This window comes from Diabrotica virgifera, chromosome 1 (assembly GCF_917563875.1).
Source record: "Diabrotica virgifera virgifera chromosome 1, PGI_DIABVI_V3a".
Lineage (NCBI taxonomy): Eukaryota > Metazoa > Arthropoda > Insecta > Coleoptera > Chrysomelidae > Diabrotica > Diabrotica virgifera.
This window is the reverse complement of record NC_065443.1, coordinates 101923042-101990893: the sequence shown is the minus strand read 5'-3', so window position 1 is coordinate 101990893 and position 67852 is coordinate 101923042. Positions and strand designations below refer to the sequence as shown.

At 33.1% G+C, this 67852-nt stretch overlaps 1 protein-coding gene and 2 long non-coding RNA genes across 3 annotated transcripts; 2 read left to right on the top strand and 1 right to left on the bottom strand.

Annotated features, from left to right (window-relative positions):
* Nucleotides 1-7127: 7127 nt before the first annotated feature.
* LOC114333200 (putative transferase CAF17 homolog, mitochondrial) lies at nucleotides 7128-17541 on the bottom strand. Its single transcript, XM_028283052.2, has 2 exons — nucleotides 16330-17541; nucleotides 7128-7456 (listed from the first exon to the last, which is right to left on the bottom strand). The coding sequence occupies exon 1, from the start codon at nucleotides 17387-17389 to the stop codon at nucleotides 16352-16354; it is 1038 nt and encodes a 345-aa protein (XP_028138853.2). The 5' UTR covers nucleotides 17390-17541; the 3' UTR covers nucleotides 7128-7456; nucleotides 16330-16351.
* Nucleotides 17542-44844: 27303 nt separating this feature from the next.
* Nucleotides 44845-46880, top strand: LOC126889506 (uncharacterized). The gene is made up of 2 exons (XR_007700051.1): nucleotides 44845-45268; nucleotides 45879-46880. It is a non-coding gene; the product is annotated as an uncharacterized LOC126889506 (long non-coding RNA).
* Nucleotides 46881-46907: 27 nt separating this feature from the next.
* LOC126889508 (uncharacterized) lies at nucleotides 46908-53108 on the top strand. Its single transcript, XR_007700054.1, has 2 exons — nucleotides 46908-51496; nucleotides 52107-53108. It is a non-coding gene; the product is annotated as an uncharacterized LOC126889508 (long non-coding RNA).
* Nucleotides 53109-67852: the final 14744 nt, after the last annotated feature.

Here is a 67852-nt window from a genome sequence, read left to right as displayed (position 1 = left end):
CGATCCGACCGTCACAGATCTCAGGGTATTAATGTACGATCCAGAGAAAAAACAAATTTTGTTCAAAACTAATTTCAAAGACGATTTTAAGCCATTACCAGTACGGACTGTCAATCCCAAAGATCTAGAAATGTCGTCGTACCCTAACTTACACAACCAAAGACTAAGTATAAAGAGTGATAAATATGTATACTCATTTGCAAGACCTTAAGGTACTTTTACCTACCGACTGTCACATGTTTTACAACAATTTACCCAAAGATAAGAAGATTTAGGTAGACATCTTTCAAAACAAAAAAGTTTTTAGTTTAGTTACTTGTTTTGAGAAAGTTATTAAACCTAATTTTCCTTTAAAGTTTTAGTTACATATTTTTTTACTGTTTTACTTTACATTTATGTTTGTAACATTGTAACTTCTAATAAATTTGTTTTGTACCGATTTTTGTTTTGTTTTTACTACCTGTTAAATTAATACTAAAATCCCGTATCTAAAATTTATGTTACAACATTTTTGACAATACCCCGTATCTACAGAAAAAAAAACTCAAAATACTGCAAAATGTACTTTTTCATCTTTTATTTACTAAAAAATGAAATTATTCATTTTAAGGTCAAGAAAAAAGTCTTGTGTTCATTCATTTTTTTGTTTAAAATCATATTTTGTCTCTCCTGTAAAATTCACTTTTTTCAGATACGGGTTATTACAGTTAGGCCATCGATATATATCATACTGGTGACGTCATCCATCTGAGCGTGATGATGTAATCGATGATTTTTTTAAATGGGAGTAGGGGTTATGTGATAGCTCATTTGAAAGGTTATTTAATTCTCTATTCAGTAGTATAAACGTTAATATAATTATTTATACAGGGTGCACAAAAAACTATTTTTATTAAATTAATTTATACAAAACGAAGAATGTAAGCTATTTAGTTAATTCAAAATACATTTTACTGCTATCAGAAAAGCAGATATCTATATAATAATATTTGTTTCATAAATACATATTGCTTTTCGCAATTAATAAGTATTGCAATTTAACATTGAATTTAAGTGAAGAACAATGCTTATTTGTCAAATAAACATATCTTCCTGTTTTCTGGCAGCACTCAAATGTATTTTGAAATAAATGAATTACATAATTAATTCTTCTTTTTGTCTTAATTAATTTAATTAAAAAAAAAAAGAATGTGTGTGTACTTTGTACGCACGTAAGAAGTTATACTTCTATTATATGATTTAAAAGAAATTAATATACTTTTTATTTACATTTTGTTTAAATATTAAACTAATTTATACTTACTACTTCTCAAACATTTTTATTAGAACAGTGCCAAAAATTAAAATAATAAAAGAATAAAACACACACAAACACATTAAACAAGCCACAAATGATGTCTGAACATTAATTGTCGAAAAAATTTTTAACTAAATACGTATTTTCTGAAAATACAATTATATAATAAATATACTTACAATCATAAAATGTATTAAAAAAAACAAAAAAGAAAGTTTCTATTGGGACTCGAACCAGCGCTGATAAGAGCGGTTGGTATTGGAATTCATTCGCCTTCTCCACTTAGCCACGGACACTATGTGTCATTATTTATGAAGATCGACTAACTAAACGGATTAAACTTGTGATATTTTGATATTTTGAAAATTGATCAAATTATTTTAATTTTGAATTGAAATGATTTAGAATTGAAAAAATACAACAAAACATAGAGTAAAAAAACAATATATTAGGTGAATATTGATAGAAATTTTGATGGTAATGAAATTATATAAATAAAAGTATTACATACTATGTATTTTGGCAGATCAAATAGGTAGGTTTATACCCATGATACATTAACAATTATTACGTACCTGTTGCTTTTAAAAACTATTTAAAAGTCACTACAATATTATAAACTTTTTTGTTTCTGTCCTCACAACAATAAAACTAATATATTATACATTTGTTTACCTTTACCTTTACCTCCAAACCACAGCTGCCATATCGGATAATTTTTGACATGTCATTTGAACATCCAATCAGAACAAAGTTATAATGCGCATGCGTCGGGCTGATAGGTTTTAACATATAAAAAAATCACCCTCTATCGCCGGTAAAGAAGTATAACTTCAAAAATTTTTTTGGACACTCTGTCTAAATAATTATGTTAACGTTTATAGTATTACTGAATAGAGAATTAAATAACCTTTCAAATGCGCTATCACACAACCCCTAATCCCATTTAAAAAAATCATAGATTACGTCATCACACCCAGATGGATGACGTCACTAGTATAATATATGTCAAAAAGTCACAATTTAAAAATAAAACTCGACCTGTCTCAGGATTTCTCTCCAAATTCGCCCCTTATCGAGATAATGAATTTATTCCAACTCAAACGTCCTCACTGTATGTATGGGATACTTTACAGCCCAACTACAGTCGGAAAAATGAACGAACATATAAAACACGCTGTATTTTCTTGTCACCGTGTCACAAAGAAAATTGCCCAGCGCAAGTACATGCAATAATAATTATTACATGTACTTGCGCTGGCCAATTTTTTGTATGACACGGTGAAAGGAAAATACAGCGTGTTTTATATGTTCGTTCATGGGTATTCTTTCATTTTTCCTACTGTAGACATAATGATAGGGGAGCCCCCGAGCGGGGATGATAGAAAATCACATGGGGAGAAATTGTAAAAATGTACCCATACCATATAAATATGGACTGTAGGTGTAGGACTCTTACTAGTGCGTTGGGGGTAGTCCGTAAAAACAAATCTATTCTTAGAAACACTCGAAAACGTCAGATTAAGACAAGGTATTTAAGTACATGAAGAGCAGTGTATATTTTAAAAATCTGACGATTTGAGCAGAGCGTAAGGAAATCTGTGTGTTTCACAAAAAAAGCGAATATTTCGCGAAATGAACATCAGCTCGAAAAAACTGAAAAATACGTGTTCAATATTTTTCAAAAATCTATTGACACCAAACTTGGAATGTAGAAACTATAGGGGAATAACCCTCCTTAATACAGCTTACAAAATATTTTCGAGCATCTTATATGGTCGCCTAAGTGCACATTCAGAGGAGCTTCTTGGAGAATATCAAAGTGGTTTTAGGCCTGGTCGATCAACAACAGACCAGATCTTTGTGCTAAGGCAAATACTGGAAAAAACCAATGAATTCAATATCGACACATACCATCTTTTCGTAGATTTTAAATCGGCCTATGATAGTGTCCTAAGAAATAAATTGTATGAAGCCATGGATGAATTCCACATCCCTGACAAAGTGATAAGATTGGTTAAGGCTACAATGCGTAAAGTCGTTTGCAAAGTCGAAATACAGGGCGAACAATCACAGGCGTTTGAAACGAATGTTGGGCTGCGACAGGGAGATGCGCTGGCGTGTCTCCTCTTCAACATAGCTCTGGAAAAGGCGGTCAGAGGTGCCCGAATAGACAACAGAGGAAATATTTTTAATAAATCATTCCAAATTTTGGCATATGCCGATGACGTGGACCTAGTTGCCCGCACAACACGCAAATTAGAAGAAATGTATACCACCTTCTCAAATGCCTCAAAAAATATGGACCTGAAAGTAAACGAGGAGAAAACTAAGATGATGGCATCAACACCCAACAATAGAGCCAGAAACATCGGTCACCAATTCTCTGTTGATAACTCGACCTTTGAAGTGGTGAACAAGTTCACATACTTAGGCTCCCTGATCACCAAGGAGAACGTCATGATGGAAGAAATCAAGCGAAGGATAATCCTAGCGAACAAATGCTATTTTGGACTGAGTAGACATATGAGAAGCAGAAACTTAAGCCAAAAAACAAAAATAACCATATACAAAACCCTTATACAAAAAGTGTTGACATATGGATCGGAGACATGGACCATCTCCAAGGCAGATGAAAACCTTCTGCTTATATTTGAACGAAGGATCCTGAGAGGCATATTCGGTGGCATCTGTGAAAATGGTATTTGGAGGAGGAGGTACAACTACGAGGTATACCACAGATATAAACATATATTTGGTGGTAAAGACGTAGTATCTCTCTTATAAGAATAGGAAGACTAAGATGGGCAGGACATCTAGCAAGATCACAGCATAACAACCCTCTTAGAAGAATCCTTATGTCACAACCTGTGGGAAGTAGAAATAGGGGTAGGCCAAAACTTAGATGGAAAGATGGTGTAGATGAGGATGGGAGAAAAATGGGCGCAGCAAACTGGCAACGGTTGGCAATAGATAGTACTGACTGGCGTAATATACTTGGGAAGGTCGAGGCTCTTTCATAGGGCTGTAGCACCATTGATGATGATGATTGACACCAAACACGACGTCCCGCGTTACTTTAAAATCTTAAAAAATAGGAACCCCCATTTTTATTGCAGATTTGGATTCCTTATGTAAAAATAAGTAGGTAACTTTTATTCGAGACATTTTTTCAATTTATGGAAAGATGGCGCTATAATCGGAAAAAAACGCTTTAGTAACTGTAAATTTAGCATCCAAGGCTCCCCTACTATATGTAAGGAAGTCAAGTGCAGAATTAAAGCAACTCGCGTTTCTAAAAATTCTGTAATTCCAGAGATAACACCAGTAATTAGGTCAAAGATTGGTCAGAATTTTTACCTGGCATCGAGACCTGGACTCATATGATCAATCTCAAAGGGGCGTTTAAAGATGTGGTTGCATAGATAGAAGAATGCCCCGAATACCCTGGACAGCGTTTCAGACAAAAGAAGCTGTGTTAAACAGCTGAGGAGACAAAACCTTGCCGACCCTGTTCCTAAAGCCACAAGCCGCCACTGGTCTGGCTCTGGTATTTTCCCGAGTAATAACATACGACAGTGGCTTGATACTCTTTCTAGCGTTGTTTTCGTTTAAAAGTAGTGAAGTTTTCACTACTTTTTTACTGAAAACTGGCTCTTGTGTTAAGTGAAAACTGCAATCTACTGATGAAGGTGATCTTATTCGTCCCTTTTCTAGCCATGGCGCTAAAATACCTCCAGTGTTTTCAAATGTTACGCAGGGAAGAAAATGTTACGAATATATATTGTCCTAAATACCTTCAATACGGTTTCACGTTCATAGGTACGGAAGAAGAACCTATAATCCAATGTATCCGAAACTCTGTTTCGAAACCTTGGCTAAACCTTTCGAAAGTATGAAGCCTTCAAACCTTCATTTCAACTAAACATCTAGAAACCTTGTATAAACATTTGATGTTTTTTTAAGAACTGGAGAATATGGCATTGGGACAAGGTAATAAATAAAATTACCATGGCCTCTTACCAGCTGTCTTTCCCAATAGCAAAAAATAGCGCTACGCACACAGCAGACGAGAACCTCATTTTGACCGGGGCAGAAATAATTTCATCACTTCTGTTTGACGAAAAAGCAGATCAACAGATATGTAAACTACCCCTATCCTACACTACAGTGAAACGTCGAATCAACGAGATGTCTGTTAACGTAAGGGAGAGTTTAATATCGCTATGAAAGAAAATGACTTTTATTCTTTACAATTAGACGAAAGTAGATACATATCGTGGGAGTACTGGGAAAATCCACTAACTCACAAAAGTAAAGTTTTGAGGAAAACGCATTTAAACATTATTATACCTTATGGCTTACCTATTAAAAATCAGGTAGACTGGCTATTCAAGTTTTGGTACCTGGATATGATTTTGAAGGATGTTAACCACAGGTGGTGTTGACATACATGTACATAAAAATATTTGAAAAAACATTATTTTATTCATGAAAACTTAGAAAAAAATGGAGTTAGTTGATTTTCTGTCATTGAATGTACCGATTTAAGCACGGTGGATGACGAATTTGGAGATATACCGTTTTTCCTGTTTACATATTGATGTTTGTGGATTTAATGGTAATAAAATGTCAAAATTGAAAAAAATGGAGTTAGTGTTTTTCCAATACGTCCACGATATATTGCTGACAAAGTTAAATTGTTATGCTTAGTAAGATTTAGTTTCAATGGATCAGTTGAACACCAAGTGATATTTTGCCACAAACTAAACATCACTGCAATTGGCTAAGACATTTTCGATTTCTTGGATAGACTTATTCGCTAAAATGGAACTAAGTGGTCCAAATATGTCAGACTTACAACTGATGGAGGTGAGGGATGAGTCGCGAATATGAAAAACATCAGAAGGTGGGTCGCCAGACATAAAAGGTTGGGAACCACTGCCGTAAACGATTGGACCTGGTCCGTCTTTCTTCTTGCTATGATATCGTTGTCATCCGCATACGCGAGTATTTGTACACTCCTATCAGTTTCACACTACTATTCACCTTATCACAAATGGTGAAAACGAGTGCCGCAGAGGGATTGGAAAAATCAGATGTCATTGCTCAAGAACATTCGCTATTGGACAGGAATATGTAATGCCATTTTGATGAAGAGCGTGAACAACTCGCCAATGTAATTGCACGTTAGGGGATGTAATATGGCACAAAAAAAAAGAAGATTGGTTGTACGAACGTATTCAATATACCCTACAACAGGATATTCTGGCATATACATATTTATGGAATACAACAGGATATCCTATTATGGGAACACAAGAGTGGAATCAGCATATTATATGACTATAAAGTGAAAACTAGCCAGAAAAGTAAGTGATTTAAAACCAGTAGGCACCAAACCACCAGAAAGTCACTTTAAAATATGACGAGAGAGCTGGCAGTTTACGTCATAAATAGGAAAAGAACAGGCCTAATATAATATTTTTAATATGTGTGTTGTTTTAATAAAACAACTAAAAATCCTTAAATGAAGCTGCTTGCGAAAAAAACTGCGAATGCAAGGATCAATACAATGCAAAACCCCGTGTGTTTCTGCTCAAAATTCAAATAAGAGTCCAAAAAAAAACGCACACCTGACACATCATACAAAGCATATCGAAGTCAGATGGAAAAGAAGAGTGGGTAAAAGGAAAACAAAAACTGTAATAAAAGAAAGTTATGTTAAACAATAATTCTATTCAATTTTTCTTGAACGCTTTTAGGAAAACAATTAATATTTTGTTGAGCACACTGAATACAGTACGTCCAATCATAATAAGTACTACAATTAGTATCCTTACAAACAGATTTTTTACACTTTTTGCAGTTAGCCCCTAAGACAATAATTTTACCATTCTTGGGAGGTGTGAACGGGTCTTCTATTAAGTAACTATCTTCTAATAAAAAGTAATGTTTGACATACGAAGGATTTCTTCCAAAATAATCAAATGGAACTCGAAGATTGCAAGTTGAGCATTGAAAATACTGTATTTCTCCATCTTTTTTGGTACATGCTTCTTGTTGGTTAGCCTTAGATGTTGAAGGCTCTTCAGTCAGGCAGGACTGTAGTAAGTGCTCCTCTTTAATTTTGTTCTCCATTTAACACCTTATGGATTCCTAAAAATAAGTATATGTGAGTTTATTTGAAATCAATTTTAAATCAAAAAGTATACAGGGTGAGATAATGAATGGACCAAAAGTAACTATATGTTCAGAATCCAAAAAAAAATCATATTTTACTTAATAACCATGTGTTTAACATCGCTCGTTTCTGAGATACAGCGAGTGTACCGCCCTGAACTTGGCACCCTTAATGATAGCACCCTTCCAAATTTTTAGAGTTCTGAGCTCTTTTTGAAGAGTTCTATAGTTCTCGCCGGGGTGCAGAAAGAGTTCTGCAGTTTAAATGCCGTTTTTTTTAAAACAAATTTTGGGGTGCCAATTTCAGGCCGCACCCCTTTTGTGCGAAAGGGTAGTTCCAGGTGCAAAATTTGGAAGAAAATAAAGAGTTCTCGAGTTCTCAATAGTTTTTTTTAAGAGTTCCGTCATAGTACGCTAGTTAGGGGAATTTGAAAAAAAAGCGAGGATTTGCCGCCGCATGCGTATTGAACGATACTTGAGAATTATTATAGTTTAATATTATTATAGTATAATATTATTATAGACTAAAAATAGCTTTTCATGGAGCAAATCGAATCAAAAGGAGCAAAAAAATTTGTAAGACAATATTAACATTTAAACAATCGATGCATATTCCCTTTTTTTATCAAAGTGTACTAAAAATTTAATGTATATTGAATCTCGAATTAGTAATTATTTACATAAGAATTTTTGTCTTTAATTATACAAGTTTATGAATAATTTATTCATAATTCATAAACAATAAATTAGAGTTGTTATATTTTTGTTAACCGCCCTGAGCTTGGCACCCTTCATGAATCAAAAGATTATTATTAACCATTAAACTATATCTGCATATGTGGTTCATCTTTCTTAAAGAAAAAATATTTTTTGCCTCCTTTTTATTTAATAAATTTAATAAATAAAAAGGAGGCAAAAAATATTTTTTCTTTAAGAAAGATGAACCACATATGCAGATATAGTTTAGTGGTTAATAATAATCCTTTGATTCATTTTCCATGAAATCTGTGTCAGAAAAATATTCTGAAGCCGTTCCCGGGATTCGAACCCGGGACCTCCGCGACAACTGAAAATAGCGAAGCGCGCTACCCACTGTGCTATTGAAGGCACATGAGAAATTCCGTAAAAACATAGAGTTTAAGTTTTGACCTTGAGCAACGAAAAAATATTTCAATTCACTATTTTATTACCTTCAAAAATCGTCATTTTGTAATAATTAATATTTGTGAAAATGTCGCAAGTTGTGCCAGCTCAAGATAAATTAGGAAGGATGAAAATCATGAAAATGTAAACGAAAACGAGCACGTAAAGAATATTAGAATCGATTTTTACTGATGAGCAATCGATGCACAACATATTTATTTATCTATTAAACTGGTTGTAATAGCTTTATATTGCGCTAGAAAAACCTCCTTGAAAAAGGATGCTGGTTATGCAAACTCTAATATCGATAAACAGAAATACAATATTATACTAAATATTTGCAAATCAATAATAGATAATGCATTTTTTTGGTTCATTAAACTAATTGTACTTCTGATTAAAAAGAATGCTAAATGAGCGAATTTGAACTAAAATGAGCACTACTTTACGAGTAGTAGAGTCATTATTCCCAAATGACCAATCGACGTGTAACCTGTTTTCTATTTGTTATACTAATTGCACTGGTTTGATATTAATCTCGAACAACCTCGTTAAAAAAGGATGCTGTTCGCTTTTTTTTCAAATGCCCCTAACTCGCGTACTATGACGGAACTCTTAAAAAAAACTATTGAGAACTCTAGAACTCTTTATTTTCTTCCAAATTGTGCACCTGGAACTACCCTTCCGCACAAAAGGGGTGCGGCCTGAAATTGGCACCCCAAAATTTGTTTAAAAAAAAAAAACGGCATTTAAACTGCAGAACTCTTTCTGCACCCCGGCGAGAACTATAGAACTCTTCAAAAAGAGCTCAGAACTCTAAAAATTTGGAAGGGTGCTATCATTAAGGGTGCCAAGTTCAGGGCGGTAGCGAGTGTACATCAAATTAACCAACTATTTTCAATGGGAAATAAGCCACAATTTTACCAAAAAAATGATTTTATTAACGTTTCGAAGCCCAAATCGGGGTTCGTTGTCAAAACACAAAATACTACTAAAATAAACAAAAATTTTGCTAAGTAAAAAAAATTCTTCTAATAATTTACTTAATCTGACTCATTTATATTGGCAATTTAGACGTATATTATACATTTTAAAGTAGAAGACTTTAAAATGATATCGCCAACATTTATGAGTTGCGTTCCTGGGACGACTTTACTAAAAGATAGTTCATTCGATTACATGAAATCAATCCCAACTCAAGAATTTCCGTCACAAACAAATCATAGCATGTGATCTGTCTGTAAAAAGACAACCAAATGCAACGATGACAGTAAAATTCTCGCGTTAGAGATTCCATAGTAAATCACGAGGGAAAACCAGGAAAAACCTCGTGATACTATCCCGACATCGTAAGTATTTGGTCTTACATTTAATTTACTTTCAAAAACCTAATACCAAATTCTGACTTTATTATGTTTAAATTATAAATAATATTAATAATACATAGATATACAATAAGTAATACTAAAATATAAAATGTGTACTAACTCGATATGTTATTGACTTACTAATCGTGAAAGACGAAGTCAATAGAAAGAAAATACCACGATTAGTAAGTCAATAACATATCGAGTTACATCGAGTTATATCGAGTACAAATTTTATATTTTAGTATTACTTATTGTATATCTATATTAATATTATTTATAATTTAAACATAATAAAGTCAGAATTTGGTATTAGTTTTTTGAAAGTAAATTAAATGTAAGACCAAATACTGACGATGTCGGGATAGTATCACGAGGTTTTTTCCTGGTTTTCCCTATTTACTATGGAATCTCTAACGCGAGAATTTTACTATCATCGTTGCATTTGGTCGTCTTTTTAAAGACAGATCACATGCTATGATTTCTTTGTGACGGATATTCTTTAGTTGGGATTGATTTCATGTAATCGAATGAACTATCTTTTAGTAAAGTCGTCCAAGGAACACAACTCATAAATATTGGCGATATCATTTTAAAGTCTTCTACTTAAAAATGTATAATATACGTCTAAATTGCCAATATAAATGAGTCAGATTAAATAAATTATTAGAAGAAATTTTTTTTCTTAACAACATTTTTGTTTATTTTAGTAGTATTTTGTATTTTGACAACGAAACCCGATTTGGGCTTCGAAACGTTAATAAAATCTTTTTTTTGTAAAATTGTGGCTTATTTCCCATTAAAAATAGTTGATTATAAAAATGCCACAAGGAAATAGCTTCAGAACAACATCAAATTAACCCTTTCAGTCATGACTTTTTAAAGATTTATAAACAAAAAATTTTGCTCATAAGAACGAATTAAAAAAAAAATAATGTTCGTTAAAACGACCATGGTAACTCAAGAGTCGCGCATGTAAAAGAAATATCCCAAAAATCGTAAAAAAAAAACATTTATTTTGAATGAAAATCAACGAAACAATTCAATTACGTTCACGGACATTACATAAATAAATTTTCCATTTACATACTAAAACTAATGTGTGTCTTTTACATCTTGCAGCTGGCTTGGCTCTGGTCAAATATGGGCAAATGATCCACACCGTCAAAACGAATTTCTCTTAATGTCCTTTGTTTCATCTTCTATTTTTTTAGTGGTTGGTGGTGTATAAGATCCATTGGTGCTTAATGGACGTCCTAACTTTTTTTATGGTTATCCCTTGATGGTATTACTTGATCAATATTGCTTACCTTCTAAATCAGAATTAAACATCTGAGGTATCCTGTAAGTTCTGTAATTCATCATGGCTCATAACTTCGATATCTGACAAATTATTGATAATATCAAGGAGTCCAGCTTCAGTTAGTGGCTTTCTAGACATGTTGTCAAAATAAGAAATCTGAAAATTAAATTACCTTTGAGTCACCATGTTCGTTTAAAAGAACACATGATTTTTTGTAACTATATTAGGTATTATATCTAATATTTTTCATGTTTTTGTACATACATGTAAAAACTAACACCTAAGTATCTATAAAATAATTTTTATATCTTTTATAATAATCTTTTTATCTTTTATAATAATCAGATTTTAACTTACCTAACAAGTTTAAACACAAAGGAAATATCACGAATTGCAGATAAGCTCAAAATATGTGTTACCATGTGCTATTTATCAACCAAACTAAGCTATTATTCGGAACAAGTGTGACACTGTGACTAATACAATGGACAAAGACGATGTTTGTATTGGGACCGTGCAAGTTCGGCAAAGCGACCTCTATTTCTACGCTCTGTACTTTTATTCGCACTTTTAATTATATTGGCCAATTATATTAGTCCTGGTTGCTGGATAACTGGGACGACTTTACTAAAAGATAGTTCATTCGATTACATGAAATCAATCCCAACTCAAGAATATCCGTCACAAACAAATCATAGCATGTGATCTGTCTTTAAAAAGACAACCAAATGCAACGATGACAGTAAAATTCTCGCGTTAGAGATTCCATAGTAAATCACGAGGGAAAACCAGGAAAAACCTCGTGATACTATCCCGACATCGTAAGTATTTGGTCTTACATTTAATTTACTTTCAAAAACCTAATACCAAATTCTGACTTTATTATGTTTAAATTATAAATAATATTAATAATACATAGATATACAATAAGTAATACTAAAATATAAAATGTGTACTAACTCGATATGTTATTGACTTACTAATCGTGAAAGACGAAGTCAATAGAAAGAAAATACCACGATTAGTAAGTCAATAACATATCGAGTTACATCGAGTTATATCGAGTACAAATTTTATATTTTAGTATTACTTATTGTATATCTATATTAATATTATTTATAATTTAAACATAATAAAGTCAGAATTTGGTATTAGTTTTTTGAAAGTAAATTAAATGTAAGACCAAATACTGACGATGTCGGGATAGTATCACGAGGTTTTTTCCTGGTTTTCCCTATTTACTATGGAATCTCTAACGCGAGAATTTTACTATCATCGTTGCATTTGGTCGTCTTTTTAAAGACAGATCACATGCTATGATTTCTTTGTGACGGATATTCTTTAGTTGGGATTGATTTCATGTAATCGAATGAACTATCTTTTAGTAAAGTCGTCCAAGGAACACAACTCATAAATATTGGCGATATCATTTTAAAGTCTTCTACTTAAAAATGTATAATATACGTCTAAATTGCCAATATAAATGAGTCAGATTAAATAAATTATTAGAAGAAATTTTTTTTCTTAACAACATTTTTGTTTATTTTAGTAGTATTTTGTATTTTGACAACGAAACCCGATTTGGGCTTCGAAACGTTAATAAAATCTTTTTTTTGTAAAATTGTGGCTTATTTCCCATTAAAAATAGTTGATTATAAAAATGCCACAAGGAAATAGCTTCAGAACAACATCAAATTAACCCTTTCAGTCATGACTTTTTAACGATTTATAAACAAAAAATTTTGCTCATAAGAACGAATTAAAAAAAAATTAATGTTCGTTAAAACGACCATGGTAACTCAAGAGTCGCGCATGTAAATGAAATATCCCAAAAATCGTAAAAAAAAACATTTATTTTGAATGAAAATCAACGAAACAATTCAATTACGTTCACGGACATTACATAAATAAATTTTCCATTTACATACTAAAACTAATGTGTGTCTTTTACATCTTGCAGCTGGCTTGGCTCTGGTCAAATATGGGCAAATGATCCACACCGTCAAAACGAATTTCTCTTAATGTCCTTTGTTTCATCTTCTATTTTTTTAGTGGTTGGTGGTGTATAAGATCCATTGGTGCTTGATGGACGTCCTAACTTTTTTTATGGTTATCCCTTGATGGTATTACTTGATCAATATTGCTTACCTTCTAAATCAGAATTAAACATCTGAGGTATCCTGTAAGTTCTGTAATTCATCATGGCTCATAACTTCGATATCTGACAAATTATTGATAATATCAAGGAGTCCAGCTTCAGTTAGTGGCTTTCTAGACATGTTGTCAAAATAAGAAATCTGAAAATTAAATTACCTTTGAGTCACCATGTTCGTTTAAAAGAACACATGATTTTTTGTAACTATATTAGGTATTATATCTAATATTTTTCATGTTTTTGTACATACATGTAAAAACTAACACCTAAGTATCTATAAAATAATTTTTATATCTTTTATAATAATCTTTTTATCTTTTATAATAATCAGATTTTAACTTACCTAACAAGTTTAAACACAAAGGAAATATCACGAATTGCAGATAAGCTCAAAATATGTGTTACCATGTGCTATTTATCAACCAAACTAAGCTATTATTCGGAACAAGTGTGACACTGTGACTAATACAATGGACAAAGACGATGTTTGTATTGGGACCGTGCAAGTTCGGCAAAGCGACCTCTATTTCTACGCTCTGTACTTTTATTCGCACTTTTAATTATATTGGCCAATTATATTAGTCCTGGTTGCTGGATAATTGTCAAGACCATAGTCCAAAAAAATAATAAGAAGAAAAAAATAAGATGCAGGTTATGTTTAGCAAACGTAAACAATTGTATGTAGTAAATAAAATCCGTTATTAAAATGCAGTATTGCAAGCAAAATACAATTAATTAAATTTACCTTTATATAATAATTGCATATCATATCAATATTGTGGAGCAATATATAATTTTTCTAAGTCAATGACAGAAGGTATGAAATATAGTCAATTTGACAATTTCAATTGACAATATGAATTATTTAAGATAGTTGCAATATTTCTCCGCGACTCGCGCACGGTCGTTTCTCGTTTCTCTTTCCAAGTACTTGCACACCGCGAATAGAGGATCACTGTGATTGACCATAAAAAATGAGAATTAGCTATTGTTGGCGATTATGAAAAGGTGATGTTCCTTTAAACAAATAGGGTGACTGAAAGGGTTAAGTAATTGTGACGCTTCTATGGCTGCATTAAGATCATGATCTTTGCAAGTAAAAGTAGTGTCATCAGCAAAAAGAGTAAATGAACTGGTGAGGTCTGTCAGTGAGTGGAAGATCATTAATATAGATTAGAAATAAAAGTGGTCCCAATATCGACTTGAAGTCATGATTTATGATTTTTAATATTCTGTATTACCACCTCTATTTTGAATTACACTCCTCATTCGAATTGGTATTGAATTGATCAAATTCTGGATGTTGTCTCGAGGAAAAGCTTCCCATTCTTCCATGAGCGCCAACTGAAGCTGCTCGAGATTTATTGGAGCAGGTTTCCTACTATTCGTTTGAGTAGGTCCCAAACATGTTCAATCAGATTCAAATCTGGGCTTTGAGCTAGCCAATTCATTTTTGGCACCCTGTCGGTTTCCAGGTATTGCAATGTCATCCTGGCTGCTTGTGGCTGTGCATTTTCTTGCATGAAAATAAAGTTTTCGCCCACAAACCCAGCAACATGCTCATCTAGAAGTTTGATAATGTATTGGTGAGCATTCAACACTTGTCTATCAATTAACATGAGATAGGCCCAAGAGGAAAAACTTTTTTCTTTTCAATTTTAGCTAAATATGTTATTCTTGATAAAAAGTTTTGCTCGTTCTAAAACCTCATAAAACGAAATAAAATTCAAGTTTTTCAAAACCTGCTCAATTTTGTAGCCAGTTTTATGTAAATCTTTATGTAGATCCTGTCTTATTGAATTTATTTATCAGTTTCTTCAATCCATTGTGGTACCTACAAATCCGAGTACCTACATCTAGATATTTTTCATTGAACATTTCAATCGCATGTCTGTGCTAAAAAGCTGCAATGCCATAAAACAATTTACAAGATAAATTCTTTATTGGGTGCTTAACATTATCTTGATGAAAAAAATGACAATTAGCGAATTATTTATCGGTGTTGACAGCTTCATTGTAGCTTAGCAACACTAGATTATTTATTGTTACGATTTCGAACTTAGTGCAAAAATTTATGGGGATTTACATAAAATTGGCTACAATATTAAGCAGGTTTTAAAAAACTTACAATTTTATTTCGTTTTATGGGGTTTCAGAACAAGCAAAACTTTTTATCAAGAATGACATTTTTCGCTAAAATTGAAAATAAAATAGTTTTTCCTCTTGGCCACCCCATCCGTGGACATATTGTATGATAACGAACTGATTTTGCAAAGAAGTGCATTATAAAAAACGGCCTTCTCTGGCCATTGTGGTTCTTCTCAGGCCTTACCCTGGTCATCATTCGTGAGATCCAGTTTCTATAAATCATTGGTATGTTTTTTGGACCATACAATGACTGACTCCCAGCTGTCTGACCACTTCTCTTTAAATCATTCCATTATCAATCAAAATAACAATTTGGACAGATCTAGCAAATTTCTCAGCCATAGTTTTAGATTTAAAAATTGCACAAGTTCACTCTTTGAACAACTCTTCACTAATGAAAGATTTTTGAAAACAGAGCAGCCATATTCCAAGAAAAATAAGGTACAAACAATACATGCATTATCCGAATTGTAAAATGGATATCAATTCTACAAACTTATTACCCTTAATTGATCTGTCGGTACCGTTTGGTGGCGCCTAAAAGTGTTTCTACATTGCAGGATTATAGCTACTATAGAATAAATTGTATAAATTTAAAATTATTGAAAAATTCTTATAAACTTCTAGGTGGCCCCTTTTTAATGACGCACAGTGTATTAGTACATATAAAAAGTATAACAAATAAAAAGAATTGTTAGCCAATAAAAGAATGTCATGATGAAATAAAATTTACCTTTATTAAGAGATTAAAACCATTAAGTCTTTTGAATTTTTTGCTTTTCTTTTGGTAACTCCACAGGCCACCAATGGGGTTTCCATACTTTTGCCAATCCATTTCCAACTTTAAACTGACCCAAATTTAATGCAGATTCTATTCTTACCAGTGCTAAACCTAAATTTTGTTCCGTGCCTCTTAGTTTACCAAGATTTACCTGATCAGATTTTAGAACATTATCACTAGGTAAAGAATTTGGAGGTTCTATAAACAAGAGTGGCATTAAACGTTTCCTAACTACACCTGTATGATGCGTTCTAGCTGTGAGTTCTTGACCAATATAACAGCCTTTATGAAAACTAACGCCATGTAAATAATCACAGTTGGACTCTAAAGGAAAACAGTTACCTACAGGTAAATCGTTGACACCTTCCCCTATTCCTAGGGAATATCTAAGATACTTATAATTTTCCTCAGGCGTGGGAGATTCTGTAATAACTGAAGACGAAATTTCTTTCTCGATATCTACATCATTTTTAGCAATTATTCTATAGCCTAGATCGGCCACTCTAGGATCTTTAAAGATAAACATTTTTTTAGTTGTTTGCAAAGGTGCAGATTCTTGTGCAGCAGTGCTATCTACTATGTTCTTCTCTAACTGAACATCTTCAGTTTTCAGGCAGTTGTTTTTAAATAATACGTATATTTGATACTTATCGCATGCATTTGTAACATCAACCTTTTTTCGTACTCGATACATTTTTAGATGTTTCTCTAATTGCTTTTCAATTTCTAAATCACATTCTATAAAGTATGAGTTATCAGTCTCGAATTTGTATATAATGCTGTCATACAAAACTCTACCTTTTGTATTTAAAAACATTGCATACATTGAATGAAAATTTTGACTTAAATGATTAATATCATTTGTAACTAGACCTTGTAAAAACTCTGTGGAATCATTTCCACTTACATGTATAAGCGATCTATTTTTTAAGGGTTCCAAAATGGTTCTTGTAGCAGCATTGGAACAAAATCTGATGTTAGTGATATTGAAAATTTTTGATAATTTTAACATGACTGGGCAGTATTTAAATTAAGATGTTTCTTACCCATCGACAATTATTATATTTACGCATATTACAAATTCATTAGCGAATTTCATAGATACTTTAAATGCAGGAATCATTTAAAAATCTAAACAAAATAAAGTTTTCTAACCTCACAAAATACTAAGACTAAAACCTTAGACAAGGAAAGAGAGTAAAACGGTCAACTTCATACTAAAAAAAAGAAAATTAGGTTAGGTTAGTGGCTTACTTCCGATTACAGATATCCAAGGATAAAAATAGTTCAGTACATGAGGGTTCATATTTGACTCCGAATTCCGTCAAAATAGAATCAAAACATATTTTAAAATATGCGTATTACATGTTGCCTATTAAGTAGACAGTATCTACGATTTAATGCTAAAATGAAAAAAGCTTGTGGTTCAGATCAGATAATACACCAACTGAGTTGCTGAAGCGAATATATGAAGAAGATAACATAAAAGTAGTAATTAGTAAGACTTTTTAATGCAATATATAACACCGGAGTGATTCCCACAGATCGACTCAAATCCATCTTTGTCGCAATATAGGCTCCATATTCGCAATACCTAAAAAACATCTGATAGATATTAGAATATCGATTAATTATTCCAATCTAATGAGCCACACTCTAAGATTTTCCTAAGAATACTTCACAATAGAACTAGACGCAAATGCGAAGAAGATCTCGAAGATACCCAATTTGGTTTTAGAAATGCTATGGGAACTAGCAGGAAGACACTTTTTGCGCTAAATAGCCTATTACAGAAATGCCGTGAGCAAAGAAAATATGTATTTGCATGCTTCGTGGACTTCAAAAAGGCCTTCGATAAAGTAATTACAGCATGTAAAATTATTGCAGGTGCTGAAAAATATAGGAATCGATGACAAAGATATTCGTGTCATTAAAAATTTGTAAGTACTGGAATCAAACTGCTATCGTAAAAATTGAAGATATCTACACCGACGAAATCTCCATACAACGAGGAATCAGACAAGGTTGCATTTTGTCGCCAACATTGTTCAATGATTACTCGGACCAGTTATTTAAAAAGGCACTTACAGCCATATGGAATAAAAATCAAAGGGGAACTACTTAATTTGATTAGATACGCGAACGATACAGTAATTCTGTCAGATAATATTGAAGGCCTAAGTCCTCCAAATCGGACTTCGAATAAACACAGAAAAAACTAAACTTCTAAAAAATAATAACCATCCAAATAATAAAATAATGATAAACGGTAAAGAAGTAAAAGAGGTAGACACAAGTTCACAAATATCTGGGATCTGTCATGGAAAGGAGCGGGGGGTGTAAAAAGGATATACAGACGAGAATAACAAAGGCGCAACACGCATTCAACGCTTTAAATAGAATTTGGCAAACAAACGAAATATCGGAAACAACAAAAATTAAAATCTTTAACAGTTGCATTAAAAGTATTCTATGGAGCAGAAACATGGAAACAGGACGAAAATACAACTAAAAAACTACAAACATTTGTAAACAAATCTCTAAGAAAAATCCTGAAAATATACTGGCCAAACAAAATAACTAATACAGAACTATGGGAAAGGACAAAGCAAACTAACGTATCTACTACAGTCAAGGAAAAAAATGGAAATGGATCGGCCACACTTTAAGGAAAGACCAAAGCAGCATAGCAAGACAAGCACTTGAATACCAACCAGATGGGAAAAGAAAGAGGGGCAGACCAGACAACAGCTGGAAAAGAACAACAACGAGAGAACACGAAAAAATTTTACTAAGATGGGGCGAAGTAAAAAAGAGAGCAAAAGATAGAAGAGAGTGGAGGGAATTAGTTCACAATTTATCCAGAGAATAAAAACAAAAGAAGATGCGCTGTCCCGGCCAGACAGCAGAGAGAGAGAGAGAGAGAGAGAGAGAGAGAGAGAGAGAGAGAGAGAGAGAGAGAGAGAGAGAGAGAGACCTGCGACTTTGAAAAGGGAGTATAACCCCGATCATTGTCTTCCTACTACTGACGACAAAGGCAGTGCCGGATTTAGGGTACTTGCGGCCCTAGGCCAATTACCCCGAGCGGCCCCCGAGAACTTCATGGTTATGTAATTAAAGCATAAAGCACGTTTTATATTAATATATAACGTTTATTTTAATTTTACTTTTTAAAACTGGTACAACATACAAGGCATAACATAAATTAATAAGAATGCCACTAATGTTCTATTTGAATACGGTACATAATTAGGTTGAAATGTATTCACTAATTAAATAATCCTGGTTTGCAAATTTGGCTAACTAAATCCCCAAAACAGCTCTAACAACAATTTCTATATTTATAGAAATTTCCAAAAATAAAATGTATAGAAAGATTTATATAAGTATTTATAGAAGCCTTTGAGATATGGGTTTTTCGAAGGATGCTGAAGATCTCTTGGACAAAGCATGTGACCAACAACGAGGTCGAGGTGCTGAGGAGAACGGGGACTAAGAGAGAACTCCTAAATATTGTAAAAAAAAACAGAAAAACGAGTTATCTAGGACATATTTACAGATGAGAAAGATATAACTTTTTACGATTCATAATGGAAGGGAAAGTGGAAGGAAGAAGAGGTCCAGGAAGAAAAAAATGCTTCTGGCCGAAGAACGTAAGTGACTGGACAGGCATGGACACACATTCGATACTAAGAACCGCTCAAGATGGAAAGCAATTTGCTGTAGTTATAGCCAACCTTCCGTAATGGAGAAGGCACCTTAAGAAGAAGATAGAAACTATTATATAATTCAAAATATTAGCACACAGCAGTTATTTGTAAAATTATTAATATTGCTAAAATTATTATATTTTAAATTAGTATTGCAGTTAATTGTTAAAATTAAATATCATTTGTTTCATTCGGAGGGAAAAGTACAGATGACAACAAAAGACTAAAAAAAGCCCAGTTGAAAAGACATTATACGTAAGAGAACAAGCAAAATAATGTGAACTGTACAAGTAATAGGCTACAGTACTGAAAAATAAAAATATTAATAGATACTACAACCAATAAACTTCTGTATCGTTCAATTTTCACATTATTCTCTTATACCAAAAAAGGTCAATGTCATGTTTTTAATTTGGATAAAGTTGGATTAGTGATTAACATTAACACTCACTCCACTTCATACTCATATTAAATCTCATATCTAAACTCTAAACACTCACTTTTCTAGCTTTTGTGGCTGCAAAAGTTTTAACCAAATCGTTAAATCTAAAGCTCAGCATTTGAAACAAAACTAGCCAAACTAGACAATCTAGAATTGAGTTCCGCAAGTAGTTTTTTATTCTTTTCAGCATAGTGAACATAGTTTTAACATTCATTTTCAACAGATACTAAGTATATTCCTCGGAGGCTTGGTAATCTTGTTATCATGAGGTTCTCTTTCTTCATCAAATATACCTTCAACAAAGCCTTTGAACTGTACGCACTCTTCTCCAAAGCCACCATCTATGTCGATTCGATACTTTTTAGCCGAAATAGAAACTTTTCCCCTGATTTCTTCATTGGAAATTGATGATAAGTTGTTTAAAAATCCAAATTATTCATTAAGACTGAAATAAACTTGACCTTTCCAATTCTGAACAAAGCCTGCCAATTACAACATTGAATGGTATTAATCTTTAAGTCTTCTTTGCCATTAAACTGGAAGAGCTTTTCTTTTTGGGCGTCTTTTTATTTCAAGAATTTAGGTTTAATTTTTAGACTACTCTTTCCTCTTTTCTCATAGGAATCAAAGTTGTCTCTCAGACTAAATGCGTCTTCCTAAAAGAGTGTTTTTTTACAAAACGCTGCGGCCCCCTTTTGCTTGCGGCCCTAGGCCGCGGCCTAGTCGGTCGAGTGGTAAATCCGGCACTGGACAAAGGCCAGCCTGTACCAGCATCAAGAAAGGTCATGTCCGATTATTCCCATTCATGGTCCTATGACTCATTTCCACGTCCCAAATTCCTAGAGGCAGCAATTCCTAGAGGGTACTTTCTTCTTCTTATGGTGACGTACAACTATAGTGCGTTGGCGAATTATATCCGCTCTTGCCCTCAATCTTTCTTTGGATGATAGGATGATTAGTTGAGGGATTGCGTATTTACTATTTTTCCTCTCTCTCAGAATATGGCCCAGATATCTAATTTTTCCTATCTTGTTCAAGTTCGGCAATTATCTCTCAATATTTGCTCTTCTCAAGACTTCCTTGGTATGCGGAAGTGCGGAACATTCTTCGCAAGGTCCAAATTTCAAAAACCTCCAGTTTGTTATTTTCAAAGTCCATGTCTCCATGCCTTATTAAAATAAGGACCATACAGCAGTGGCGACGCGTGAGTTTTTCTAAAGTGTTACCAAAACCAGATGTAAAAAAATCTTATTTAAAAAAATATTTTGAACCGCCCAAATATAAGTTTTTGTTTTCAATCCTGTGGGATAAAATTAAACAAATCACTATTCCCAAATTATATGTATGTAATTATGTATATGTAACAGGTATAACAATAAATAATAAACAAACTAAACATATTAATTTACCATAAAATTATAGTCCAGAAAGCCACTGCGCATCCGCTAGGAAAAATATTCTAATTCGGATTTTTTGCACAATCTTACTCAAAAAGGACTCCTTTTAACAAATTTGCATGTTGCCAGGACCAAAAAGTGGTCAAACATTTTTTAAACGTTTTTTTTTTGTTTTTTTTTCCTAAATTTATTTTTTTGCATGGAAAAAAGTTTTTTTAGATTTTTTGGATCATTCCAAACAGAAAAGGTCTTTAGTGACTTTTCTCTAAAAATGATAGTTTTTGACAAATAAGCGATTAAAAATTGAAAAATTGCGAAATCGGCCATTTTTAACCCTCAAAAACTATGTGAAAAACTGAAAATTTGAATGTTGCCAAGGTAGGTAGATATTCTTTAAACATCCATTGATAAAAATCCCGAAGAGTTTTTTGCAATACAGTATTCAAAACTCCTTTGTTTTTTAATTGCTGATCAAGCGTGCGCGACACTATTTTCCACCGACAGTATGGTGCAAATGAAAGGAATAAATTCGTTATTTCGTAAACCGGCGACTTTAAGGAAAAATCCTGAAACAGGTCGATTTTTATTTTTAAGATATGATATTGTGGCATATATGGTATACTAGTGACGTCATCCGTCGGGGCGTGATGACGTAATCGATGATTTTTTTAAATGAGAATAGGGGTCGTGTGGTAGCTTATTTGAAAGGTTCTTCAATTATCTATACAGTAATGTAAACATTTACATAATTATTTATACAGGGTGTCCTTCTACTTCTTTTTTTGTCAAATAATTTAATTTAATAAAATTTTTTTGGACACCCTGTATAAATAATTATGTAAATGTTTATATTACTGAATAGATAATTGAAGAACCTTTCAAATGAGCTAGCACACGACCCCTATTCTTATTTAAAAAAATCATCGATTACGTCATCACGTCCAGATGGATGACGTCACTAGTATACCATAGATGCCACAATATCATAACTTAAAAATAAAAATCGACCTATTTCGGGATTTTTCCTTAAAGTCGCCGGTTTACGAAATAACGAATTTATTCCTTTCATTTTCACCATACTACTGTCGGTGGAAAATAGTGTCGCGCACTAGCAATTAAAAAACAAAGGAGTTTTGAATACTGCATTGCAAAAAACTCTTCGGGATTTCATCAATCGATGTTTAAAGAATATCTACCTACCTTGGCAATATTCAAATTTTCAGTTTTTCACATAGTTTTTGAGGGTTAAAAATGGCCGATTTCGCAATTTTTCAATTTTTAATCGCTTATTTGTCAAAAACTATCATTTTTAGAGAAAAGTCACTAAAGACCTTTTCTGTTTGGAATGATCCAAAAACCCAAAAAAAACTTTTTTCCATGCAAAAAAAATAATTTTAGGAAAAAAACAAAAAAAAAACGTTTAAAAAATTTTTGACCACCTTTTGGCCCTGGCAACATGCAAATTTGTTAAAAGGAGTCCTTTTTGAGTAAGATTGTGCAAAAAATCCGAATTAGAATATTTTTCCTAGCGGATGCGCAGTGGCTTTCTGGACTATTAACATAAAAAAATGAACAAGTAGGAAAAAGAACATATTTTGAAAACTATTGTTTATATTTTAATTCTTCCATTTTCAATATCATTTTTTTCTTTAAAATAATATATAAAAAAATAAACAAGTAGAATGACTTTTCAAGTAGTTGATCAATTACGCAATACGTAGCAACACTCTTCCATGTTTAAATGCACGCACACTTTAATCTGTAATAGGTACTAAACCAACGTTACCAATCTTCAAAATGAAGACAATACTGATATGCACAGCGTGCCCGCGCGCCGTCTCTAGACCCGTCGCTCCTTCAAAATTTTCAGAGCTAGTCCCGAGCGATAGCGAGGTTTCTCCTGCGTACCGTTACCGGTGCCAGTATTGGTAACAGCATAATAATATATGATAACGTGCCATGGATTCACATATCTCGCCAATATTTTCGTGCGTCTAGTTGGCTATTTACTGAATTAGGTACTATTAACAAGTATTTCTGTTGGTAAAAAATATAAATGGAATTATTTCGTAGGAGTCATAAAATATTTATTTGCAAGATTTGTAACTGTTACCAATGGTAACAATGGTTACATGGACGCTTCGCCACTGCCATACAGAGAGAGCACTTAACTATTCTGTTAACAGATATTGAAGGAAAGATCGAGGTTACAAAGTAGCGGTTTAAATTTAATAAAAGCTTGTCTTGCTTGTTTGGTACGGCATTTTATTTCTTGTTGAGGATCCTATTGGTCATTCACCATCATTCCCAAGTATTTTAATGTTTTCACTTGTTCGATTGGTAGAGAGTACGTCAAAGAGTATATTCCTGGATGGTATGAGGAGAGAGAAAAACTGTATGAAAAATTATGTGAAGAGAGAAAGCAGAAAATTGCAGACGAATTCACTGCTTCGAAAACTAGGAGGCAGTAACCCACCTGACCGCTTAACCAATCTAGTAACACCAAACCAAGTGGCTTCTGGAACCACTTGAAAGCAAGCGGGGTACTGGAACACTTTGGTAACCAAACTTTTTACCAAACTTTTTTGGTAACTTTTGGTATCAGGGTCTCCGATGCTGATGACCAGAAGAGCCTCCTCTGACCTTGGAGGTGTACAAGAAGTACAAGAAGTGACCGACAATGACCAGAGGGTTGTAAGAACTCCTCGCTTATCTTTAGATCTCTTCTTCTTTTCCTAGAACCTGACAACTAGAAGAAGAGTTGTCACCTGTTTATTTGTTACCTGTATAATGTAATTATGTATCCCTAAGAAGTGATCGATAAATGAGCAAAATGTAGCTGAAGAAATGAAAGAAGTGATCGGCAATGACCAGAAAATTGTAATAAGTACATTTATCTGTAGATCTCTTCTTCTTTTCCATAAAGGGGTCACCCTGTATATCGAATGTAAAGCTCATCGCTTATCGCTTCATCTCGTTTTTTCTTTTTAAATTTGTACAGGGTGATAGAAAAAAATTTATATTGAGACCGAATTTTTTTGGTGTTGGTGACATGCTAAAGGTTTCTGCATATTATCATGCACGTATAGTTTCCGGCACTTAGCGTTTAGTCTTATAAATTTATATTTTTTTTAGTCTTATAAAAAAAAATTTAAATCGGAAAAAATAGTCATTTGACAATTATGACTTTAAAATGATATTGTCAATATTTATGAGTTGCGTTCCTGGGACGACTTTATTGGAACATAGTTCATTCGATTAGGTCTGGATCCCGTGTTTGAAAAAAAAGTTGATTAATAGCAAGCTGAAAATTTGTTAATAGCTTAAGGATGTCTAGTCGGATAAACATTGATATATGGGAACACTGGAACAGGGGAAGTTTTAACTGTGGAACAGGTTAAAAATTTGGAACGGTCAGACCACGAAAACGGCACATGTATTTTGTCCGACAGAACAGACTTAAACTCTTCGAACAGAGATTAAACTCTCATGCAAAAATCAGACTGCTATTTTTAGTTTAAGTCTGTTCTGTCGGACAAAATAAATGTGCCGTTTTCGTGGTGTGACCGTTCCAAATTTTTAACCTGTTCCACAATTAAAACTGCCCCTGTTCCAGTGTTACCATATATCAAAGTTTATCCGACTAGACACCCTTAAGCTATTAACAAATTTTTAGCTTGCTATTAATCAACTTTTTTTTCATACGCAGGATCCAGACCTAGATTACATGAAATCAACTTTAACTTAAGAATACCCTAATAAATATAATAATTAATGGGATCACCAACACGAGAATTTCACTGTCATCATTGCATGTGTTTTTTTCAAGACAAAGCACATGCTATGATTTTTTCTGACGAATATTCTTAAGTTAAAGATAATTTCATGTATTTGAATTGTAATGAAACTATCTTTCAATAAAGTTGTCCCAGAAACGCAACTCAAAAATATTGAGAATATCGTTTTAATGTCATCTACTTTAATGAATGAGTTAGATAAAATTAAATTATTAGAATTTTTTCATAGCAACAAAAACAAAATTTAAAAATAAAATAAAAATTTTATTTTTAATTCAGTTGCAATGCGAAGGCAAAACAATCTTATTTTTCAATTAGAATACGGAGCGCAGTCCAGTCCTCTGAATCGCGATTTTCGGCTCTTATTGGAGCCTCATCGGAGAGAACGTAGGCTTGTTCTCCATACCCCAATTGACCAGCACTGAAAGGTTTTCCCACCCATTGCAACTGAAGTGAAAATATTAGGTGACTAGCGTCATCTGGCAATTAAAAGATGAGGTTTTTGATCCTAATAGCATTATTAATAATATTTAGAAAATATTAAAATATTACTAAAAGATTTTTAAATTGAAAACTTATTGGCCCATTTCCTTGGTAACACCTCCAATCAGTGGCGTCTTAAGCGGGGGTGCAAGGGGTGCACGGCACCCGGGCGGCAGGTTATAGGGGGCGGCAGCTGGATCATAACGAATGACAAGTTCCATGTTTACATACGCATATGCACAAACGCTTTTTTACTAAGATGTACCTACCTACACTTAATATGCTGTATATTATATAGCCTACTTTAAAGTGTACGCCACTGTCTCGGCGTGAACAAATCTGAAAGTTTTTAGAAAATACTCAATTTAGGAAGCTTCTTAGAACTGAATCAACAGGGGGGCGTCTGTGAATCTTAAATGTGTTCGAGCGGAAGTTGTTACCAAAAAAAGGTCAATCCTTCTCGGTAAACCTTTGAAAAATGGTAAAAAATCTTTTGTATTAAATATCTATTTACGTAGAATAGATGACGTTGATATATTTTCTCTCTACGAAAATTAGGAACCCTTTAGATGGGAGGAGACATTTTAACAATTAAAGAAATAGGAGTCCCATTGGTTTAATGGGGAAAGGACCGCCTTTCAAAGTTTATAAAAATCGGTTTTCTTAAAAAATTTTTAGTTTCTATCTGAAATTTGAATTTAAACCAGTGACTTCTTGAGTTCCTGCTTTACGTTATTTTAACTTTACTTGATTAAATAGTACAGTGTCGTGAGTTTTGAAAAACCGCAGAAGTGCCCATAGAGATACAGCATCGTCAAACTCAAGGTAAGAATGTTATTAAAGTTACTACCTATTAAACGAGGACTGTAAAACAATTCTTTTTGTACATTAATGAAACTCACGTCTGGCTAGAGGGTTGTAGTATTTTTATTTATTTTTTTTAATTATTGCAGATGGCTGATGGAAGACAAAAACTTTCTGGTTTCCAATATCGGAAACGGAAACTGGAAAAAGAAGAAAAAGTGAAAAAATGCACGAGTTCTATAAGCAAGTTTCTTCAGAAAGTTCAACCAGGACCATCAACAAGTTCAGATATGAATCCAGTTTTCGAAAAAACTGTTGAAGATACAATGATGGGTGTTACTGAAACTTCTACTGATACTCCGATGGAAGAAATTTCAGCAACGTCAGCATCGGAAGCAACATTAACACCGACCGCAGCAGCCTCGGTAACAACTACTGCATTTTCTGATCATATCAGTAATAATTCGAGTTCAGTAATGAATGCGAATATCATCGATTCATTGACAGATCCTGCCCTTTGGCCACAAAATATTTCAGATAATGTCAAGCTCTCACTACTTGAAATAGGTCCGGTACAAATAAAAAATTTTACATTTCCATTAGATGATTCTAATCGATCATTTTCAACTACGTATTTTCTTAAGAAACTAGGAAATAATGAAACGGTTATACGGGACTGGCTCGTTTATTCTAAATCTAGTGATTCTGTGTTTTGTTTTTACTGTAAACTATTTAGCAGTGCAATAAATGCTTTTAATGATGAAATAGGTTACAAAGATTGGCGTCATTTATCGAGAAATATAGAACGACATGAAAAAAGTGTAGCACATTTTCAAAGTGTGAGACAATATGTTGATTTAAAACAAAATATAATGAAAGAAAGAACTGTAGATTCGATTAATCAGGCCCAAATGGACCGTGAAAAAAAAAGGTGGATGGCAGTTATTGAAAGAATTATATACATTATTCAGTTTTTGGCTAGACAAAATTTGGTTTTAGAGGGCATACAGAAAAGATATTTCAAAATGATAATGGAAACTTTTTAAAACTAATAGAAAGTGTTTCAAAATTTGACAATGTTTTAGTAGAGCACATTAATCGCATTGAAAAAGCTGAACACCGCAATATGCCTCATTATCTTGGTCATAACATTCAAAATGAACTGATAACTGCAATAGGAGAAAATATCAAAAACACCATTGTTAACACACTGAAACATTGTAAATATTATTCTATAATTTTAGATTTTACACCTGACATAAGTCATGAAGAGCAAATTACAATAATTTTTAGATTTGTTTATCTTAACCCCTTAACAAAAAATGTTGAGATAAGAGAGCATTTTCTTGGATTTTGCTGTTACTGACACAACTGGAAAGGATTAATGACGTTTTTATTGAATTTTTTGGAAGGCTTAAATATTGATATTAATGACATGCGCGGCCAAGGCTACGACAATGGTGCCAATATGAAAGGCAAAAAAATTGGCTTACAAAAAAAAATTTTGGATATAAATCCTAGAGCATTTTATGTACCATGTGCAGCGCATAGTCTTAATTTAGTTGTAAATGATGCTGCAAAATGTTCTTTGGAAGTTACAAATTTCTTTGCCATTGTCCAAGAATTATATGTATTTTTTTCGGCATCAACATCGCGCTGGCAAGTCTTAAAAAAAGAACTGCCTACTTTAACTCTAAAATCACTTTCCGATACACGATGGGAAAGCCGCATTGATGCTGTGAAAGCCCTTCGTTTTAATTTAGAAAAAATTTATGATGCTTTGTTCTTTATTTATAGTGATTCAAATAAAGATAACGACACAAAAAATTTGGCATATTTTTTGATTTCAAAAATAAAGTCGTACAAATTTGTTTGTTCCTTGGTAACTTGGTATAATATTTTATTAAAAATTAATACTGTAAGCAAAATTATGCAGAAATCTACTGTGATACTTCCAGAGGCTGCTAAAATGTTAGAAGAAGTAAAAAAATATTTAACTGAATGTCGTACAGACTTAGCTTATAAAGAAATGCTTAATGAATCAAAAATTATTGCTGAAGAATTAGACTGCGAAATTAGTTTTCCAGCAGTTGGCACTGTACGACCTAGAAAACGAAGACCTATGTTTAATTATGAAGGAAGAGATGACGCTATACAAAATCCAGAGTTACACTTTAAAGTAAATTTTTACTTTTTTTTATTAGACACTGCCATAACTAAATTAGATGAAAGGTTCGAATTGTTAAGTGATCACAACAACTGTTTTTCGTTTTTACACAACCTTGATGCTTTTAAAAATTTAAATTCAAATGATAAATTAAAGTATTGCGCGGATTTGCAAAATAAATTGACAGATTTTCAAACTAAGCATTCTGATATAAATGCAGTCGATTTGCTGAATGAAATTGAAATTTTACCGACCTATTTAAAATCTACCTCCTCTGCAATTGATGTTTTAGGATATTTATTTAAAAATAACTTGATTAGCACATTTCCAAATTTGTCGATTGCTTTACGTATTTATTTAACATTACCGGTTACTGTTGCTGAGGGTGAAATATCATTTTCCAAATTAAAGATTATAAAAAACTATTTAAGGTCTAGTATGACACAAGAAAGGCTTTCAAATCTAGCTATAATAAGCATTGAAAATGATGTTGACATAGATATTAATGACATTATAAAAGAATTTGCTATCCGAAAATCTAGAAAAATTGATTTTAGCTTTTGAAAAATATGGTCAAACATTAAATAATACCTACCTATTTCAAGATGTGTATTATTATCATAAGTATGTATTCGGATATAGGTATAAGTACGTAATTTTTTATAATTTGTTTTTACATCTGGTACATAATATGTATATACATATGTGACTTACTTTTCATTTAATTAAATATATATCTGATGTTATTAAATTGTGATATAACTAAATAAATAAAATTGTTTGGTTTATTTTAAGAATAGTTCTCTACCTATCTAGCTTCCCTTATGTCGTTCACCTTCTTCACGGTATATAGGAAATAAGTCTTATTTTCTAGGCTGTAACCTCCTTCAACTTATCGCCCAGAAGGGGCGGCACACAAGAGTTTGCACCCCGGCGGCAGGTGAGCTAGAGCCGCCCCTGACCTCCAAGTTCCAAGGCTTCTAAAATTTGCAAGCCAAATGGGTGCTGAAGCGAAGAAGACAAGAGGGAATTCAAAAAACTTACAATTCACGACCCCGTCTGTTCAGCTGGTAAGTTCCAACAGAAAATGGACCTAGTTACTCGAAGGAGTAAAGACCAATATAAAAATAAAATAAAAGTTTTATTTTTAATTCAATTGCAATGCGAAGGCAAAACAATCTTACTTTTCAATTAGAATACGGAGCGCAGTCCAGTCCTCTGAATCGCGATTTTCCGATGAGGCTCCAATAAGAGCCGAAAATCGCGATTCAGAGGACTGGACTGCGCTCCGTATTCTAATTGAAAAGTAAGATTGTTTTGCCTTCGCATTGCAACTGAATTAAAAATAAAATTTTTATTTTATTTTTATATTGGTCTTTACTCCTTCGAGTAACTAGGTCCATTTTCTGTTGGAATTTACCAGCTGAACAGACGGGGTCGTGAATTGTAAGTTTTTTGAATTCCCTCTTGTCTTCTTCGCTTCAGCACCCATTTGGCTTGCAAATTTTAGAAGCCTTGGAGGTGTTACCAAGGAAATGGCCCAATAAGTTTTCAATTTAAAAATCTTTTAGTAATATTTTAATATTTTCTAAATATTATTAGTAATGCTATTAGGATCGAAAACTTCATCTTTTAAAACAAAATTTGTTTAACTTATTAATGTTTTGTATTTTGATAACGACTTTCTAAGGGGAAATCGAAACGTCAAATAAACTGAATTTCAAAATTAAAATTGTGACTTATTCCTAAAGAAAATAGTAAATAAAAAATAACATAAACCGTTGTTGGACCAAATGTTTCAATTGATATTGAAAATATAAACCTGCGAATTTAAGGAACGTCCAGTATAAAGGATCGATATTTAGCTACTAAATTTTTGTCATAAAACTCGATGCAGTAATAATTAAATTAATATACAGGTAGTTTTTCATTTTACCGGAAGAATAAAAGGAGTGAACGTCGTAAGTATCACTTCCGGTTTGCATAACGTCGGCACGTGGACAGTCCATTAAGCAGAGGTCACGTGTCAAATGGATATTACTGAAAAATTTATGTTTCTGTTACGTTCTAGATGGATATTCCCGAGCTTAATTTAGTTCTAATGACACACGATATATCTTATCGAGGAATCGATTCGTGAGACTCTGAAGTGTTTCAAAAGAAATTGCCACTATTACGTACCCTACCTACCTGTTATAGTACATATTTGGCAACTGAGCCAATACCTACATAAAATTCTTTATTGTAATACATTTTTAAGTGTATTGTATTTAAAAGGTAATTTGAAAATTAGGGGACACATGGTGTTTAAATAAGAGCTTAGAAGAAAAAATATATTCGCAACTATTCGAGTTGCAACGCCAATAACAAGAAAATTATATGTACGCTATTTTTCAATGTAATGTGTAAATGGTACAAGCGACTTTATTTTTCAATATACCAGGGGTCTTGTCTAACTGACAAGACGAATCCCCAAGCTGAGGGCTGAGTCTCTATAGATCGCAGCATGGAAACTGCATTACTAGGTACAACACCCTTCCAGGTACGTAAGTCGTCTACAGACAATTCCGAGTTCCAAAATCGAAAGGTTACTATAATACCCATGTTCGTTCGTATAAAGATCTGATCTACTGGCAGGGATCGATCCCACCCGTAAACCTATAATCTCAAAGGAAATAAGGACTCGTGCGACGATCGTAGCGAACTAGGATTGTCTAGTAAAGCCACATTGTTTTGAGTCTTTCCATTCTCAGAACTCCAAGAGATATCGTTGCCGGGTCTATCCCAAAATCCCGACAGCCAAAATCCCTACAGCCACAATCCCGACGGCCAAAATCCCGACACGCCAGAATCCCGACAGGCCAAAATCCCGACAGGCCAGAATCCCGACAGGTTTGATAAGTTTCTTTTTAAAAAAAATTACATTTATTTCTTGTTTTTTGTTTATGGCCATCTGTTTTTTATTTTTTGTTACTAAACAAAAGTATTTGGTATTAAAAGTATTAAACAAAAGTCGGAATTTTTACTTATGCGAGGATTGTTGCATGTCGGGATTTTGGCCTGTCGGGATTCTGGCGTGTCGGGATTCTGGCGTGTCGATGTTTTGGCCGTCGGGATTTTGGCTGTCGGGATTTTGGCTGTCGGTCTAAATCTAGCTCACGTTCCCTGTCTATGGGTGAACAATCCAAAGCATGGAGAATTCTACTTCGCAATGATATTAAGAGCTGACATCGAAGGATCAAAAAGAGACGTCGCTGTGAACGCTTGACCGCCACAAGCCAGTTATTTCTGTGGTAACTTTTTTGATACCTTTTGCTAAAAACTCTTCAAGTCAAAAGGATCGATAGACCTGTACTTCCGCAGTCCCCATCCCCATGCATACTGAACATCAGGCCACCCACTCTTCTATGACATCAGGATCAAACCAGCTTAGCTTTTACCCTTTTTTGCTATAGGTACGCGGGGTTTCTGCCTCGCTGGGCTGGCCTTAATACACATGCGTTATTCTTTGGCAGATGGATCGTTCCAGTCAAACTCATTGCCTGGCAGACTCCTCTAATCGATTTAGGCTGGTGGTAAGTAGATTTTCGAAACGAAGCTTTACGCTTTACGCTTTATGAACGCTAGCCTGGTATCCGTTAAGGCAAGCCTTATCGGAACCACGAAACCAACGACCGTCATGATGCAACGAAACGCAACTCTGTGCTCTTGACTTAAGAATATTGTGAGTCGCCGTGTCGTGAGCGAACGACACAAGAACTACACTTTTAAAAATACTGTTATATAGTTTTATTTTTTTCTGGTTAGAGATAGTTTTAGAGAAATATTGAGTTAACATTTAGACTCAATCGCTCATATTCTTGTACAGTAGACTCCCTCTATAACGAGAACTGAAATGGCAGACTAATTACCTCGTTATAAGCGGATCTCGTTATATCAGACAACAATAATATTGTGCATACATATGAATAAACAGTTTTCTAGAACATTAACTTTCTATAGTGAAGCCATTCGGAGCAATATAAGATGCTAAATATTGTTTCCTCGACAATAAGGTTTCGCCATCATAAATTGTAAATATTCTAACAATATTCAATATCGGTCGATAGATAAACAGAAGAGGAAGAAGTTTATTATAGGCGGTGGATTTTATTACAGCACTATCCTCGATAACCGCACATATGTTGGGGATTTCTGTATACAGGTAGTTGGGGTATTTATTTATATCCATTACAGCGCTAAAAACAAATAAAGATACATATTTTACGATTTCATTTTTCCTCGTTATAACCAAATATGCCTCGTTATAGAGGTGTTACAGTTAATAGAAATTTCATGGGACATCTAGTGTATCTCGTTATAAGCGAAACCTTGTAATAACCGTGTTCGTTATAGAGAGAGTCTACTGTATTAATAAAATATCTAATCGCTTTCTCATGAATTACAGATCTTCCTGATCCTTTGCGATGACTGCTTGATCACCTGAATAATCTATATCTAGCCATTCTTTTTTCATTTAGTTGGATTAAAGTGTAGATATCATCGATGCAAGATCGACCAACAATCCTGCTTGCTGTTCCAGTTCAAGTGGTTCATATTCGTTTTTGACTAGTAGTCCAGAGAAATAAGATTTTTCTCGTGACACATCCCCCTCCAGGCCAAAACCAAATTTTTTGAGTAGTATGGACATCTATATTATTAACCTTTATGTTTCCTGCAGCCGATTTTGATGATATACATAGTTATAAACAAATGAAGATCGAAAAACAGTAAATTTTTGCTTTTTTCGTCTATAACCACAAAGTTAAGCATTTTAAACACATTTGAGAGTAAGAAACTCATAAACCGTCTAAAAAATTTCAATATGGCGTTCGCTGAATATGTCTATCCTTATTGGTTGCTTATAAAATTGCAAAATAAATAATAAATTTTGAGTTTTTATAAATATTCATAACTTATGTAAAAATTAACTTACGAACCTTCTTATTATACGAATTGCTGAGACTTCTGGTGCTTAAATTATATTTTAAATTTTAAAGCAATTGGTCAAATAGTTTGAAAGTTATTTAATTTGTTTATCCCAAATCCATTTTTTTTGCAACACTATAAGTCAGAAAATTATAAGGTTATAGTAAGACTTCTGACAGTTTATGGAAGAAGAACCTTTAAACTATTCATCATCATCATCATCATCATCCAACCAATTCACGTCCACTGCTGGACATAGGTCTCCCCCAATTGTTTCCATACTTCACGGTTTTGTGCTGATTTTTGCCAGTTTTTACTAATCCGCCTGATATCATCTGTCCATCGTGTAGGCGGCCTTCCTCTACTTCGTTTATCTTCTCTTGGTCTCCACTCCATCAGCTTTCGTGCCCATCTTGAATCTTTCAGCCTGGCGACGTGTCCTGCCCAGTTCCATTTGAGTCTGGTGATACGTTCTACAACATCTGCGATACCGGTTGTTTGTCTGAGATCTTCATTTCTTTAAACTATTGACTTAATTTAAAAAAAAAGACAAAAAGTAATTTTAAACAGTGTAAAATTATTTTGCAAAAACACATCGATTTTTTGCTTACTTATAAACAATTAGAATAACTTTTTAACCGTTACCCGAAGAAAAATTATTTTTTCATATTTGGAAAGACTGAATTTTTATACACATTTAGAAAGAAAAACTATTGTCCTAGGACAATTAGGGACGAAGTTAGCCCCCCTTTTTTTTTTAATTCACATGTTTTTGCAAAATAAGGTTGCAGTATTTAGAATTATTTTTTGTAATTTTTTTTTAATTAAATTAATTGTATAAATCTTCTTCTTTCATTAACTATCCAAAGTGTTAGTGTAACTTCATCATTTTCTGACTTATAGTGTTGCAAAAAAAAATTAATTTGGGATAAACAAATTAAATAGCTTTTAAACTGTTTGACCAATTGCTTTGAAATTTATGGTATGATTTAAGCACCAGAAGTCTCAGCATTCCGTGAAATAAGAACTTTTTAAGTTAATTTTTACATAAGTTATGAATATTTATAAAAACTCAAAATTTATGATTTATTTTGCAATTTTGTAAGCAACGAATAAGGATAGACATATTCAGCGAACGCCATATTGAAGTTTTTTATACGATTTATGAGTTTCTTACCCTCAAATTTGTTTAAAATACTTAAGTTTTTGGTTATAGACAAAAAAAGCGAAAATTTACCGTTTTTTGATCTTCATTTGTTTATAACTATGTATATCATCAAAATCGGCTGCAGGAAACATAGATATAGGTTATTACTATAGATGTCCATACTACTCAAAAAATTTTGTTTCGGCCAGGAGGGGGTTGTGTCACCAACAGGATATTTTTTTTCCTTATTTCTCTGAACTATAGGGTTTTTATAACTTTTCCGTACAATCCTAGTGAGAGTGCCGGTAGCTGACATGCAGCATTATCTCCTTTTTAGGTATATCTATTAAAAAGTTCTGTCAGGGTATTAACAACCGTTAGTGTTGCATTTTTCAAAAGTTCAACAGGAATTCCATCTGGTACCTAGGCTCTTTTATTTTTCATGGTTTTTATAAGTTTGACAGTTTGGTCGTCTTCGATTTTTATTTCTTTTCCATAGATTTGGTATCTTCTGGGTGTATGTTGAAGATATTTAAAGTGGAGAAAATTTATGTTTTTTATTTTGCTTTATACTAAATGCATCTTATACTATATGCATAATTGTAGTCAATAATGGCTATATTTATGTATAGTTCTACAAGCAAACTAAGGGAGTCATTAATATTCAGCTTAGCGGGGTACTATTATTGGAAATGTGTAATTAAATAAACAAGGGATCATTCCATAAAACAGGTAGATCTCTTGTTGATATAATTTCACACCTTGAAGAATAGCACCCTGCTGAGCTGAATATTAATGAGTCTCTTACTTCGATTGCACCGGTATACCTGAAAACAGGGCCTATTTTACCACTAGGCACGTGAGGCACCTGCCTCGGACCCGTATTTGAATGAGGCCCGGAAAGATCAATGTTTATTACAATAACAAAACAAATTTTCAAAATTCTTTCATTTTACGAACAGGCAATGATAAATGATAACCATAAGAGTTATAATTAAGTAGAGAGGCGCAAGCTTTCGGCTTAAATGCTCTTTAAATGAATTCATTTTTTCGAATCCTCAAAAAACTAATAAATATTTAAAAAAATTTAGACGCAGAATAGAGTTGCACAAGTTTGACTTGAATGTTTGAACTTGACTTGAGTTTGACTTAATTTCAAGTCAAACTCAAGTCAATCCTTCTGACAAATAATCCAAGTCAAGTCAAACTGGTCAGTCGTACAGGTTTGAAAATTCAAACTGTTTGTCAAACTAGTTTGAAAGAGTTTGAAAAATAATTAATTTAGTAGATATCTATACTTTTTTGTCGAGATTGACATGTTACTTGCCAATTAAGATAAGAAAATTAATAATACAATGAGTGCCACATAAAAGTATATCGATACAGGAAGCGAATATAAACAAAATAGGATCATTTTTTGAAAATGATTCCTGTGTTTAGAATTGCTTGCTGGCAAGTTTCGTTTTATCGATATAACTATTTTATGAGTGTTACTAGATTAAAACAAAGAATTCGTTGGATAGTTTTTTTATCATACCAAGTGTAATTTAATCTACAAGTTCGGGGGAGGGGGGGCCAAGTAAAACGTTACGGCGCGTTATACGGGGGGAGGGGGGGGTTGAACAGCGCGTTACGTAACATTGTTTTTAACTTATATAAAAAAACTACGGAATCACAATCTCCCAACTTTCAACTTTCGTAAATATTTTACATAGAACCCCTGGACTGTATTATATTGCCCCCTCACGCTCCGCTCATGTTACAATAGGACACTAGTATTCAAGTGAAAAAATCTTAAAATTTGTATTAACCAGATTCAGCACAGTAACACGTGTTTGCAATAAATAGCTGGACCTTTATTCACAACAAAAGATGAAAAGATACAGATGGGATAAAGAGGTTGTAAGAGCTTCAAAAATTGCGTTTCGTAATACTTGAACGGCCAGTTTAACAAAAATTTATGAAGGAACAACAAAATATTATATTTTTGATAGAGTAGGTTTAATGAATGTTTTGCGACTTTGCAATGTCGTCTTAAAGAATTAGTTCACTATTTGTCATTTTATAACGCTGTTCTTAATTTTTACATAATACAAGTATGTATGCAGATTTTTTTTTATTTTTGCACTGGGAATACCTTCAAAATCAGACTCAATTTGATCTGGTATTTATTCTGAGCCGAAAAATATTCAGGTTCAGTTATTATTTCACAAAGCACACACTTCAAAACGAACGTATTAATAAACAAGCCAAGCATATACTTCTTAATAATTTGAACTACAAACTAATTTGTAGAGTAGCAGATTCAGACCTATCCAAATAAGTCAAAACAAAAGTCGGTACGCTCTCAATTATAATTCGAAATAAACACGTTGTGCAATATGATATTCAAACTTCAAACTGTTTGAAGAAGTTTGATTTCAAGTCAAACCTAAAGATATTGAAATCAAGTCAAGTCAAACATTTTTACAAAAAAAGTTTGGTTTTCAAGTCAAGTTTGTTGAACATAATCAAACTAGTTTGACTTGATGCATCTCTAACGCAGAATGAAAGATTACATTATTACCGAGGGCCGAATATCCCTTAGAATAAATAAAAAGTTTCTTTTGAATAAGATATGTATTTAAAATTAAAAATCACACTCAATTTTCTCTTTCTTTCGCCCCTGTAACTTATTAAAATAAACATTATAGAAGATTTCAGGGACTTTCGGCCCTCGGTAGTAACGTAATCTTTCGTTCTTCGTTTAAATTTTTCAAAAATACTTAGGTATTAGTTTTCTCAGGCTTCGAAAAAAAACGAATGCATTTAAATAGCATTGAAGCCGAAAGTTTGCGCCTATTCTCTTAAACAATGTTTAATTGTTTAAATATAAATTTTATTTATTGTTAATAAAAATTTTATTTTCTTGTGCAACTATATTTCTATTAAATAATTAATAGGCACATTTAAAAAAGTTATTATTATTATTAAATTATATTTAGGGGCCCGAAAATTGTGTAGTGCCTCGAGCCTGATTTGAAGTAAAATAGGCTCTGCCTGAAAAAACTCAAATATTCACTTGCCTGCTTTCCTCCGCCGATCACACAATTATCGATCAAAATCAGATTGTTAATCAATCTGGTATAAACAGATTATTATAAGATATTCAAGTTATCTCATCTAATAAAGAGGACAGTAAATAATTAAGTAGCCGCTGTGGAATAGAGCAGTAAAAATATTTAAAAACCCACTTGAGTATTTACCAAACATTGACTTTTGCTCCCTCTTCATTCTACAATGCCAACATTTACTGAAATAATTTATTTAGCAGGAAAATGTATAACTGTCGGCAAATATTTCCACGTTAAACTGAGTACGAGGCGGCGTGGCGGCGGCGAGTATACTTTTGTTTTGTATACTCTCCAAATACCAGTTCTCGTACAATTTTCCTTATTCGCGTACCACATCCCAAAGATTCCGTGTACATTGTACATATTTAATCTGCTCAGCTTGCTACATGAAACACTCTACTTTATTATTTGACACTCTCCGATAATGATGTAGAATTCCCTTTTTATTTCTTTACTTAGACAAATTTATTAACTAAGTTTCTACAAGGATTTTAGAAAAGTTTCCCTGGTTAATATTTTTTAACATTTTCTTATATAAAATTATTTTGCAAGCTGTTGACTGGCAACAATAAACAAAAGTATTGACATTGACTAAGAACAAAAAGGATTGGTAAAATCAAAGTATAATTTTTATAAAGTTGTAGATATAGGAAATAATCCAGATTGGACAGGCATAAGTATTGCCTTATAGAGCAGCAATTTATTATCCAGAGATAGTCTTGATGAACGGCTCATTAACCAATACATATTTCTGAATTGGAGACCTAGTTGCTTTCTCTTGGTCCAGATATGTTCCCCCCATGTGAGACTTCTGTCCAAATGAATACCAAGATATTTTACGTCGTTGGCTGATGATAATTGATGATTCTTTAAAGTTACAGGAGGACAGGTTCCTCTTCGTGTTGTAAATGTAACATGAATAGATTTTCCTTCATTGAATTTAATTTTCCATTCCAAAAACCAATCTTGTATTCTGTCTAGATACGCGTGAAGGAGATGCGAGGCATAAATAGGGTCAGTATGTGAGACTAGGATTGCAGTATCATCGGCAAATGTTCCTAGCATCATTTCTTCTTTAGGTGGTCTCTCCTTTAGTGGTTCTTGAAGAGTTGGAGGTATATCTGCGGTAAGCAAGAAATATAAGGTAGGTCCCATCAGGTTACCCTGTGGTACGCCAGCTTTCATAGAATAGAGTTTGGAAGTTGCATCTTGATGTTTAATAAAATAACACCTATCTGACAAATATAACTCAAGAAGAATGTAAAAACTGTGCGATAATGTCCTTTTTAGCTTATATACTCTCCAAATACCAGTTCTCGTACAATTTTCCTTATTCGCGTACCACATCTCAAAGATTCCGTGCACATTGTACATATTTAATCTGCTCAGCTTGCTACATGAAACACTCACTTTATTATTTGACACTCTCTGATAATGATGTAGAATTCCCTTTTTATTTCTTTACTTAGACCAATTTATTAACTAACTTTCTACAAGGATTGTAGGAAAGCTTCCCTGGTTAATATTTTTTAACATTTTCTTATACAAAAGTATTTTGCAATCTGTTGACTGTCAACAATAAACAAAAGTAATGGCATTGACTAAGGACAAGAAGAAATGGTAAAATCAAAGTATAATTTTTATAAAGTTGTATAGGAAATAATCCAGATTGGACAGGCGTGGGTATTGCCTTATAGAGTAGCAATTTATTATCCAGAGATAGTCTTGATGAACTGCCCATTAACCAATACATATTTCTGAATTGGAGACCTAGTTTCTTTCTCTTAGTCCAGATATGTTTCCTCCATGTGAGACTTCTGTCCAAATGAATACGAAGATATTTTGCCTCGTTGGCTCATGATAATTGATGATTCTTTACTTTAAAGTTACAGGAGGACGGGTTCCTCTTCGTGTTGTAAATGTAACATGAATAGTTAAAAACATCCTTTGTTTGATCTAAACAATTCTGTAGTAATGTTTGAATACTAAACCTCTTCAGATTAATTAAAAGATAATCTAGTTTGTAGTATTCTCAAGAAAAGTTTTAAAAAGTTACTCATTAGGCTTATTAGTCGGTGGTGCGTAATAACTAACTCTTAAAACCTACCAAATTTCATTTGCATATCTCAACCGGTTTTAGAGCAATAAATAAATTATCAGTTTGTATTAAAAATTTTAACACCCCGTATCTTGGAAGGGAAGCATTTGCGGACATACGTTTATAAAGCAAGCTGTCATTAATTTTTCATGCAGAATTACCCTTTAAAGTTTGTCATACTTATTTATAAACACCCTGTATATTTGAATAATATACCTATAAGGAACATCTAAAGGTGTATTTTGACTGGACTATAGAAATTGCAAATTCCCCATGGCGAATTAAAAATATTTCAATCACCGTGAACATTTCTTTGGATACAGTTATACCACAAAACGTTTTAAATCGGAGATTGATCCATATATCCTGGGTTATCTATAACGTATGAATGGATGTTCAGTATTCAGTAGGTAGTAAGTACCCCCAGGTACCGCTGGAAGATTTGCTAATCTCCAAAACAAACTGGATTAACGAGGTAGACTAAGATAAGTAAGCTTCTCAATTTAATACTTTGTGAAATTTTCTTGTGGAATAGATATTGGGTTTTTAACTAAGTATGTAAAAAAAATTTTCGAGTAGTTAGTTACAATATATTTCTTTGTTACAAAACATATAATCCGGTCAACTTAGACATCAAAATGTTTGGCAAATAACAAAAATTGCCGGAGAGCCAAATTTTGGTGGAGAGCTAGGGTATACCATAACAAATAAAGTTTAAAAAGTCCCCATCGATCTCATGTGTGCGTCAAAAGTTATTCGGCGTCAAAGGTCAAAATTTGAGATTTTTTGGATTTTTTCGAAAACGGTAAGTTTTATCAAAAAAAAACCTCAAACCAAAGTTGTAGATCTTAACACTCTCTACAAAAATTGTCCTTGCAATTTTTTTCCTAAGAGTTACCATTCCTGAGATATCGCGATTTTAAAAGTTACTTTATACATTATATGTACATAATAAGCCACGTATATACATATGTGGCCCTTAAGACAAGTATAAATGCCTATTTGTGTCTCTTTTATATAGTATATTATACTATTCTGAAAGTATTTCTTCAAAAGGTAATCAGTCCCAAACTTAATTTCCTCTATCCACGTGGCCTTGAAAAACATTTGGCTATACCATTGTTTAAAAAAGAACAGATTGTCTATTATAGGCAATGGCTACAGTATTGTCCGTAGGTCTGGTTCATAATATTATCTGCATCTTTTAGTGCTAAAGGTTCAGTTCAAGTGAATATAAGTACTTACTACAAGCGTCTACCATTTAGTACCGTTACCGTTATTTGTACAATTTTATAGTTTTAAAAATGTCTCAGTAGCACCGTGAAAGTTCACGAAGAAGTAGCTATATAATAATTTGTCTAAAGTGGAAGTAGTATTTATATGGGCAAAAGTGCATGCCGGTATACTGGGTAATGAGAAAGTGGATGAGTTGGCCAAAGATGCAATAAAAAAAGGTGAGATACTAACTCACATCTTATCGACAGATGCAATAAATGACGTCAAAGTTAGAATAAATAAAATATGGAAAAAAGAATGGAAAAACATTACAAGCATGTCAAAAAATTTATATTTTTCTTTACATCAAGAACTTCCTCCGCCACCTGAATACATGTTTAAATATAACCTGCCAAAGCAAGATATTTCTACTATCGTCAGATTAAAAACTCGACACGGGAAATATGAGGCACATCTGCACAAATTAGGAATAATTAATTCATCAGTATTTTTTGTGATAATGTTTCGATTAGAGATTTAAACCATATTTTCTTGGAGTGCAAAATTAACGAGAGATATATAAATCAATTATATTACAATTTACGACAAACACAAGTTCATTTTCCAATTAGTATAGAATATCTACTAAGCTGTCATAAAATGGAAATATTTAAATTACTCATAAACTACTTGAAAGAAACAAATATAATCATTTAAGTGAAATACGTATAAATATAACAAAACTAATAAATTGAGGTAAAAATAAAATCAAAATCTGTGGCTAAAGGACTCGCATCCAAGCCATTTTTTCACACACACCCACACACCCACCCACACACACACACACACACACACACACACACACACACACACACACACACACACACACACACACACACACACACACACACACACACACACACACACACACACACACACACACACACACACACACACACACACACACACACACACACACACACACACACACACACACACACACACACACACACACACACACACACACACACACACACACACACACACACACACACACACACACACACACACACACACACACACACACACACACACACACACACACACACACACACACACACACACACACACACACACACACACACACACACACACACACACACACACACACACACACACACACACACACACACACACACACACACACACACACACACACACACACACACACACACACACACACACACACACACACACACACACACACACACACACACACACACACACACACACACACACACACACACACACACACACACACACACACACACACACACACACACACACACACACACACACACACACACACACACACACACACACACACACACACACACACACACACACACACACACACACACACACACACACACACACACACACACACACACACACACACACACACACACACACACACACACACACACACACACACACACACACACACACACACACACACACACACACACACACACACACACACACACACACACACACACACACACACACACACACACACACACACACACACACACACACACACACACACACACACACACACACACACACACACACACACACACACACACACACACACACACACACACACACACACACACACACACACACACACACACACACACACACACACACACACACACACACACACACACACACACACACACACACACACACACACACACACACACACACACACACACACACACACACACACACACACACACACACACACACACACACACACACACACACACACACACACACACACACACACACACACACACACACACACACACACACACACACACACACACACACACACACACACACACACACACACACACACACACACACACACACACACACACACACACACACACACACACACACACACACACACACACACACACACACACACACACACACACACACACACACACACACACACACACACACACACACACACACACACACACACACACACACACACACACACACACACACACACACACACACACACACACACACACACACACACACACACACACACACACACACACACACACACACACACACACACACACACACACACACACACACACACACACACACACACACACACACACACACACACACACACACACACACACACACACACACACACACACACACACACACACACACACACACACACACACACACACACACACACACACACACACACACACACACACACACACACACACACACACACACACACACACACACACACACACACACACACACACACACACACACACACACACACACACACACACACACACACACACACACACACACACACACACACACACACACACACACACACACACACACACACACACACACACACACACACACACACACACACACACACACACACACACACACACACACACACACACACACACACACACACACACACACACACACACACACACACACACACACACACACACACACACACACACACACACACACACACACACACACACACACACACACACACACACACACACACACACACACACACACACACACACACACACACACACACACACACACACACACACACACACACACACACACACACACACACACACACACACACACACACACACACACACACACACACACACACACACACACACACACACAAGAAGTAGCTATAGATCCTGTATTATTAACGCATGAGTATCACTGAAGCTTTTGAGGATGAGATTGAAAAAATTTTTGAGTATGAATTAGCTCCTTACCCCTTATCACTTTTCGATGCAGCTGGAATGCGTAAAACAACAAAGTCAGCAATTTATGATTGCTTTGAATCAGTCAATACTGAGGTTGATCGTAGAAACGCTACTTACATTATTGATGGAAGGTACCTACTACATCACGTTGTGTGGGATCGAGAAGAAACCTTTAGCGTTATTTTTGATAAATATGTTCAGTATCTACGCAGACATTACGGGCTTACAGTGACAGTGGTATTTGACGGCTACAATTGTAACGGTCCACCCGTTATATTATCATTTTTAGCGCTGTAATTATTTTTAAAAAAATAATTATTTTCTCTTGACCTCCCATTTAAATTCTTTAATTTATCGTAAAGGACTTCTCATGTGACGTCACACTGTACGGAACATAGTTGTTGAACCGTTCCTTGTCGTTTAATTCGTGTTCCGTGAGAGTTTGACGTTTTCCTCGCTGACTGTGGGAGGAATGAGAGGCACTTGGCCGGTGGCTGCGAGGTTGACAGGTTGGTGTTGGTGGTTAGTACCGTAAATGGCGGTTAATTTCTTCGAAATTAATTTTTATTTCAACTAAGTTTGGAAGTATAGTAAAAAGTTACCACCACTTGTTTCCTGGAGTACGGGTTTCCTGGAGTAAGGATGGGAGTACCATCAGTGGAAGAGGAATAAAAAATTAACCGGTAAATCGTTTTTTCTACTAATGTTTTTTAGTTAACCTTGAATATATGAAATAGTTGGTTCATTGTTAAATGTTCTTAGCCAGTCCCTTAGGTGAAGGATGTAGATTATTTCGATCTTTATATTATCTTTATATCGATCTTTATATTAATGGGGTTTTTGGTTTTACATAACCAAACATTTTTGAAGTCCTCAAATTAATATTGGAAATAATTACCATTTCTCTGTACGTTTTAAACCGATTGAACATCCAATATATCTATAAATTTTCATGTCCAATATATCTATAAATTGTCATGTAACTATCTTTGTCTGGTTCAATACCATTTCATTAAGGTATATAAAATGTATGTAGATGGCTATTACTATCTTAATCTCATGTTATTTCAGATAAGTCATATTTTATATTCCTATTTCAAATGCAATGCCATTATTTGTTCATGTTTTCAAACTCAAAATAGTTCAAGGTTACCTGAGATTAGTTTTTGTTCCATTTTTAATGGTTGTTTTTTTATGTTATTGCTTCTAAAAAGTTTTCCTCGATTATTTCTTCTTCTCTTTACTTTTGTTTACCGGTTTATATGAGAAATCAAACGAAGTATATGTTTTTAGCCATTTGGAAGAAAACTAACCCTCATGTGATGTCGTACCCACCTTGACTACCTAGGGAAGCCACCTTGACCTTATTGCAGCTACCGCCAAGTCAAACTGGGAGTATGTTTTGGGAACAAGCTTTTTGGGGGACATTCCAGCTCCTTTTCGTCCTGCCACCTGGGCCTACGGGGGGCATGGAGGTGCATCATAGTGATGCTCATTTTCTAGGATGCAACCGCAACCTCGTTTGGGAACATTTAGTGAGGAGTTTTAGTAACTATTGGTTTTTTTTTATATTTCAGACTATCTGTTAAATACACTATGTTTTTTTTCCAGATTTAGGTTACCTCTGTTTTTTTTTGACATATGTATTTGTATATTAGATTATTTGGTTCCCAAACTTTGTATCTACGGTAACTTCTTGTGCACAGGAATAAGCCTAGAGAAAATTAGGTTTTTAATACTTTATTATTGCTTTGATATTGGTTTATGTAATTCGGGTAAATTTATTTTGTAACATTACTTGCTTGTTTCCCAAATATTGTATTTATTCGCTTTATTTCGTTTGTTCGGTTACTTCGTCGTTACTTTATTTCATTGCATTTGCTCAGTTAATTTAGGTCATTTTGTCGGTATTTTTCTTAACTTCACTTCTATAACGTTTATTCATTTGTATATTTAATTTTGCTTTATTCAGTATTGTATTTTCTCTTAGTGAGGCTTGGGCCTATTTATTTGTATTATTTTCATCTTCGTCGGTTTCCTTTAGTTGTACGTAGTGGGCGTACTATAACCATTTGGTAGAAGATTTATGTAATTTTGTACCCTATATGTTAGTAAGAGGTACTTATATTTAAGTTTGTAACAGATAACATTATTGTTGTTATCTTTAAAATATATATATATCTTCTTGTATAACTTATGTCATTTTAGAGTCACAGCATAATATGAACTTGCTTAACTCAGAGATTGTTAAAAATCTGGTAGTTATTTTTAATAAATATGTTTATTTATTTTGTATATCATTTATTTTTATTATTTGTTCATTATTACAGGTTTGATATATTTAATATTTGACAGCAGTATAAGATACCTGGGAAAATGATCGAAGATCATTTTCATGGCGCCCATGATTTGTTAGATTTATTTATCTTGTTCGTCTTTAGCAATTATCCATCTTCATTCAGTTTCAGTACATTATTCTTATTTTATTATTTCATCTTTTAGTCATCATTACTATCTATATAGAGCTACTGTTCTTCGACAGGCATGCAAACGAGCCGTATCCATCCTTGAGTGTCAAGTTGCTCTCTTGCATCTCTAGCTAGCCAACTCTATTCAGTTTGCCTCTGTCTCTTCCCACTTCTACTTCTATCCCTTCTCATTCCCCTTTCTTCAGTACTACTGCAAAGTAGTATTTAGTATTTTTCCTATTGCGGCTTCTCAACGTAGAAGCCACTTCACCCCTTCTTTACAGCCCATCTCTCTACATCTATGTCCCATTAGTTATTTATTTACTTTTTTCCTTACTTCTGTTGGAGTATATCTTGCTTTTTACTTTCACTCCAACAGAAGTTTTCTTCTTTTTGTTACACTGGCTGCCCAATGCGTGGTGCCAACCGTTTTATGGTTCTAAGACAGTAGTTCTTTTAGTTCAATTTTCTTTTATTGGAATTTTCTGTTTTATTAACTTTTTGATATCTTTGTATATATGTTATTTCTGATTTATTTTTGTCTTTAATTTTTATTAATAATAAACAGGTAGACTTATACTGCTTCTTTTGGTTTTGGTTAGTTTATTTTTGATACCTCATTTTCAGTTATAGTGGTACAGCTCATATTTTAGTTTGAATTTTGTATTTTTATTGGAAACTTATTTATGTATTTAGATTGAGTATACATAACTGACATTATGTTCTATTAGTTAAATTTTTATTCCTTCTACCAATGGTAGTACATTTGCGCGTACAATTAATCGTTGAATATATGTATACATTTTTTTCTAGTATGGTTATATTTTATACATAACTAGAAATCATTTTCAGTATTTAGGTATTTTATTTACTTTATTGATTTGATTATTTATATATTTTGCTGGCATTTTGATTTGTTGGTGTGTCGCTAATATTTTCTCCATATGTATCTTTGTCTTACAAACTTTAGATTATATTTTATATTTGTTATTTTTGATATTTGGGTTGTTTGGTAAGACAGGCACACACCACAAAGCAATATCAGTCCAGAACATTAGCTTCTATACATGATACGTTGAATTCGCATGGTTCGGATGATTACAGATGGTCATCCAAATTATTTTTCTTTAATTGGTAGTGTTAAACATTACAATGATAAATTGTATAGTTAAGTAGTTCCACTATCCATCTCATATTCCAGTTTTGTTAAATTTTGGTAATAATATTATATCAGTGTGGGTACCATAATATAATGCTTATATGAATCAGATACTTTAGGTTGAGATTCAAATATAAATTCTTTATTAGTTAGGAAACATTGATACTACTTTTCTATTAAGTTATAGAACAATCTTCAGAAGAAGATTACCTTAACAGTGTTGTTCAAGCTAATCTCTTCTTCTGTTTGTCTTTAGCTTAGCTCAATCTTTAGTATGGTTATAACTTTTAGTCCAATATTGTTTTTTTATCATATGATAATGCAGGTACCCACATAAACTGCTTGATTTCATCTTTGGCTTAGTTTTGATGACATTTATTTATTACTTATTAATTTAATTATTATGTAGTACTTTATGTATGAGTTTATTTTTTTTATTATTAGGTATGGTGCATTTTAATTATTATTATGAGTCAATATTATTAATTGTTGATCCTGTCAGTAGGATTACACAATTGATAATAACTTCACTTGTATTTTTGTTCAGTTTTTGCACACCTAACCCCTAAGTTAGTAAGGTTGTTAACTTATTATATATTTATATAGTTGGATAGGTAAGCTCATACAAGTACTCTTGTTTAATAATGGATATTATGATGGAACTATGTTAACTACCATATCTCAGGTTACGTGTTATATTATTTTGAATATTTGATTACTTACTAATTTTTTTATTATTTTTGATATATTGTTATTGAATTTGCCATATTGGAAAGATGTGGTTTTTAATTTGTTATTGGGTTACTCTATTAACATTTGTCTCCAATATCTTAAACACTTAATAATAATTTATATCCTTCTATCCTACACACTATGATTCTGGAATTAGTTTGGAATGTTGATGTAAGTATGTATGAATTCTTGAGTCTTTCACATTTCTGCTTATGATTAGTCTGTCAATACTCTGATTTGTGAATGCGTGGGTTCGAAGTTGTTGCTCAGCAACTGATCACTGCTGTTTGACTGGCTTCGTAATCTTTGTCTTTCATGGCAGAGTAGGCAGACGTTTTACCATTATAATATTTCTTGTTAGGAAATGACGGTCGCATGTCCTAACCATTCTTCTGTAATTAGTCCAAGTATTCCAGTTTTTTTTTACAATTTAATAGGGAAGTATTTAGTTCATATTAGGCCTTTTACTTCATAGTATGTTTGTACTTTGAGTTGATGAGTAAACATGGATAAATATCTTGCGCACTTGTTTATAAATCAATGCTTAGGCCATCCCTATACATAGTAGGTTCGTTAAGTCAGTATTTGGAGTGTTTAGACAGATGAGTTGTTCATTTGAGTATATTCCCACTTCTTTCCTTAAGCATTAGTTTTGCTATTCAGATTCTGGAATATTTCCTGAATAATTCCACGTATGTGAGAGCGCATAAATCTGCAGTTTTAATTTAAACTTGTTGCTCGTTCTCGTCAATTTTTTTTTCTTATCACTTATCCTATTTTTTTTTCCTATACCCTATCACATATTTTTTTTGCCTATCACTTATCATAGTGTCATAGAACTTACGAGTTCATCATGTATTCTTTTTCTTTCTTACTTATTCTTACGTTATTAGTACCTTATCTGAGTCTGGTTATTCTCATACATCTGTTGTAGCAACATGCTATAGTTCGCGAATACCAGCACGAATTAAGTTTATGTAGTTTCTATAATATCTTAGTCAATACACTTTAGGTATTTATCTTACTTTTGATTTAGTCAGGTTACATCTCTGTTACTTAGTCTGTTAGCAATGTTTATTCTGACTTATTTGGATTACTTAGTTTAGATAGGTTCATATTACCGGATGAGGGTGTATGTAGACCTAATTTATTTATTTTGTTCAGTATTAGTTACCATTGGATCCAATAATTTAGTTTATTTAGTATTAGTAAGAATTGGTCCATAAATTTGCCTGATCGTTCTTCTTTGGATATACTCCTATATAAATCTGGTGTCCATTGATAGTCCGATTCTGGATAAGTGTCTGATTCTTCATTTATTTTGTGTATTTGGTTGGATAGGTCCGTATTACCGGATGTGGGTGTACGTAGACCTGATCTGTTTATGTGGATTAGTATTGGTGTGAATTGGTCCATAAATTCGCCTGGTCGTTCTTCTTTGGATATGCCTTTTATGAATCTGGTGTCCACTGATAGTTCGACTTTGGATTACGTGTCCGATTCCACATTTATTTTGGTTATTGAGTTTTGGATTCCTTTGGTATGTTTATTATTGGTATTATTTGGCATTAGTGAGAGTTGTTCCATAAATCTTCCTGATTGTTCTTCTCTGGATATACTATTATGAATCTGGTGTCCATTGTTAGTTCAATTTTGGATTAAGTGTTCAATTCTTTACTTATTTTAGTTACTGATTTTTTTTATTCACTTTGGTACATTTACTTTTGATATGGTTCGAATTGGCTCACACCTTTCCTGGTTGTTCCGTCCTTGGATATATCCTTTATAAATCTGATGTCCATGGATAGCTCAATTTTGGTTTTAGTGCCCAATTCGACACTTAGTTATTATTATGAACTTTAGTACAATATTTAGTTTTGTTTTGATTTTTAAGCAATATTATGTTAATATTTGGTAGCAGAGAGTAACATAGTAACATTTTAGTATGAGTTTGAGTCATGTATTGATTTATTTTTCCTGATCATCAGTTCATTCTTATTGGTAACCTTGCGAATAAACGTGGATTGTTAGACTATTGTAAATTTAGTTGTTAATATTTTGAAGTTTAAAAAAAAAAAAAAATTTTTTTGGTTAAAAAATTTTTTTTCCCGAGTAGGAGGGGATTGTAACGGTCCACCCGTTATATTATCATTTTTAGCGCTGTAATTATTTTTAAAAAAATAATTATTTTCTCTTGACCTCCCATTTAAATTCTTTAATTTATCGTAAAGGACTTCTCATGTGACGTCACACTGTACGGAACATAGTTGTTGAACCGTTCCTTGTCGTTTAATTCGTGTTCCGTGAGAGTTTGACGTTTTCCTCGCTGACTGTGGGAGGAATGAGAGGCACTTGGCCGGTGGCTGCGAGGTTGACAGGTTGGTGTTGGTGGTTAGTACCGTAAATGGCGGTTAATTTCTTCGAAATTAATTTTTATTTCAACTAAGTTTGGAAGTATAGTAAAAAGTTACCACCACTTGTTTCCTGGAGTACGGGTTTCCTGGAGTAAGGATGGGAGTACCATCAGTGGAAGAGGAATAAAAAATTAACCGGTAAATCGTTTTTTCTACTAATGTTTTTTAGTTAACCTTGAATATATGAAATAGTTGGTTCATTGTTAAATGTTCTTAGCCAGTCCCTTAGGTGAAGGATGTAGATTATTTCGATCTTTATATTATCTTTATATCGATCTTTATATTAATGGGGTTTTTGGTTTTACATAACCAAACATTTTTGAAGTCCTCAAATTAATATTGGAAATAATTACCATTTCTCTGTACGTTTTAAACCGATTGAACATCCAATATATCTATAAATTTTCATGTCCAATATATCTATAAATTGTCATGTAACTATCTTTGTCTGGTTCAATACCATTTCATTAAGGTATATAAAATGTATGTAGATGGCTATTACTATCTTAATCTCATGTTATTTCAGATAAGTCATATTTTATATTCCTATTTCAAATGCAATGCCATTATTTGTTCATGTTTTCAAACTCAAAATAGTTCAAGGTTACCTGAGATTAGTTTTTGTTCCATTTTTAATGGTTGTTTTTTTATGTTATTGCTTCTAAAAAGTTTTCCTCGATTATTTCTTCTTCTCTTTACTTTTGTTTACCGGTTTATATGAGAAATCAAACGAAGTATATGTTTTTAGCCATTTGGAAGAAAACTAACCCTCATGTGATGTCGTACCCACCTTGACTACCTAGGGAAGCCACCTTGACCTTATTGCAGCTACCGCCAAGTCAAACTGGGAGTATGTTTTGGGAACAAGCTTTTTGGGGGACATTCCAGCTCCTTTTCGTCCTGCCACCTGGGCCTACGGGGGGCATGGAGGTGCATCATAGTGATGCTCATTTTCTAGGATGCAACCGCAACCTCGTTTGGGAACATTTAGTGAGGAGTTTTAGTAACTATTGGTTTTTTTTTATATTTCAGACTATCTGTTAAATACACTATGTTTTTTTTCCAGATTTAGGTTACCTCTGTTTTTTTTTGACATATGTATTTGTATATTAGATTATTTGGTTCCCAAACTTTGTATCTACGGTAACTTCTTGTGCACAGGAATAAGCCTAGAGAAAATTAGGTTTTTAATACTTTATTATTGCTTTGATATTGGTTTATGTAATTCGGGTAAATTTATTTTGTAACATTACTTGCTTGTTTCCCAAATATTGTATTTATTCGCTTTATTTCGTTTGTTCGGTTACTTCGTCGTTACTTTATTTCATTGCATTTGCTCAGTTAATTTAGGTCATTTTGTCGGTATTTTTCTTAACTTCACTTCTATAACGTTTATTCATTTGTATATTTAATTTTGCTTTATTCAGTATTGTATTTTCTCTTAGTGAGGCTTGGGCCTATTTATTTGTATTATTTTCATCTTCGTCGGTTTCCTTTAGTTGTACGTAGTGGGCGTACTATAACCATTTGGTAGAAGATTTATGTAATTTTGTACCCTATATGTTAGTAAGAGGTACTTATATTTAAGTTTGTAACAGATAACATTATTGTTGTTATCTTTAAAATATATATATATCTTCTTGTATAACTTATGTCATTTTAGAGTCACAGCATAATATGAACTTGCTTAACTCAGAGATTGTTAAAAATCTGGTAGTTATTTTTAATAAATATGTTTATTTATTTTGTATATCATTTATTTTTATTATTCCTTTATGTTCATTATTACAGGTTTGATATATTTAATATTTGACAGCAGTATAAGATACCTGGGAAAATGATCGAAGATCATTTTCATGGCGCCCATGATTTGTTAGATTTATTTATCTTGTTCGTCTTTAGCAATTATCCATCTTCATTCAGTTTCAGTACATTATTCTTATTTTATTATTTCATCTTTTAGTCATCATTACTATCTATATAGAGCTACTGTTCTTCGACAGGCATGCAAACGAGCCGTATCCATCCTTGAGTGTCAAGTTGCTCTCTTGCATCTCTAGCTAGCCAACTCTATTCAGTTTGCCTCTGTCTCTTCCCACTTCTACTTCTATCCCTTCTCATTCCCCTTTCTTCAGTACTACTGCAAAGTAGTATTTAGTATTTTTCCTATTGCGGCTTCTCAACGTAGAAGCCACTTCACCCCTTCTTTACAGCCCATCTCTCTACATCTATGTCCCATTAGTTATTTATTTACTTTTTTCCTTACTTCTGTTGGAGTATATCTTGCTTTTTACTTTCACTCCAACAGAAGTTTTCTTCTTTTTGTTACACAATGACTCGACAAAAAATATTAAAGCTGCAGAACAACGTCGTCAAACTACAAAAACATCATCGGGTTCCGAGATTATCTTTGATGAAAATATAACAGTTCCAGCGAATCAACAACAATTTTTCGCCAACATTAATAATAAATCTCGTTTCATTTCCATGTTAACTGACAAATTAACAGCTGCGAATATTGAAGTGAAACAAGCTAAAAATGACGCAGATGTCCTTATAATTGAGACAGCAATTGAAAAATTTAAGGCAACAACAATAATTGTAGTTGGTGAAGATGTTGATTTATTGGTAGTTGGTACTGATTACTGCAAGGACTCCAGTAGATAAAGCTATTTATTTTCTGAAACCTGGAAGGGCTCAACAGCGAACAGAGATATATTCTTCGAATAGTTTATCGGCTTATCCCAAATGCCAAAAGTACATTTTATTTTTACATGCGATAACCGGCTGCGACACTACGTCCGCAATGTACAGAAGGGGCAAAACGTCAGTACTTAAATTATTCGAAAAAAAAGATTTGACTGACTGCTGTAAAGTTTTTACAGAACTTGCTTGCAGAACTTTTACTTCTTGCGGTTTATGGAGCTCCAAAAAAAATTATTTGTCTTGATAAATACCGATACTTAAGTTTTGTAAAAAATACGCGAAACAAGAAACAATTACAACTATCATGTCTTCCTCCAACATCAGCATCTGCTTTTCAACATTTGTATCGAGTATATTATCAAGTTCAAACATGGCTAGGCAATGAGCTGAATCCAGAAGACTGGGGTTGGAAATTAATAGATAATACTCTGGAACCGATTAAAACCTTACTCCCACCCAGGGCCCCCGTAAGGGCTACTGGCGCCTGTGTGCAAAAATGGATTTTGGCGCCCCTCTTGGGGCTTTTTATCACTTTTTTTATTAATTTTTTGAAGGTAGGTAGGCAAGTAGGTGCTTGAAATAAAGCGAAAAACTTAACTTTAGAAGTCATATTTCTGTAACATTTTGTAAAAGTTTGATAAGTCCACCTAGCCTAATTTTTCAATCGAGCATTTTGAAAGTTTGAAAGGCCCTCATTGTCGATCTTTTAACAATTTTTAATAATTTTTAACTTTGAAAAAGACCGCTCGCCAGAAGCTACAGATACAGGCAATGTCAAAAGAATTCTTAGTGAAATGCTTATGTTTGGAAGAATGGAGATTAAAATTATTTTCAAATATGCATAACATTGTAAAATACTTGATGGGTCAATATCATTAGGTAATGAAGAAAACTTTAGCGCTTTAATTTCAAAACAAATTATTTAGGTCTACATATATATTCTTATTATCCTGATTATATCTGTTAGTCGTTCTTCAAAAACTGAACAACGTTTTAAAAGGTCTCTGTCATTTAATTTGAATATGTCGCTAAAAAATCCGAAAATATTATCATTCTCATTTAATAAGTCAGATCGGTTTTTTAGAGAGCTTAAACCTTGATCTATAATTTTTAAGAAAAAACTAGTTTAAAAGGCGGCTTTTGAAGCATGAGGGGTTTTATCTCGGTGTTCATAGTCAAACAGTTTTGGTTTAAATTTCTTTTGGACCGTTGGCAAAGGTAAAAAGTCTTCTTTAATTTAGAGAGATTTTTTAGGTAGGTTTGGCATACTTGAATATTAATTGTAGCACTTTAAGTTTTGGAATAGGCAGTAACTGGATTATATACTAATAAAATTTCGTGCGTACTTATACCTAATCCTATTTAATTTCTCAACTTTTATTTTAAAATTAATTTTTGTTTTGTTTTTTTTTGCAATTTTTGACCCTGAGTTTTGGCGCCCCTAAAGGATAGCGCCCGTGTGCATTGCACACTTTGCACATATGGTAGCGGGGGCCCTGCTCCCACCTGCTCCAGAAAAACTCCTTAACACCATTTTTTGCAATTGCAAAAAGGTTGTAGTGCCAAATGTGGATGTAAAAAAGTCGGGTTGCTGTGTTCTCTAGTGTGTACCAACTGCCAAGGTCAGTCTTGCTCAAATGTCCAGTTTAGTACAACAGAGGGAGACTCCTGTGATTTTAATGAAGAGACCAATGACTCAGTCACATTTGAACAATTTTTGAACATCCAGCAAGAGGAAGAGGAAGAAGATGAAATCGAAGAAGACTTGACTGTTGAAGTAGACTTTCAAGAATATGAATCTGATTAAAATATCTAAAGAAATCAAAACAATAGTTAACCTAATAATCAATAGCAATATCAGTATCAATAATAAGGTAATATCTAGAACTTGACCGGTATTGTTTCCTTAAATTATCCTAAAATTGTCAAAACAGTTAGTGAAGTAGGCCTACAGGGGAAACCACGGTAAAAAAACGTGCCGAGTACACTACCTCGCAGAGGTGGTGTGGAAACGTGTGCATATCATGTATAATGTGACTCTTTGAATCGCGATATTTCAGGAATGGCAACTCTTAGGGAAAAAATAGTAAGGACTATTTTTGTAGAGAATTTTAAGATCTACAACTTTGGTTTAAGGTTTTTTTTTATAAAACTCACCGTTTTCGAAAAAAATCCAAAAAATCTCAAATTTTGACCTTTGACCCCGAATAACTTTTGACGCACACATTGGATCGATGGGGACTTTTAAACTTTATTTGTTATGGTATACCCTAGCTCTCCACCAAAATTTGGCTCTCCGGCAATTTTTGTTATTTGAAATGTCTATATAGACCGGGTTAATAAAAGTAATCACAAAATGTACACTGATGAAAACGAAAAAGGAGCCACTTATAAATATTTTCGTAGTTTTGAACTAATTCTTTTTATGATCATATTATTTTTATTTAATTACATCTAAGGCTTTTCTCTATAAAGTTTTTGTTACTGAACTGTAAATTTTGTTGTAAAAAAAAAGTAATAAATGTGAAAAATTCGATCTATTTTTTTAATAACAGCGTTGCTAAAAAATATTTAAAAACAACCTAAAAGCGTGTATGGGCTCCTCTAACACGCCGAACTTCTGCACAACTACTAGTCGAGGAAATGAAACTGAAAAAATGGCAAAAGCTCGCAATTTTTTCGCCCAGCATCGATTTGTACAAAAATTTGGGATTAGGCTCATTTCACCTAGTCCAGGAACCGAAGCATTTCACCTCGCAATTTTTACAGAATGGATCGATTTGTTTGAAAATTTGAGAATAAGGAGTGGATAGTTCAAGGATCAAAATCTATATGATGCCGAAAGGCGCTTTTACCATGGGGTCGATTGCCACCCCATCTTAAAGGTGGAAATTTTTTATTATATTTTGACAGCAAAAGTTGATAAAAACATTCATTCTAAGCAAAAAATGTTCTATACATTTTTTTGATAAAATTAATACTTTTCGATTTATTCGCTATCGAAAGTGTTAGTTTTATATAGAAAAAATCAATGTTTTTCGATATATACTCATTTACCAATCACTCAATTTTTGCCGTAGAAAAAATTTTTTCAAACCAAGTTCTTGGGAATTAAATAACCTACAATTTCATATTAAAACATTTTTTCGTATATCTGATGCTAATCTTTCTATTTTGAAGAAAATGACATTTTTTACCAAACTACAAAAAGTCATTATTCGCTTTTAACTCTAGTTTTTTAAAAACTAATCATTCTAAGCCAGTCAAACTTTTAAAATCCATTAATAATATATAAATAAAATAGAATTAATAAGGCCAATGACTAAAAGCAAAGCTAACTTATATTATTATGCTTCCAATTAGATTTCTTTTTTTGTTTTGAAAAAAATATATTGATTTTTTAACCGCAACCTTTTTAATTTTTATCTTAGAAAGTTTGTTAAAAAATAATTTGGTAGGTTTTTACAAGATCTATAAGACTGTTAATACCAAATCCTTTTAAAATCCTCAGTCGCAAAAAGTGGTGACTTTGAAAGGGTTGGTAAAGGTGATTTTTGCATGTTATTACAAGTTTTAATTGTCAATAGCTCACTCAATTTTTACCGTAGAGAAAATTTTTGCAAACCAAATTCTTAGGAATTAAATAAGCTACAATTTTTGTATTAAATATTTTTTTTGTACCTTTGATGATAATCTTTCTATTCTGAAGAAAAGGGAATTTTTTACCAAACTTCAAAAATTCGATATTTGCTTTTGACTCCATTTTTTTTAAAACTAATCATTCTAAACCAGTTAAACTTCTAGAACCTATTAATAATACATAAGTAAAGAAGACGAAATAAGGTCAATGACTAATTTTAATCAGGGTGGTGATTATGGGTTTGCTTTCAATCACTTTTTCGCTGAAAAATATAGGGTCTGACATTCTTTTCATTATAAGCCACCTAATTTTTGAGCTAAAGACTTTTTTTTATTTTTGAAGATAGATATTTTTAAATACTTCAAATTAGTTTAAACAAGTGATCCTCGAAAAATGCATAGTTTTCCCGTCTTTTGACTTTGAAACTACAGTATTTAGCATTTGCCGAAGAAGACATAACATATAATAAAGTATAGCTCGATTACTATTGGTCTTAAAGAAAATTTAAAAACAAGGTTTTGTTGATTTTTTCAAAAGGTACATTTTTTAAGCAAAGTGGTTTTGATAAAACAAAAACTTTTTGAGTTATTTGCAGAAAACTGATTAAAAACATTAATTTTTTTAATATAAAACTAACACTTTCGATAGCGAATAAATAGAAAACTATTAATTTTATCAAAAAAATGTATAGAACATTTTTTGCTTAGAATGAATGTTTTTACCAACTTTTGCGGTCAAAATATAATAAAAAATTTTCTCCCCTGACATGGGGTGGCAACCACCGCCATGGTAAAAGCGCCTTTTGGCATCATATAGATTTTGATCCTTGGACTATCCACTACTTATTCTCAAATTTTCAAGCAAATCGATCCATTCTGTAAAAATTGCGAGGTTTTGTCCTATTTTAAGCTTTATTACTTGGACTAACCCTCTAGTTCATTTTCTATATTGAGCCGTTGTACGCTTTTGGTTTTTTAAGGGTGAAAATTACCCCTAATTGTAAAAAATTATAAAATAACATTTTAAACTTTAATATTGTCAACATCTCATTTTTATTACTTACATAATAATTGTTTTATGCTTTAAGATATAATATCATAATATTTCAACACTTAAAACCACCCTTGTTGGAGCTATGTATAAAAATTGACTTATCCTAAAACAATAATTTCTACTTCCATCGATTTACATAAAAATTTAAGATTAGGATCATCTCACCCTGTACCTCATATTGTATATCATGTTCAAGGGCGTTGATTATTTTTAGGGGTGTAAACTACCCCTTATTGTCAAAAATTATATACAAACATTGTAAACTTTAATATGGGTAAAATTTGGTTTTGATTGGTTAAATAATGATTGTTTCATGCTAAAGGATATAATATCATATTTCAACCCTTAAAAACCACCCTTAATAACATTGCAATTTTTATAAGTAGATATAATTTAATAGAAGCTGTATACAGAAAAAAAAAGTAGAATTAAAGAATTACAAAAGCATTTATTTACACAAAAATACGAATTTACAAATATGTAAAAATACAAATAGTTTTTTAGTCATCTTCCAGTATACGAACTAGTTCTGTGGTAATATATACATTGAAAATGCTCTCTCTATAAGAGGACTATTCGAATTTTTCGAAAAAATAAATTGTTTTATAATCATAGAACATAGCTCCTTTATTTTTGGCGGTAAAAAGTTTTTTCAAAAACGATTTTGTAGGATTTTTAAAGAGCTATAATACTATGTAAATAAAATTCCGTAAGATTCCTTAGTTTTTAATTTTTCCAACTTTTTTAACTCCATTTTTTCTAAAATTGGGCCTTTTAAATGGGTCAAACTTCTTGGGTGTATTGATAATATATAAATATAAAAGGAATTTCAGAAAAGTGAAGACCAATTTTTAATTAGGAGGGTAGTTTAGGGGGTTGTTTTCACTGATTTTTTCATAAAGAATAGCAGGTATCGACCTCTTTCCGAAACCTTTTCTGAAAACCTTTTTTTTTTCTTTTGAAAGGTCTAATTGTATCCTTGAAAAAAGATTTTCTAAGTTTTCCTCGAAAAATGCAAAGTTTTCCCGTTATTTGGCTTTGAATATTTCAAATTATACATTTGACGAAAAAAGCTAACTTTTAACATGCCGTATCTCGGTTTGTATTGGTCGGAAAAATATTTTAGAAAAAGAGTTTGGTTTGTGTTACTAAAAGACATAATTTTGATAGCTACAGTTTTTTGATTAAACGCATATATTTTTCGAGTTATTCTCAAAAAACTCCCTAAAAAAGTGGATTTTTCGTCGAAAAACTGTTATTTTCAACCACGAATAACTCGAAAAATATTAGTTTTACGAAAAAGATGTAAAACACATTTTTGTCTTAGAATTGCGTTTTACATCGATTTAAATGGCTACAATTTAATAAAAAATCCCCACCCCGAGGTTTTAGCGTACAGCGGCATGATTTAGAAAATGATCCTTGGACTATTCCCTACTTTCTGTGAAAATTTTAAGTAAATCCTTGCTGGACGAAAAAATTGCGAGTCAAAATGCTTTATTTCCTCGACTAAACGTCCAATCATGCTTTCAATTACATTTCGAATAATTTATTGATCGAGGAAGTTCTCGTGGAAGAATGGAAACAACTATACTAAATTTACAATCAAGATGCAGTAGAAATAAACAAACCAAGACACGTTAAATGCTACTAGGAGCACTCCCGAACCATAATTTACAGTGTATACATACATTGTAAATCTCAAATTATGATTTCCAAAGTTTATACATTGTAAATTATGATTCGGGACTGCTCCTCGTAGCATTTAACGTGTCTTGGTTTGTTTATTTCTACTGCATCTTGATTGTACATTTAGTATAGTTGTTCCCATTCTTCCACGAGAACTTCCTCGACATGTAATGTTGTGAATAGTAAATAATTTTGAAATATCCTGGCCCTGGCCACTTGCGGTATTGCATTATCTTACTGAAGGATAAATTCTAGACCCATATTTTCAGCAAATGGGACAACATGTAGTTCAAGGACTTCGTTAACGTACCGCTTTGCCGTCATCGCCCTCGCCGAATAACTACTAGGTCGGAGCGGCCATTTAAAGTTTTCCCACTTCTTCTTCTTCTTCTTCTTCTTTTAGCCCATTTCTATCTAACTTTGGACATAGGCCTTCCCCAAATCTTTCCATTTCCGTCTGTCCCTGGCTGCCCTTTTCCAGTTAGTTCCTGCAGTTTTTGCAATATCGTCCTTCCATCGCATCTGAGGTCTTCCTCTTCTTCCTGTCCACGGTCTCCAGTTTTGTATTTGAGCATTCCATCTTTTATCTTCCTGTCTCGCATTGTGGCCCGCAAATCTCCATTTTAATCCTATAATATGTTCAGTTACATTTTTTACTTATGTTTTCTCTCTTATCCATTTATTTGTTTTTCTGTCTTGTAGTTTTATTCCCAACATGGATCTTTCCATTTTTCTCTGAGTTTTTTCAAATTTGTTTATGTTGGCCTTTGTTAATGTCCATGTTTCTGAGCTATACGTCAGAACAGGAAGGATGCACTGATCAAATACACGGGTTTTTAGGTATTTTTATATCTTTGTGCTTTTTAGTATCCATCTTATCTTTCCAAATGCTGCCCACGCCAGTCGGATTCTTCTCTGTACTTCAAGTGTTTGGTTCTCTTTATTAGCTTTGATTATTTGACCCAGGTATATATATTCGTCAACAACCTCAATATTGACATTATTTATATTTATATTTATTCTGTCGTTTGTATTTGTCATGATTTTGGCTTTACTCATGTTCATTTTTAATCCTTTCTTCTCTGATGCGTGTGCTAGTTGAGCCAGCATTGTGGCTAGTTCTTCTTGGTTGGTTGTAATAAGGACATCATCGCAATATCTGAGATGATTGACATTCTTTCCGTTTATGTTGATACCCATGTCTTCCTATTCCAGTTCTTTAAAGACGTCTTCCAGAGCTAAGGTGAAGAGTTATGGGGATATTACATCTCCTTGTCTTACGCCTCTACGTATTTCTATGGGATTAGTTTTGTTTGTTTTATTTTGTTTTATTTTATTATCAAGTTATCCCACCCAAACCATAATTGAACCTCCGCCAGAAGCCTGGGTTTCTTGAATTGTGGAATCCAAAAAGCATTCCCTGATCTTCTCCAGACTCGTTCATCAACACCAACATGATTTAAAACAAATCTGGACTCATCAGTAAACAGCACCTTACTCTATCGTGCCATGGTCCAATTTATGTGTTCTTCTGCAAACAAGTGTCTGGCTCTACGATGTTCAGGGGTCAAAGGAGGTACTCTAGCTGGTCTTCTTGCATTCAACCCATGTTCGTAAAGTCGATTACGTTGAGTATTATTCTTGTACCCGTAGCTTCTACCAACTCATTTGGTACCGTTCGAGCAGTACTTCGACGATCTCTGACGGCCCATAATTGTAAAAGTAGGATTCTCTCTTAGCTGTAGTCGTCCTTACACGATGCGTGTAAGTTTCTGTTCTAATAACTCCATAACTCCATTCACGATTTATCACAGTACGACTAACATTTAAAATTTCTGCTGTACGGTGTCTTGAGTAACCTTCTTGAATTAAAGTAATTGCCCTAACAATTTGAATCTCTGTGAGATACACTCTGCGCCTTCGAGACCTTCCAAGTACATCAAAATCCTTCATTAATTCTAATAAAGACCTGATAATAATGTTATGAAAATAATTCTATATAGCCCAATAAATGACCGTTTTGAAGTGTAATTTCCAGCGGCAATTCCTAATTGCATGAAAATTTGGATTTAGGTTCTACTTACCCTCCACTTCAAAGTTGAATTTGTGCCGTTGGTTGCTTTTACTTGGGGGTGACATTTACCCCTGCTCGGGTGGTGAAAAACGCGTGTTTAAAATAAGGCCGGAAATGGATAAAATGACTTATTTTAAGCAGCTTTTGTTCTATAAAGTTTTTTACGTAAGCCAATACTTTTCGAGTTACTCGCGATTTAAAATTTTGATTTTTCGACAAAAAAACTACGTTTTCAGACCGTTTTTCCCAAATAACTCAAGAAGTAAATATTTTATTGAAAATAATATATTTAGTAAAAGTGTAGCCTATAAAAAAACGAAAAAATGGTGTACCAGTAAAATCTACAAATTGAGTAGAAGCAAAGTTGTAGCTCATAAAAAATACGTTCTTATTCGTCTAATTCCAAATCGAATAATTCAACGCGAAATCACCGAAGAAAGAAGCGTTTTTCGGGAAAACCTTATTAACATTTTTAAAGTATGGAAAAAAATCTTATTATTTGTTTTTTACAAAAGTTTACAGCATCAAAAATAAACGAGTTACACTGAAAAAAATAGTTGGCCCCTTTTTTTGGTAAAAAAATCGTGAAAACCTCCCTCTATTTAGCACCCTAAATGAAATTAATCGTTTGGCTTTACCATATATTTTAACTGTATGTGTATTGTTTATATGATCTGTAAGTTTGATTAGTTTGAAGTGCTTATTTTTGAAAACATTTGATTTTATAGTAAAAAAAAAATTTTCTAAAATTTTTTGAAAAATTTCATTTTTTTAAAATAACTTAAAAAGTATTAGTGATAAGAAAAATCTTAAAGAGTAAAAAAATGTAGGTTTTGCTATTATAAATATGCTAGTTTCATTTTGTTTCTCCGTAAGACAAAAATTGGTTAAGATATGGCTGTTCAAAATTTGCATACACTCGTGATTAGTGACCCATTCAAGCTTTCTCAATTATAACCCTTTAAAAAATAAACACTTTAAACCGGTGAGACTGACAGATCATATAAAAAATAGATAGGGAAGTAAATTCTTTGTAAAGCGGTAGCGATTAATTTCATTTGGGGAGCTAAAAACGGCGAGATTTTCATGATTTTTTACAAAAAAAAAAGATCGCCATCTTTATCTTGAGCGTAACTCGCTTATTTTTAATGCTAAAACTTTTGTTAGCAATTAAAACAAAGCTTTTTATAAACACTCTAAAAAAGTTGAAATGGGTTTTTCCTGAAAAGTGCTTAATTTCTCGGTGATTTCACCTTCAAATATTCGATTTGGAATTAGACGAATAAGAACGTATTTTTCATGAGCTACAACTTTGTTTTTATTTTATTGATACACTTTACTGATACACCATTTTTTTGGGTTTTTTATAAGCTACACTTTTGCTAAGGATATTTTTTTCGATAAAATATTTACTTTTTGAGTTATTTGCGAAAAACCGTCGGAAAACGTAGTTTTTTTTGTCGAAAAATCAACATTTTTAATGGCAAATAACTCGAAAAGTATTGACTTAAGTAAAAAACTCTATAGAACAAAAGTTGCTTAAAATCAGTCAATATATCCATTTCCGGTTTTATCTTGAACGTATGTTTTTTCACCCCCGAGAAGGGGTGACTGTCACCCCCCAAGTAAAAGCAACCAACGGCATAATTTCAACTTTGAAGTGGAGGATAAGTAGAACCTAAATCCAAATTTTCATGCAATTCGGAGTTGCCCCTGAAAATTACACGGTACCTATCGCCGAATTTCCCGTTCATTTTTACTGGGCTATTATTCTTACGTAACAATTTAAAAATATGTGGTGGATTTTACAAATGTTCAAAATATCTCGATAAAAACTGGCTTATCGAAAGAGTACTATAAGGCAAAAAAGTTTTAAAAACATTGTGTTTAACTAATAGTACCACACAATACCAATTTAATGAGATAGTACACAAATATTTGGGGTGGTTCAAGGGAACAAAACGCGTATAAAATTTTTGGAAGTGCAAAAATTCCACTGTTATTTTTCCTGCCATAGAATTCCACATATCCAATTTCAACTAAAAATCTTTTATCCTATTGGATCCTATTGGAAAAAATCGATTTTCATTTTGTAACTTCAAAGGGCTGTAACTTTTTTATGTGCACATTTGTGCTAAGGTAAGTTAGGTTCAATCGAACTATTTGTGGTCCCAGAATATGTGATTTAATTTATCATCTGCCTTTTTGTTACACCGTTTATAATTCGATACCATCCATTATTTGAAAATATGTCTTAAATGCTAAATATTTTTACTAAATTATTTAAACAATAGATTTTTGACAATAATATCGGAAAGTTACTAATATTCTTAAATAAACAAACTGATTTAGTCACGAATCCTTTTTTAATTATGTTTGTAATTCGGTGAGGATATGCGTTCAAAAATAAGTCATTTTATCATTATGCAAACAATGGAGCAGATAGAAAATGCCTTCCAATGTTCACTTTCTTGTAAACAACTGATATGCGTTGCCGTTAGCAATAATAAGTTTCTTGTTTTCGTCTTGGTATATTTTCCCGTTTATTGACCAAAATGAATTAATTTCTTTAACTTATTCATCAGTGGCGTAGCTAGCCCCACAGGGGCCCCCTATCAAAGTTTGTCGCGGGGCCCTTTTCCACCACTGATATGGAATAGTGGAATAGTGCTAAAAAAATGTTCAACAAAAGTAGCAAAAACGCGTGTATAGCATAAAATAGAAATATACTTTATTGTTACTGAAAATTTTATGGACAAAGCGTAGGTACAAAGAGTAGGAAAAAAACAACAACAAATACAGTTTAATGAAATTACACAAATCGTCAATATTACTATGTACAAAATAAAAGATAATGAAATAAAACAAAACGATACAGGGTGTTTCAATAATAATTGGAAATATTTTAACTGTAGATTTATGGACTCAAAATATTACGGTTTAACCCAAATCACCTACTCCAAAAAGGCTTCCTAAGGGATCTGGAACTCTTTGAAGATGGTGCCTTATAATTAGTTTTTTTGAAATACCCCTAGAACACATCTATTTAGAAAAACTAAAACTGGTACGGCTATTTATCTTCCAGAGATAAATCTATTTCATAAATTGCGAATTTCTAGTACCGGTCATATTTGTCCTCTTTGAGTAGGGCAAAAATAGACATTAAAAAGGAGCTTAAACAAAGAAGCTCTGTTCTTTAACGGCGAGCGACCGGCAAATAGATATACCTAAATAAAATTTATAATACGCAAACAATACACAGTGTTTCAATGTTTCAAATTATCAAAGGTAAAACGATTACAAATATTACAATTTCGCATTATACATTATACAATGTCTCACACAGCCAACGGTGAATAGACAATAAGAAGTAGCTTGAAAACAAAAAACCTCTGTTGTTATAGAACGGCGAGAGGCAGAAAATAGATGGTACCTGTAAAGTACATAAATACTTATAGCTTATAATAAAGAATAAAGAGTCCATTACACGAAAATGTCGATATCCCAACAATATATTATGTACACTGTTTCAAAGCGTTTTAATAGTGAAATAATTGCAGAATATTTTGTTCAATTTTTTGAATGGAATTTTGTTTCCACATGCCGCGTTGGGGCCCCTGAATGTCGGGGGCCCCGTATAATTGATACGGCTGATACGGCGGTAGCTACCCTCTGTTATTCATCACGAATTTGTTATAATTTACTCGTATAACTTACAATATTGAGTAAATTTATTCAGTATTTTTTCCTGTTCAGCAACATTTCCTTTGCAATTTTTCGTTCTTCTAATCATTTTCATATATTTCACTTGCTGTAATCGATGAATTTTCGTTACTGGTTCATAAAATAATATAGTCTCTATTTTTCTTAAATATTGTATGTTATTTTGCTTTTCCATTCGTTTAGTTTACCTTGCTTATGAACCTTGTGAACTAAGTAGCTCTACTCCAATGTAGCCCATTATAAGCTCGAAAGAAAAAGAAGGTAGAGAGGAGTAATATGTCTTTAGAAAACCGTAGTTCAACTGGGCCGGTTGATAGTAGGTATTAGGTATATTAATAGTAGGATATTAATAGTAGGTATTAAATAATACTTTGTGATGGTCCCTTATTACACAAACTAAGACCACACAAAAAATTTTTTCGGAATTTTCCCGAAATTTGGCGGAAGTGGAAACCTGGCTTATAGGCGTACTAGAGAAACCTAATGTGTGAGATTCCTAGCCACCAATTGATGGCTTCGGAGGGTTGCGAATAGAGCAATGTCTCAGAGATATGGGTAGCACCGAAGAAATTAAATGCTCAGGCAGACCAAAAACTAGCATGGTGTAGGGCAGCAGCTGGATCAATACTCAAAATGATGTTGGATACTCGTACTTTGAGAAAAATTTGCAATTTTTTTTTCAATTAGAAGGATGTAATTGCATATTAAAACATAGTTTTTAGTTCCAAACAACTTCATAATACATAACAATTTTTGATATTCTGAAATATAAAGGTACTTTACTCTAACGAAATTACCTCGTATAAAATTTGATATCTGAGTTGATATTTGAGAAATATTGTTCATCAGGTTCTTCAGAGTAGTTAATAACTTTATATATACTTTAATTTAAGTTTTGTTTAAAATAATTGTAACTCGTTAATCTTATGCTTATGCAACGTTTATGCTTTATAACAATACCCTAGGTCTTAACGAACTGTTGTGCGTATATAGTTATTAAGGTACCAAGGTTATTATCTATAATACCCGTGGTGCCTTCAACGTATAATGTCCCACTAAATTAATCGATATATGCAAAAAAATTGAATGAATTTTGAATTAATTAGTTTTCAAATAAGTACATTTACCTAGTCCAGAAAGCCGCTGCGCATCCGCTAGGAAAAATATTCTGATTCGGATTTTTTGCACAATCTTACTCAAAAAGGATCCCTTTTAACAAATTTACGTGTTGCCAGATCCAAAAGTGGGTCAACAATTTTTTAAACGTTTTTTTTTGTTTTTTTTCCTAAAATTATTTTTTTGCATCGAACAAAGTTTTTTTAGGTTTTTTGGATCATTCCAAATAGAAACGGTCTTTAGTGACTTTTCTCGAAAGTTGATAGTTTTTAACATAATATAAGCGATTAAAAATTTAAAAATTGCGAAATCGGCCATTTTGAACCCCGAAAACTATGTTAAAAACTGAAAATTTCAATGTTGCCAAGTAAATAGATATTCTTTAAACATTGGTTGATAAAATCCCGTACCGTTTTTTCAACGAAAACATTTCGTTTATAAATTCGCAAAAGTCTGTGTGCTATTGCGTTGCCGCTCCTGCAATACTCAGATC

Bases quoted from the DNA above. Each gene is read 5' to 3' on its own strand.
- LOC114333200 (XM_028283052.2), bottom strand. From the start codon at position 17,389: ATGTTAAAATTATCAAAAATTTTCAATATCACTAACATCAGATTTTGT.